The 72089-nt window shown below is 35.4% G+C and overlaps 2 protein-coding genes across 2 annotated transcripts; both read left to right on the top strand.

The window, feature by feature from the left end:
* Nucleotides 1-32460: 32460 nt before the first annotated feature.
* On the top strand, nucleotides 32461-35663 carry LOC143635088 (uncharacterized). The gene is made up of 5 exons (XM_077102984.1): nucleotides 32461-32578; nucleotides 33536-33635; nucleotides 33704-33837; nucleotides 34834-34916; nucleotides 35010-35663. Exons 1-5 carry the CDS (start codon nucleotides 32461-32463, stop codon nucleotides 35661-35663), a joined length of 1089 nt encoding a protein of 362 aa, XP_076959099.1.
* A 10725-nt stretch (nucleotides 35664-46388) lies between these two features.
* On the top strand, nucleotides 46389-47009 carry LOC143635087 (uncharacterized). The gene has a single exon (XM_077102983.1). It carries the CDS (start codon nucleotides 46389-46391, stop codon nucleotides 47007-47009), a length of 621 nt encoding a protein of 206 aa, XP_076959098.1.
* Nucleotides 47010-72089: the final 25080 nt, after the last annotated feature.

Here is a 72089-nt window from a genome sequence, read left to right as displayed (position 1 = left end):
AGCTTACCATAAATCTTGCACCACCTCTTCTTCCACACCTTCTGTCTCTTATCTTTGGGGTTCCGTGATTGGGTACCGGGTCGCTTAGCAGGAACAACCCATTTCTTCTCCCTCTTCTCTTCCAACACCACATCATCCATAATCAGGTCATCGTAAACCATCTCCGCGAGTTTTACAGCAGATTCAAAAGTAGCAGGTATACTTGCCCTGACTAAGGTGCGGATGTTCTATGGAAGTCCTCCTGTGTAACACTTGATTCGCTTGGCCTCAGTGTTCACCATGTCAAGCACCAACCTCGACATGCGGTTAAATTCAGTAGTGTACTCGCGATGTGTCTTCTTACCCACCTTCAATTCAGAAACTTTATCTCAGCCCTTTCAACCTCAGCATCAGCACAGAACCTTCTCATCACTAACTCCTCCAGGTCATCCCATTTCATGGCCTTAATTTCTTCTTGAGTCTTCCTCTACTCTACCGACTCTCACCAGTACATAGCTTCATCTCCAAACGACTGGGTGGCATAACCCACTGCTTGGTTAGGACGAAACTCGTTAATTCGGATAACCTTGTCCATATCGGTTATCCATTAAAGAGTAGCGATTGCATCCCCCAAACCAGTCAGCTTCGGCGGGTCGCAACCTTTGAACGACTTATAGTTACACCCACCTCGGCCTCTCTTTCTCTCATCAACTTTCACAGATCAAACTTCACTTGAACCACCTTCCCCATCATTAGCTTTCTTACCATCATCCCCTGCCCTCTCAGTAGTCCTTGCATGGCTTTCAGCAGACTTTTCAGGTTGCAAGTTCTTCACTGCAGCAGCTACAGCTTGAGCAATGGCGGCCTGAACAGCATGATCCAGTTGATACCCTTCGTTGTTGCTTGGATTCTGTCCAACTGCACTTCCTTCTTCCCTTGTGTTAGTAGCTGATTCAAAAGAAGGTTCTTAGACAATACGTGGCCTACTACGACGTCCGGTATGACCTCCTTGACCGACGACCTTTCTTGCTCCAGCCATTTGTATTCTTTAAGGAAACACAAACGTCATCACTTAAGGAACTATGTAGTACAAGGATAGTAAGGCTAACAGGTAATAACAATGGCCAACTGTGATTAGCTGATCACGTTACTCTCTGTGTCCTATACACCTCCCTTTTGAGTCCACTTGTGCTAGTTCTACTACTAACAGTTAGACAATCAAACAGTTCATATAATCATATACTCCTATCTCTAGCATTTAAGTTAACTTCCATACACATTCTTACATTACAGGTGAAATTAATCACATGCTTCACGTTTACTTAGCTTTCTTGAGTGACACATGGCTTTCTTGAACTGACATCTTCTTTCTTTTCTTACTTATGTCACATTCTCTGTTCGAATCTAAGCATGTAGGATGCTTAATTCTCTCGAACTTATGCTTTGATACCAACTTGTAAGGCCCCGGTCCCGTGCCCTACTTTGACGTTGGATTTACTCATCGACACAGTCCTAAATATCAGAGTGAATTAAAACTTTTGTGGAATATTAATAAAGGTCAACTATTCATTACAAGCATTCGATACTTGTCTTAAAAACATAACATAAATAGTTTATTTAAAACATCATGACCAAACTTCTTTGGGTGCCAGTCCCTTCAATCCTTCCATGTGTCCTTCTCTCAAGCCAACTGCTTCAATCTATTCACCTGCGTGAATACTAAAAGTCAGCTACGCTGAGTGAGTTTTAATTAATACAAAGTAACATACAATATATTTACATACTTACATACATACGCATCCGATGATACATATACATACATAGATTTTTACCTTTCTTAGCACTTTCATACTTTCATACATACACACATACATATATACATATATTTCGTCCTATAACCTTCACAGATATTATTAGGGTCTGTTCCCTTCATTCGCAGATACTATTAGGGTTTGTTCCCTACATTCGCATATATTATTAGGGTATGTTCCTTCATTCGCGGATATTATTAGGGTCTGTTCCCTAGATTCGCATATATTATTAGGGTATGTTCCCTTCATTCGCGGATATTATTAGGGTCTGTTCCCTACATTCGCTCTACCATAGTTTCATCCTAAAATTCATACTATTTCGTATATACCCTGCTTTATCATTCATTCATGCACGATTATATATTCTGACACTTACCCCCTTGGCGATACGTGCAATATCAGAAAATCGTTCACTTACCGATAAGCTTTCATCCATATACAAATTATAATATCTATCACATATATCATCCATGCATACACTTACCACTCAAGGTATGTGTATTAACTAATCACATTGAGTATACACACAGCCCGAAAACATAACAAGGAAGTGGGGCTAGAAACTCACCTTAACTCGGTTACGTTCATCGTTAATGGTTATTCCTTTCTTTAGCTGTGCGCGATTAACTGTATAACAATTACACGTATCAATTAAGTATCACTACCCATATCGTGTTTCTAGTTTATTTATTACCCTCAACGAACGGGGATCCGGGGGCAGTGGGGTTCTAGGGGCGGCAGTTCCTAGCGGGTCCAAGGGGCACGACAGTTAGCTCGGGTTAAGCTTTAATGATTCGTAATTTATTATTTTATTCGAAATTTTCATGAACTATCTTAACCCAATTTTTATTAGATTTCTTAATTTATTTATTTATTCGCTAACTTATTCACTATAACGAATGGCCTCTGATTAAGCCTCATTTGTTATCTTAACACAACAAATGGGTGAGTAACGAATGGCCTGATTCGTTACCTTAACATAGCGAATGGGTGAGTAACGAATTAACTGATTCGTTATCTTATCATAACCTGATTCGTTATCTTAACATGACCTGATTCGCTATCCTGATTTGTTATCTTAACGTGGCATGATTCGTTGTCTTCCCTAGCGAATGGATAGATAAGGGTTCATTCGTTATCAAGTCACACGAATGTTTCTCATTCGTTATTACCACATAACGAATGATCAGTTATTTTTCCAATCATAATAAATAATCAACAATGCTTATTCTGACTGACTCAGGGTCAAAGTCAAAATTGTCAAATACAGTCAACATCAGATCTGCGATTAAACCCCAAATCACGTTGAAACAACGTGATTTTGGTATCAATGAACTCATATTTGCAGCGCCTTCAAACCCTAAACATTCAAACATTCAATCTTTACGCTTAAATGGTGCATTTGGTAATAGTTTTAACCCGTTTCTTTAATCAATCGATTAACCCATCAAATGTTAACCAATTTTTATAAGATTTGTTGTGTTGGATTCATTTATACCATTTACATATAGATCTTGGAACACTAGATGAATCGAACAAGCTTTCGGTAACGAACGCACTTTAAACGAGCCGTATTACGAACGCGATCTAGTCTCGATGTAGGTTTGGCTTGTTATGATGTTCTAACACTATCGAGCTCGGGTTCCCAACTTCGGATCTTGGCTCGGGATATAGGATGGTGTTCGTGTGTGTTTGGAAGGTGTAGGCTATGGTGTATGGATGGATAAAAATGTAAATGTTTAGGGTTTAAGGGGTATTTATACTCCCTTAAGCCCATGGACCTAAGACCCATTCCATCCTGTATTCCATCTTTTAATGTACAAGCCCACCCTTTAATAGTTTTTTTAGTTAAACTGAAAAACGACACATAATAAAATAAACAAAATTTATTTTATTTATTCTTTTCAAAACAGGATGTTACAGGTGTTCACGAAGACGTGATGGATAATGATGCTGGTGAAGTATTTGGTGTTGAAGAACGTGGTGATCAAAGATGTACTAATACTTTGTTTCGTATGAAGATGGCAAGAAGATTTTGTAGCAAATGTGGTCGTTTTGGTTATCATGATTCTAGGAATTGTCCATTTAGATAATTTTTAGCTTTGATTTGTCTTTTCTGATGTTAAACTCCAGTTTTGTTCATTCAATAAAATTATCATTGTTTTGCTATTGAGAAAGAATTTTGTCATCTGTTGATTATTTTTATTTATGTCAATTATTAAATGTTTTTACTTAATTGCATATTTGCTCGAAAGTGATAACGAAAATTCATCATACATATCACCTAATGGAACAAGATATTGGTTGCCCAACGTTGCTGTTGGCCTTAAACCAGTTGTGGGTATGATATATCCCACACTGGAGGATGCTGAATCAATGTATAAGTTGTATGCGGATAAGGCTAGATTTGATACACAGTTATCTACAATGAAGAGACATACGGTTGTTATTACTAATAGGTATATCCTTTGTAACAGAGCAGGTATTTATCGTGGCAAAGATATTGATACACTAATTACAAAGTCTCCACGTATCATTAACTACAAGGTTACCGACTACCAAGCACGTGTAAGACTAAGAGCTGTAAAAGGTACCCCTAGGTTCGAATTATACCAGTTTGTGGAAAGTCATAATCATGGTCCTGCTGCTGATGAGAATAAGGACTTAACACAGAGTCATCATCAGTTGGATTTTAGCGACCATGAATTTATATACAAAGTTCAATTAGTGAATATTGGTGTGACAAGAGCCTACATAATACAATCTACATTAAAGGGAGGTCATCACATGGTTCGAGGTATAAAAGTAGAGTACACAAAAAGTTCCAAGACTGTGAGAGCTTTCATAGGAGTTAAATATGCATAGATGGTGTTAAATACCATGAACGCACGTATGATGAAATTGCATAATTATTATTTTGTTTACAGTGCTATGAAAGGCGAGTTGCGATCTTTATTTTGGGCTGATGACGTTGCAAAATGCAACTACATTGCCTTCGGCGATGTTTAAGCATTTGACTCCACATACAAAACAAATATGTAAGATTTATATGTGGCGTTTTACATTAATGTATTTACTTTTTTAATTTTTAATTTTCTTTTCAGGTACGACATGATTTTTGTCCCTTTTACAGGAGTAGATCATCACAAGAAGTGCGTAACGTTTGGTGCGGGTTTGCTACACAATGAAACTATCAATTCATACAGGTGGTTGTTATAGTCTTTTCTTGAAGCTCATGGTAATAAACAACCAACTCTAGTTATAAGCGATCAAGATCCAGCAATGAAGCAAGCATTATCTATCGTTTTAACTCAATCTGTTCAACGACTTTATATGTGGCACGTTATGGATAAACTTCCTTTGAAGGTTAGACACATCTGTATCTGTATTTACTAATTATAATTATGCATATAAATTTACTTTATGTTAAATTAATTAAACAACAGTAGTTTTTATAGCACATATCATTCTTTCTTATTACATATATGTAAACTTACTATAGATTATATGATAATCATTGTGTATCATTAACTTTATTTAAAAACGTTATTAATTATAACATGAATTGGAAAATAGACGTATATAAACAACACAAGAGTAATTAGTTTATAATTTTTTGATAATTCACATATATATATATATATATAAGTGTCATTATTGTTCCTCTTGTTATGCGACTCCATTGTTTACATAAGCGTAGTAATAATAAATGCTATCTGGAACTTTATATGTCTAATAAATTTGTTTATAGGTATCCAAGGAATGGTTAGAAAATGGAGAGTTGCGTAGAAGTATACACAAGTTAGTTTGGAATGTCTTTATTGACCCACCTACGTTTGAGTGAAAATGGGGATCGCTAATGAATAAATTTAAATTGAATGATCACGATTGGCTTAAACAAATATATGATATTCGTGAACAATGGGTTCCTAGTTATTTTAGGGATATACCCATGTGTTGTTGATGAAGACCACGTCTAGATGCGAGAGCTCCAATGCATGTTTTAAAGTTAATTCTAGCCCTTCCAACACACTTGTACAATTCATGTTGTGTTTTGATTTATCAGTGGGTACACAACAGGAAAAGCAAAGACTTTTGCAGAACAAAACTATCACAACAACTCCTTGGTATCGTTCTTAACACTCCTATCGAACAACATGCTGGTTATGTATACACTCGGGACATTTTTTTGAGGTTCAGAAAAAGATGATAAAAATTGCAACATCATGTATGATAGGTATTCCTGAAGTTGTAGATGATACCAAAGTTTATTTGATTCATCACAAGGAAAAACGATCTGGTTTCGTTCGAAGGTTTAAAGTATTGTTATGTGTATATAAATCATTAATTTATTTTTTTTACATTTACATACTTTTTTGATAATAAGTTTTTACTCTGGTTATAACAATGTAGGTTTCCATTAATTTAATTGATACGAATTTTAGCTGCTCGTGCATGTTGTATACGTGTATTGGATATCTATGTCGTCATGTGTTTTCTGTATTCAGAATGGAGAATATTGACAAAATTCCAGATCATTACATATCTAAGCATTGGGACACTTATGCGCTACCAAACAGTGTGTACAACATCGAAAATAGGATTGGGGTTGACAACAACGAAAAATCAAGGACTAGGATGTGGTTGTTTATGATGTGCAGAAGTGTTTGGATCGTATAAGGGATCAAGACGAAAGACTTAATGTATTTGCTACAAAGATTAAGGAATTGAAGAACGAAATTTTTGAAGAATTTCCACACAACCCAAACCATAGAAACAAGAAAGCCATGATTGAAGAATTGCTTCAACAATCTCAACCTGAAGAGGTTTGTGTTACAGCCCCTAAAGGTATTAAAAACAAAGGTAGTTGGAAACGCAGGCTAATCGGCGCACGGGAGAAGGCAGTGGAGAAGGCTAACAAGAAAAAACGTTTATGCGGTTATTGTGGAATATATGCCAATCATGACACAAGAAATTGTCCAAAAAAGAAAAAGAAAGAGGCCAAAAACCAAAACGAAACTGATGATGAATCGAGTTCTGAAGAACATGATATCGGTTCTGAGTGATGCTCCTTTTTTACATTAATATGTTTTGTTAAACAGTATTGTTTAACACCTCCTTTTATTTTGTGTACTTTTTTATTTTAATTGTGGTTTAAAACTTCTTTTATTTTGTGTACTTTTGAATTTATTGTTTATTATGCATATTTAAATTTGTTAAATTTTTAACCAGTATTATATTAATGTTGTACTATAATTTTGTATTTCATCCCATTTGTCCAACATCTTATTTAAGCATTTATGCAAAACTTTATTTTGCATGTAGGCAATTATCGCTTTTTACATATATGCATAATAGCTTATAACCTTTGAGTTGTGAGTTAATTATTATATTTATAATATAAAAGACTAAACGTTACACCAAAAGCACGTAAATTTTATACAAGATGTCAAGGCAATTTTAGATCAGATCATCAAATTTGTTTCATATTTAACTATGAAATTTTCTCTTTTGATTTGTTTCATATCAATACACGAAATTTGTGTCGACAATTTTGTAAATATATGTATACCGGACTGTTACCTATAGTAATAATATGTTTGTTTTAGTATGTACATATATGTAAACCATAAAAAAACAAAGAAAAACATTCATATTCAAGTTTCGTTCATACCACAAAATCAACCAAAAACAAACAAAGAAAAACATTCATATTCAAGTTTCGTTCATACCACAAAATCAACCAAAAAAAACCAAGAAAAACATTCAAATTCAAGTTTCGTTCATTCCAAAAAATCAACTAAAGAAAAACGACCTAATTTAATTGTGAGCAACCCTGAAGCAACTTTGTCGTCCTTAGTGCTTTGGCGACGTCCTTATCAACCAACGAAAAACGACCTAATTTAATTGTCTAGCTCAATCGCCCCCTTATCACGTCGTCCTTATGTAGGTTGATATCAGAAAGAAATATCCTTGCAGCATATTTTTCCTCAACCCTGCTATTTGTAACTTCAGTCCCGACTTTTCAACTTTGAATCCACAATCCCAATTCTTCTCCTTGGTGCTCTTATAATTTTCCATTTGCCTTATGACATATACACCACAATCCAAGTAGTTTTTCTTAGTTGCCAAACCAATTTTAAACTTCTGTGGTATGACCTGATTCAAAGCAAACCATTTCCCATTTTCAACAGATTTCAAGTAGTCCACAAACATGTGTTTCTGCAAACAATTATATTGGTTTGGTTTCAAATTTTACACATGTAAAAAAGTGTGTGTGATAATATTATATAACTAAATATTATAACTAAATAACACAAAATTAAACAATTGAACATACCACTTTCATAGGGGTGTCTTTTTATCAAAATAATTATCGTCCTTTAATCCAACCGGGCTTTTTGATTCATGCATGTTGTCTATCACTATGATTGCCAAATGCCTCAAATCAAAGCATATTAAATACCAGCGGTGGTTTTCAATTATTGGAAAGAAAACCATGTCATATGGCTTCAAATTCAAGAGACTAGCATCCTGATCAACAAAAGCTAACATGTTTGTTCTAAACAATGATATCCTGGTAGCAGTTGCAAATCGCTTTCCAACAAGCATATCTCTTGTCTGAAATATATATATATATATATATATATAAATATATATATATCTATATATATATATATATGTAAAAAAATAATCGCATCATGTATTCAAGTTACTAATGAACATAGCAACTTACTATAACATACGAATGGAAAAAAAGTCGTTGTAACGATTCTGAGCCTCGGTTCCTCTCTTCATAGTTTAGTACTGCAGTCCAGCAATCTATAACACTGCTCTCAATCTCAACTTGCGGTAACAACGACATCATTACAAACCTTGTCGTGCCAATTCAAGAATTTGTTTCAAAAATTTGATCGCTACAAAAACATAAATTATAAGATGTTGTCATATAGTTGACACATACATAAATAATTTATTAGTCACAACCATACCTGAACTCCCTTGCCACTTCCATCATTTCTTGTTCAACTTTGTTCTCACCAACCCTGCACATTGACATTTAAATAATTAGTGCAATTCCTAATATATGCACCATAAATCAATTTACACTTGTGTATTGTTAAAGCATTTTTAATGTAAAAATCACTAAAATCATAGACAACAAGCTTATTATTCATAAGATTCCTACGGGTTTGATCCTTTTCCCATCTGACAAGTAATTCCATATCTGTGCGTCTTCTGATGAAACTCCTTTATTCATGTCAATAGGTCGAATAAGAATTGGGGACCGTAATTTACTTGGAAGATGTCTCAACCTTATTGGTTTCCTCTTGTACAAACAAACTTAATTGGACTTAATCGACGTGGTGCGATATCCAATTTTGGCGTACTTAAAACACAACCTATTTTACCAGGCTCTACCAAAGGACAGTCTTGTGTAAGACCTAAACTAAAAGCAAGCATTTATGCATCTATACCAACCAAACCGGTATCAAATTTTTTTATACTATTCTTGAATTATGTGTAATAATTTTCAAAAAGTTGGGTCCATTGCATGTTACCATCTTGTACGTTGTCCTCTTTTCCTTCTTTATCATCACTTTCTACTTTATTTGGGCCTTTTGTACCATTTTCATTGATACCATCATCTTTAACACCAACCAACCTTATAAAAGTACCATTGTACTTGTCAATCAACTTATTTATCTCTTCATTTCCAGGATACTTCTCATCAGCCTCAATAACTGACTTTTCAAATAATTTTTTATCCTTCAAAATACAATCAACAAGCTCTTTCATTTTCCCAACATGCTCCTGTATTTTTAAAAATTCAGTCATCATATTTACACAAGATATTGATTAATATTAAAATGATTTATGTAATATACAATTTTTTGCACTTATTCATCAACGATATTCCATACCTGCACCAGTTAAGGCCTCAAAATCTGTTTCTTCATCTATATAACTCAAAATATGAAGCTTGCACCATCCGTTTACATGAATCTGAAACATTGAGTTGCAAAAAAGAACTAAAAAATCTAGCACAAACATTATGCTATCATCATCTGTAGATTCTAGTATACTGTCAACAATTATTTTAGTAGAAATATTTTCTTTATCAAATCTTCCTCGACTTGTCGTTTCCTTTTTTTAGTGAAAATATATTTAAACCGGCATTCGGTATGCCCAAAAGATTATGAATGGCAAACTATCAACACTTATCTTAACATCACCAATCCTTATTTCCATTGTTGTTGGCTCGAACTTATCTACCACATAATGTCCCAGTTTTGCAGGAATTCCGTCCACTTTAAATGATAGTAAATTCCCAAACCCTATTTCAATGATTTTTTAACTTTTGCTTTTCTTTAAGTCCAGCTATACATCTCTTTAGCTGGTGGGTTGATGAACGTGACTTTATCCCACGCCATTTTACATATCTTGCAGCATTCTGTTTTGCTTTACTTCCTACTAGGAACCACGTCACATATTGAATAATGTTAATATTTCCAAATTAATTTACAAATAATAACATAATTAAATTAATAATTATGTTTTACGTAAATACTTTTTTCAACACTCTTCTTAATTTTCTTCTTAATCAAATCTTTTGGGCCTATTGGATTTTAATAATCCAACTTTTCACCATTGGCCGGTTTTGAGCCGAACTTTGAAAATATACCACTACAGTCCCAACTTTCAAACTGTTGGCCGGTAACAAGATTTTTATTAAAGGGGTTAGATCTCGTTAGTTTTTGCTGACGTGGAACTACTTACAAGGATTTTTTTTTCATATTTTTTATTTAGTATTACGTGGATTAACCAAGAAATACTAAATAAAAAAATAAGAATTAAAAAAAATTCCATATAAGCAGTTCCACGTCATCAAAAACTAACGAGATCTAACCCCGTTAGTGAAAAACTTGTTGCCGGCCAATAGTTTAAAAGTTGAGACTGTTGTGGTATATTTTCAAAGTTCGGCTCAGCGCCGGCCAATGATGCAAAGTTTGGATTTTTAAAATCCAATAAACCAATCTTTTGCATCATTTTCATATTTAAATTTCTTTAACTTCATACCACTTTCATCTGTCATAGTAAAATCACAAAACAAAATAAGAAAAAAAAGAGAGACATTTTCTAAACCTAAATTAAGTTTTTGTTAATAAATCAATTACATTTAATTTTGTTTTAAATATACATATTGATATGGATACATAACATATTCGTATATATAATAACAGTTAGCACTAAACATAAATCAATGCTTATAATATTAGCAAAACCTAATATTATACCATTAATGTTTAGTTTTCTACACCCCGTTGAAACACGATCTTTTAAACTCCTTTCCCTTTTAACATTACTAACTTTCTTGTTCAATGTACCAGTACCACCTAATACATTGAAATAGAAACATAAATACCCGTTAAACTACATAGTTCCTACTATTTATGATATGAAATATTCACACAATGTAAACAAGTTTGTTACCTTCGATCTCCTTAGCTTTTGAAACACTCGTATTTACAGTTGTCACCTTCCGCCTTTTTGAATCAGTCACTACATCCAAATATACTATATTTTATTTTATGTTTTAAAAGACAAATAATGAATGTTTGTAATGAATGGTTGACCTTTATTAATCCTTCGCGAAAGTTTTAATTCACTATGATATTTAGAACTGTGTTTATGAGTAAATAAACGCAATGTAAATTATAGACGTCAATATTAATAGTATGGGTTCGATTTTATGTGTTATATAAAATGTTGATTCTATCATAGATTACATCGGTGTAAGTTAATGTAAAGTATAGATATCAATGCGAATATTAAGGGTTAGGTTTGAATGTTTAAAAAATGGCTGATTATTAGGGTATGCAACCCTATAACCTTCGCATATATTATTAGGGTCTGCAATCCTGTAACCTTCGCATATATGAATGTTTCATTAACTGTTCTTAACAGAATTTCCATTAGAAATCTTAAATTATTAATTTATTCTCTAACTTATTCACTATAACAAATTAAGCCTCATTCGTTATCTTATCATAGCGAATTGGTGAGTAACGAATGACCCGATTTGTTATCTTAACATAGCCTGATTCGTTATCTGATTTGTATCTTGACATGACCTTATTCGTTATCCTGATTCGTTATCTTAACATGGCGAATGAGCATATAACGAATGAGAAGGGTTCATTCGTTATGAATACACGCGAATGTATCCCATTCGTTATGACCACGTAACGAATGATCAGTCATTCGTTCAATTATAACAACATAAAATTGGTACCATTGAACTCGTATTCCAAACGGCAACAAACCCCAAATAAACCCAACATCCAAACATCGGGTTTAAAAGTTGTATTTGATATATATATATATACATATAGGGGTGAGTTATTGTACAATAATGACTTATCAAACATTAGGTAGGCGACACTGCTGGTTATCGATCTCAATTTCACGCGGTGGCAGTTTGGAAAATAACCCAAACAGTAGTTCGCGATCAAATTCATCGATTTAAAATCAATTCTGATCCAAATTCAAAACTTCTTAATCTATCTCATCCAATTTCTAAACTCTAACCACAACTTACAATATGAAATCTCAAAAGTCAAAACCCAAAATTGAAAAGAACGTCACTGAACATTAAAAATCTTCAAATAGATCAAAAATTGATGATTTAATCAATCGAATTGATGTGTAAGAGGCTTTAGAATCATCAATCGATTATGAAAATACAGATTAACACACTTAATTGAGCTCTGATTAGGGTTCATGTTTAAACGTTCTGCTCAAAGTTTAAACGTTCTGACCAAAATAAACACCAAAATGATGATTTAATCAATCAAACTGATGTGTAGAAGAATTTTGATTCATCAATAAATTATGGAATTGCAGAAATAACACACTCAATCGAGCTCTGATTAGGGTTCAAAATAATATGTTTAAACGTTCTGAAACAAAACTGAATACCTTTAAACGTTTTGACCAAAAAAGAACATATTTAAACATTCTAATACGTTCTAAGAAGTTCAGGTTGTTTAGTAAATTTAGAAGTTCTGATAAAGTTTAGAAGTTCTGGATGTTCAAAAAAGTTTAGAAGTTCTGATAAAAAGTTTAGAAGTTCTAGCTGTTCAGAACTTCTAAAACTAACAAAAAAAAATTAAACACATGTAAACATGAAATTGAACACTGAAATCACTTCATATAATCTCATAATCATCAAACAATCATCAATCGACTGTTAATTTGATCATTGATTCGACCATATGAACAAAATATGGAACGTCTGCAACTGGGTTATGCAAAAACTCAAAATTGATTAATTGAAACTTCAAATTGATGATTAATTGGACCAATTTCAAAGTTTAATTGATTAAATAGTTCAACAATTTCAATTTCAATTGGGCAATTTTATCAACTAACATGTGAGCAATGATCGATGGTTGTGTCGGAAGAAGATGGTGGTCGCGAAGGTGGATGGCGGACGGAATCGTTGAACGGCGATGTTGAAGGTGGATGGAATCAACGACGGAGGCCGGCTCGCGTATTTGTGATTTTAGGTTAGGATGGTTATTGAAGATGGACGTTTCAGAATGTCGCGTACCTATTGTACGATAAAGGATTTTCGTATTCCATCCTTTATATATATATATATATATATATATATATATATATATATATATATATATATATATATATATATAGAAAAGGGTTAAAATAAAAATAGATAGTTTCCTATGAATGGTAAGAAGAGTATAAAATTTGAAGTTAGGAAACTATGTAGTCTAAATCCTATATCCTAGGAAACTATTTGATATCTTGGAAACTAACAATCTCAACCACTAGATCATAAATCCAATGGCCTATATTTATTCTTACTCTTCTTAGAAAACTATCTATTCTTATTTTAGCCTACCCCTATATATATATATATATCCAGCTAACCCTTGATTAATTAACCCAGTAGTTGTTGACGAATTTCAACTATATTCATTACGTTTGATTCGTTACCTTTCGTATACAGATCTAAGGTTACTTAAACAAATCCGAACATAAATGGTCAACTTTTCATTGTAAACATACCTTAAACGAGTCGGCTTATGAACACATTCTAGTCTTGATGTTGTTTTGGTTCGTCACAACGTTCTAGCACCAACGGGTTCGGGTTTTCACCTTCGGATCTTCGCTCGGGATATAGCATGGTGTTTGTGTATGATTTTCAAGGTGTAGGCTATGGTGTAAAGATGGATGTAAATGGAAAGGTTTAGGGTTTAAGAGGTATTTATACTCCCTTAAGCCCATTGACCTAAGGCCCATTCCATTTCTTATTCCATCTTCTAAAGTCTAAGCCCACCCTCTTAGAGTTTATTACTAAACCGATACACGACACATTATTGAATAAACGAAATTTCATTTATTATATAACCAAAAGTAGGATGTTACAATGAGTGTAAATTATCCTAGACTCATCCATATTTTACAAAATACCACCAAATCCCATTATATTTACATTGACATATATAATTTTTTAATATCATCGACGCCAACATCCATGTTAAATCAAAAACAACGGATGTCAATTCACAGTTTGTAACAACTCAATTCAATCACTAGTATGTATTAACTAAAAAACTAAACTTCAAACTACCATATACATAAAGCAACAAGGTATTTTGATAATCCAGGTTCAAATAAATAAACATTTCCCAACCCTCAATTCAATCACAAAATCTGTATCAACAAAAAAAAAACTAAAATTTACACTACCATATACATAAACCAACGAAAGGACTACAATAAAAGGATATAAATCGACAGAAATATAACGCATAAAATACATAATACAACAATTTAAATATACTGAAATCTAACACGTTGAATAAATAATTAAGTAATTGAAATCGATTACCCTAAACTCAATCCCGCAGAGCGCAACCTTCAAGGAGTTAACTGGTGTAAATCGATTTTGGTGGAAATCGATTTCCAAATGGATGAATATATACTACTATTAATCGGTATAAGTAGGGATAACCTGATAAAAATTTGAATTTCAATTTACATAACAATCGGTGGTGATAAACTGGTCGTCTTTTCTGTCTTCTGTTCATATGTCTACACCTTTTTGGAATTAAGCCTAATATAATTCAGAAATATCATGGGATACCAATACATATTTACGTTTTACATATATTATTAAGACAATCATACTCTTTACAGATTAAAAATATAATTTTAAGTTTGATTAATAATTACAAATATGTCACAGATCTTATTAACCGTAGATATGTAAATTAATGACTATGATTAGTTCTTTTAGTTCTTAATTATTTTTGAGTTCCTAAAGGGTATCATCCATATATAAATATATATATATATATAGAGCAATGTTAAAATAAGAAGTAAAACTATCATAAGAAGTGTAAGAAGTGTTTTTACCCTTAAAAAAATAAAACACACCGAACAAAAAACACACTATCAATATCCACCATCAGATGATCACATCCAACGCCCGATATTACTTCTCACACTTCTTACAGATAACTCACTTCTTATTCTAACCCCACCATATATATATATATATATATATATATATATAGGGAAAGGATCAAGAGAGAACTCCTAATTGAGGAGAGAACTAAAGAACTCCTAACAAAAGGGTCATATTTGTAAAATTGCATTTCAATATACCTGTACACAAGTTGTTTGCTTCCCCTGCACAATAGAACCTAACTTCCCCTGCAGCCATGTGCGACGGTTTCAACAAACAGATCGTAATATACATCATACTCGATGATTCCTAACCCTATTTATTGAAGATTGATTCCCTACCCTTGCATTCTTACATCTCGATATCTATTGAAGATCGATTCAACATGATTTCAATAGTTTTAAAATAAAAACTAGAGGTATTTATGATTCGACTGTTATCTTCTTCCTCATTCGTGTTTTTTTACTAGTATAATATTAGAATTGACACTGGAACTTTGTAATTAGATGATTAATAGTTGCTTATCAAAGAAAACTCCTAATTTGTTTGATCGGAGTGCCTAATTAAGTTCCTTTGTTGATATTGTTTTAAATTAAGTCAATTCTAATAGTATACTAGTGTAATTGTTGGTGTCGATCACCAGGGTAACATTTTATTTATATACGGCATACATGTAGTATAATTTTAAGTGTTACATATATGTATTATCAATTTTCATTTGATATATATATATATATATATAATTAACATTATTTGTTCATTTTATATTACTATTAAACAAGAAGTGACAATAGTGGTAGCTTTATCATATGTTAGTGGCATGTTAGTTACTTGGTATTAGTTGGCAACTTATATATTTGTGTTCATACATCTTAACTGATTTGATTTGCATTTTTTTTACTTTTGTGAGTTCTTAGTTGTTGTTGTAGCTGCAGATGTATGTATTTTAATGGCTTCAAAGCTACGTTGTTTCTTTTGTTTGTCGTTGACTGTGTTTTACATATTGCACACCAGGTGTTCGACTAAATGTTCGGTTGGTTTTCTGCTGCTGTAACGTGCGTTTTGGAGTTGTAACTGCTTGTACCTTTTATACTTATTTTTCAAGTACATGTTGTAGATGCATTTGTTTTAATCGCTTGGAGGCAGTGTTTATTTGTTTGTGTATTGTTGTTAATCGTGGTTTATGAATTTCACACCATGTGTGCCACTAAATGTCTGGTTGTTTTTTGTTACTTTGGAGTTGTCTTTGACCGGTCGTTTGTTATTATGTGTTCTTTGATTACTGTTACGTTGGATCACTATTTTCTCTTTTAATAAGACTTTAGTTGTTTCTCACTCCTTACCCTTTGTGTTTAGCTATATAAATTCCGGTTTCAGTTGCAGCATTTTGCAGGTCCTGGTTCACAACAATCAATGTAGAAAACAGGACTTATTCGGTGAAGGCTTGAAGCCCGGCTAAAAATACTAGTTAAAAGTAATAACTCAAAGTGAAGACATTGTTCTATTTGATTATAATGCCAATCGAGCTCCTATGTTGATGTTGCTTCAAGTTTTAGCAATTCTACATGTGAACTCTTGCATAAAAAAAGAAAAGAAAAAAAGAAAAATGTAGGTTCCCAGCCGGATCTACACGGAATATCTCGTTCTACGTAGGTGCGGAATCCCTACGTATGAGGATACGAGCGTAGAAAACGATACACGTTAAACACAAGCAAACACACGTTACAATACTCAAAAGACACGTTGTATTGCAACTAGTAACACGTGAATCACCGATCACAATTACACGTATTGAACAACTACTTCAAACAAGCCGTAACCTAAACCTATATAACATTCGACAACTTCGCCTAACATGTTTAGGCGAAGTTGTCACTAACTTCGCTTGTTCCACAAGTTCGCCTATATCAAGCGAACTTGTGAGACAACTTCGCTTAATCATAAATACAAAACATACAAACTCGATTACAGACACTAGATACTGAACTACTGACATCATCTACCAACAGACTCCCCCTTGGCAGTAGCTTCATATCTCTATCTTCAAACACGTGTCTCGTAATCCCAAAAATCTTGTATCTTCCATCTTCAAGCATGTACGCCTTCTCGTACACAAACTGAAACTACTCTTTGATATTTCTTTGCTTCTTCTTTCCAAGCAGGAATGTAAAATATCTTTTTCTCGTTCAGCACCTGCAGATCAGCTTGAGAAAAATTCACTAAATGCATAGGATCATATACTCTCATCAGCTCTTGTTCATCTTCATCCTCCATTACTGCTTCAGCTGTTTCACAATCAACGTACCACCATTTCAGATCTTTGAGCACATCCTTGGGCATTTGTTTCATCGGCACTTCTTTTAGACACCGGATCGACTTATACTTCATTATCATCCAAGGCTTGCCATCTACTCTCATTCCTCTGTCTTTGTCTTCAACGAGCTTTCCTTTCTGTGGTTTCAACAGCTCGAACTTTTTCTCCTTTATGCTTTCCTTCCAGACTATCTTCCCAATGATCCTAGCCATGTTATCATCACTCCTGTTTATCAACCCCAACCTGGCTAAGTCCTTCACTTCACATTCAGGCAACGTATTCAACGATCTCAACAACCTCTTGAAATACTGAACCCCATCATACCGTTTAATCACAAAAAGCCTCAACTGCTCATCATATAACCAGCATATAATCCCCTTTTTCGATTCAGCATAACCCCTGATGTTGTAACTTTTCTTGAACATAGTAGGGACCGCCGGTTTCTTAGTTTTTACGAACCACTGAGCGTAGCCTTCTTTCCATCTTGGCTGCTCCTCCCATTCTGTCTCATCACATCCCGTATCTTGACCCAAATCTGACTTTTCAACTGCTGGAATTTCATGCTCAACATTCTCCTCCACAATCTCTCCCTCTTCGACTTCACTATCAATCACGATCTCAGCCCCTATCTTCTCAATCTCTTCCAATGGTAACACATCATCATCACCATCTAACACCTCCTCAGCATCCACAACCACCACATCATCACCCCCTGAACCGCCAGCTGCACTCGTTGACTCCCCCTGAGATGTGGAAGTCCCAAGAGCTTGTTCAGTTCTTGGCAACTCTCCACCTGCACCTTTCGATGCATTGGGATCATCGTTGCTCTTTTTTGTCCTCAGCTCGTCACCCTTACAGCTCGTCTCCCCCCTGAGATGCCAAGAACTGTTTCAAGGCATCAATTATTTTACCATGCTCGATCAGGAGGGACGAATGAATCTGATTCTCCGCAACTAGGCGCTGAATAGCATGAGTCTGGATAAGATTTACTCTTGATTGTTCTGCCACGACCCTTTCAATCGCTGCTATTCTTTCCAAGTCGGATAAGGTTGCATCGAAATCAAACCTCAGATGTGATATGTCTTGAGCGTACGGAGGAGGGATTCCCAATGTAACCGGCACCTCAGAAACAGGTGGAAACGTAACCGCAGGTGGTATCGTAACCGACAACCCTGCAGTAGCAACAACTGTCGACTCAACAAACCTTGCTACGACCTCCGATGGAGTTAGAGATGGAGGTGGCAAGGACACAATCTCCGGAGCCGAGAGCTGGAATGTAGTGGGTGGGATGCCGAAGGAAGACGAGGTAGTCACCACAGGAACATCCGCGGCGCTTGGCCCTGTAACTGGCAATGGTGTAGGGACTATAGTCATACCAGACAGTGCGGGTGGAGTGAAACGAACCACCCTTGAGCTCTCACCAGCTCCCGAACCTGCACCTGCCCTTTCCCTTCTCGATCTACGGACCAACTGATGTAAATCTTCCTTAAAGTCCGAATCACTGTCATCGGTGTCTCTCTTCCTCTTCCCATGAATTCTTTCTTGAGTAATCAGAATCTTTCTAGCTTCAGCCACATCATCATCTGAGGAATCAAAATCAGCCTCCGTCGTAGCTGCCACCGACACATCCACACTAGAAACCCGGGCTACCGAGACCTGTACCTCCTCCTCTGGATCAACACGTTCCATATCAAAGAAGCCTTGACCGCAAAAAGCAGCTTCAAGGTCTACATTTTCCTCCGGTGCCACAACAGGAGCAGCAGGTAAAGCTTGTTGTACCTCAGGTGGGGGTTGAGGTGCTCCAGCCTGTTGTGGTGCCGGATCCCGAAACTCGTCCCCACGAGCTGGGACATACTCTGGGTTGATCAAGTACCCAAATAATGGAGTATGTCGAGGACGGAGCTCAGGTTTGCTTCTTGCACTTGATGATCTACACTGAGCGAAGATTCGCTTGCTTACACTCTCCAAATATCTAATCGGGCGGCGCTGAGGTAACGTGGGAGCAACATGATTCAAGATCATTTGAAGGAATCTTGGATACATCAGAAATCTCTCACGCGCCACCGCTCATCTTTGACGGTCTATCTCGTAGAACACCATCTGACTAAAGCTATAACGCTTATTGTAAGTCAGTGATGTCATTGCCGACTGCATGGTCGCACCCATTCCATCTGTACCAGCCTTTCTCCCCGACATACACACGATCATCACGTGCATGAGAAAGCGCCATTGGTCTAACAAGAACCCCTTTCGTCTTTGAGTATCCCCCAATGGACCAGAATAGTCCATTCTCAGAAAAGCACCATCTCTGAATGGAGCCACGAAGTCTGTTGGATCGTCTCTCGTTTCATCTCCAAACTTCAAAGCCACCCGGATCTGCTCAGACGAGAACTGCACTATCTGATTGTTAACCGTTGCATGCATAACCGGGGGCTCAACTCGACAATCATATTCCACTGTCTGCCAGAAATCTTCTATGTTTGGTAAAGAGATAGGCAGTGTTGTAGTAATAGCGTGGAAGATACGCGAGCGGATAAGAAACGTGATGATCTCGCGGAAATCATCAACACCGCTCGAATCCGGGTCCAAAGTTATGTACATGTTATGCCCCGGGAAAAACTGCCGATTGTTATCTTCTCCTTCGTCACCACCTGCACCACCTGCTCCAGCTACAGCTGCCATTTCTGCAACACAAACAGTCTAAGTTAGAGAAACGTCGATGTCAAATCACAAGTTCGCCTATTACCATGAGCGAAGTTATGATTTATTCTGTATAGGTGAAGTTAGGGGTTGGGGCAAAGTTGGGAACAACTTCGCCTTAACTTTAACTTCGCCTGATAACAGTTAATAAAAAAAATTAAAAGGGCCAGGCGAAGTTAATGATAACTTCGCCTAACCTGTAACTTCGCCTGAATATGAAGCGGCAACAGTTTAGACGTTCATAACGAAGTGATTTTGGTCATTTTTGAGATTGCGGACTCAACCAAACATGTTTTGACGGAGATCAACATTATCAAGTTGAATATGACTACGTTAAAACAATTTTGAAAAGCGGGTGTTGGATGTTTGAAAGAACAGGGTCACGAATCGGGTCGAAACGACCTTTGATTAACGCCATTGACATAGATTATAAGATACAACAACCCTACACACCTTTAACACGAGTTGAAATCGAGAAAAATAACATAGATTGATTCAAAGAGTAACTTCGCTTAGGGTTAACTGAGAATAAGTTCGCCGGGTTTTGAAAAATAATACTGAGCTTTGACCAAAAATTTCTTTATATAGGGTCAAGGTTATACAGGCGAAGTTAGGGTTAACTTCGCCTGTCCCATAACTTCGCCTGTTTAAACAACTTCGCCTCTTTCCTCAACTTCGCTCAATATGAAACTTTACATAACAGACCCTTATAAATTGAACATTATGCCATTAACTTTTAAAACTTCCTTCAAAGAGTTAACTGATCCGATCAAGAACCAAGTAACCAGGTATAAAATCATACAACTACATAAGTAGAATAAATTTTAAAAATAAAGTACACGGGATCAAATTTCAGTCTAGTCGGGGACCAACATGTTTTAGAAAAGATCCGAACAGGAATCATACTAATTAAGTGACTGTCACATAGATCCATGTTCAGCTGTATTATGACATAAAGAAACAGGTTGTAAGCAGGTAAATAACTTAAAATGGTTTTCATCGCTTCTGTAATACGGGTTAGGTTCAATTAAGCTCAAAATTTAAATGGGCAACACCTCAGAGATTATGATGTCTCCTATCTATTGTCAAAGCGTATTTGGCTTTCCCCAAGTCACCCCGAGTTGACCTCGACCCGTAGTGTCTGATTAAATAGTAAGTACACGTCGATCTGTAGAGTCTTCTTCCCATTCTCTTTCTTGCATCTTGATTAAGAAATATTAACATTATTAGCTCTAGAATGTCTCAATAACACATATATATTTTTTTAATAAATATTTACACAGTTTCAGAGTAGTAAACAACTGCAAGTCCCGAATCTGGATCACTGCAGTTTCTTGACACGCTATCTTCACGGGAATCAGAACACTCACGGGCTCGTGTATGACCGGGTAATCACTTTTCTGCCTATCATTCGGAAAGATATATGCGGAGACATACACAACTCTTAATGAGTTTCCACTTAAGATCGAGGAGATTTAGTTAGTATCACTTCTACTTTTACGCACCATAAAAAGCTACCATGACATACAATGAGTGTTCTAAAGTCTTTTAGGCCTAATAACTTCAATAGTTAAGCACACAGAATCAGTTTGTCGATCACTTTCCAAGGTTGGATCAATTTTCTTTTAAACATAGTAAAGAAACTTCTTATGAAGTAGTAGACTTGAAAAATTATTTCATCTCCCTTTTAAAAAATTTTAACTTCTATCGCCCCGATCAAGTCGAAGTCTTCAAATAAACGGCTATCCTAAAGATCCAATGGATCAGCTGGACTGACCACATACGAGTATGTGTCCTTCTAACTAATTATGAACGACTAATTTTCAGCGAAAGAATAAAAACACATCATAAACCGGCCCGGTCACTTTCAGTTATCTGGTTAATGGCTATCCTCATACTCTACAGGTAGAAATGAGGACCAAACATATCCGAAGATATGTCCTTCAAACTGAAGCAACCGACATAATTCTAAGCGATAGTGACGTTTTTTTTTAACAAAATAAAAATGAAAAACACGGTTACTCGGGATTGATCATCCCATTTAGCTCAACAAGGTTTTGAAAACGAGTTTTGTCAAACGCTTTAGTAAACAAATCAGCGAAATTATCTAACGAATCAACCTTTTCGAGCACAATCAATTTCTTCTCAGCACAATCCCGTATAAAATGATGACGGATGTCAATGTGTTTAGTTTTGCTATGCTTTACGGGATTGTTAGTTACTGAGATAGCAGCAGTGTTATCTATGCAAATAGGAGTATGAGTGAAATTCAGACCGTAATCGCGCAATTGCTGTTGTATCCAAAGAACCTGGGAGCAGCAGTTCGATGCTGCCATGTATTCTGCTTCACAAGTAGAAATGGCGACTGAGGTCTGCTTCTTGCACTGCCATGACACTAATCTGCCTCCAAGAAACTGACATCCACCTGTTGTTGACTTCCGATTCTGATTGCATCCTCCATAATCAGAATCCGTGTAGGCGACTAACTCCAAGTCTCCTCCTTTCGTGTACCACAACCCTAGCTTAGGCTTGCCTTTGAGATATCGCAATATCCTCTTCACACCCTTCATGTGAGATTCCTTTGGGTTTGCCTGAAAGGGAGCACAAAGACAAACTGCAAACATAATATCAGGTCTAGATGCAGTTAAGTACATTAAAGAACCTATGATTGCCCGATATTGGGTGGGGTCCACATCTGTATCACTGTCTAAATCAGCACCCAGTTTGTGGTTGACGCAAACTGGAGTATCAAATGGAGTGCTGTCCTCCATCTTGAAGCGTTTGAGAACGTCTTCGACATATTTAGTCTAATGAATGAACATCCCATCTTTCTTCTGATCAACCTGCAGTCCTAAAAAGAAAGTTAGTTCACCAATAGCACTCATTTCAAACCTCTTTTTCATGATGGCTTCAAATTCCTAACACATGGCGACTTTTGATGCAGCAAAGATGATGTCGTCCACGTAGACTTGAACCAGAAGAAAGTCGCTTCCTTTTCTCTTAACGAGCAGTGTGCTATCGATCTTTCCCCTTTCAAATTCATTCTCAAGCAAGTAATCGGATAGAGTTGCGTACCAGGCACGAGGGGCCTGATGTAGCCCATATAGCGCTTTACTTAGCTTGTACACGTGATCAGGAAAGTCTGGGTCAGGAAAACCCGGAGTTTGCTCAACGTACACAACCTCATCGACTTTACCGTTAAAAAACACACTTTTCACGTCTAACTGGAACACCTTCATCTCCTTGTGTGCAGCAAATGCCAAAAACAATCGAATCGCTTCCAATCTCGCCACAGGAGCAAACACTTCATTGTAGTCGATCCATTCTTGCTGATTAAAACCTTTTACAACCAGCCTTGCCTTGTTCCTGATAATTATCCCTTTTCATCTCTCTTGCATTTGAAAACCCATTTTGTGCCAATCGCATGCACATTTTTCGGTTTTGCAACCAAAATCCATACCTCCATCTTCTTGAACTGGGCTAACTCTTCTTGCATGGCTTCGACCCACGAGCTGTCCTTGAGAGCTATTTGATAGTTCTTTGGTTCAATCTGGCTGATGAAGCAGGTGTACAAGCATTCGTTAATGATGCCTGTATCTTTAATGCTTGTGTAAACACAAGTGTGCTCATTCAAGCTTCGTCTTGTTTGTACACCGTCGGACAGATCACCTATCACGTTCTCCAAAGGGTGATTTTTGTGAACACTCGTAGTCGGAACCGAACTGACTTGCAGATTGTCTTCCAGGTTCGAAGATAGCTCATCAATGGGTGATTGTTGTTGAGAATTAAAAGGATTGAAGAATTCCTCTTCTGTAGAGGTAGCAGGGGTATCGACAGCATTTGACGAGGAAGGTTGACTTTCATGGTACTGCGGTCGTTGCACAAAATTTTCTTCCTCATCATAAAGCATCTTCGTAGCTATTCTCTCATCAACTTCTGCACAATCCAAGTAAGGCAAATTAAAAGATTTAAAAAGCCTATCATAGTCGAAAGCCCCAGCGGGTCCCGTGCTTGGTTTTGGTGATTTGTAACTTGTGATGTCAGTGTTACACACCACCTCAACCTTGCTGGTCGATAGATTAAAGACTCGTCTGTTGGGTGTCCCAACAACATATCCGACTAAAATACCTTCGTCGGCTATCTCACCAAATTTTGAGTTCGTCTTTAATATCGAACACGGGGACCCGAATGGTTCGAGACCACTCAAGTTAGGCTTTCTTCCATGCACAAGTTCATAACATGTTTTATTCAATCTTTTAACAGTTAAAACTCTATTAAGGATATAACAGGCTGTTGCAACAGCTTCAGCCCAGAACACCACAGGAAGTTTAGAATCAGCCAGCATGGTTCTGGCTCCTTCAATTAGCGTTCTGTTCTTCCTCTCAGCCACCCCATTTTGTTGCGGAGTATACGGAGCGCTGTACTGGTGGTCTATCCCTTTCTGTAACCAGAATATCTCCATCTGATAGTTTTTGAACTCTGTCCCATTGTCAGTCGTGATGTATTTAACCTTTTTCCCCATAATATTCTCAACCTTGGTAATCAAATTCATTACCAACTGAACCGTTTCATCCTTTGTCTTCAGGAAATATACCCAAGAATATCGAGAGAAATCATCAGTTATCACCAAGCAGTATGATGTTCCACCTAGGCTTTTTACATTCACGGGACCGAAGAGATCCATGTGAAGTAGGTCTAGGGTACTGACTATTGAATTAACCTTCTTGGTGTGATGAGATTTCTTGTGTTGCTTTCCCTTTTTGCACGATAAGCATTGGTCTTCAAAGTTGAAATTTTTCAAGGGAACACCCAGCACCAGCCCATTCTTGACAATGTAGTTCATTTTTCGAAGATGAATATACCCCATTCTTCGATGCCATAACTCGGACTCCGATTCAGTTGCTTTTGACAGAAGACATGATTCTTCTGTTGCCATCTCAGTCGACCTCATGTCCATAACATATGTATTCTTTTCCCTTGGAGCCTTCATTACTATCCATTCCTCTAGTATCTTGAAACCAGGATACAGTACGATCGCTTCATTTTTGGTAAAGTGCACAGTGTAATCTTTGTCACAGATCTGAGACACACTCAGCAGATTATGCTTCAGCTCTTCAACGAAATTCACCTTTTCTAACTTCATTTTACCATTAGTCACCGTCCCAATTCCAGTAATTCTACCACCAGTCTCTCCAGCAAAACTTACTCTACCTCCCTGAACAGGTTTCCATTCGTGTAACAAATTCTTGTTACCCGTCATGTGCCGGGAACAGCCACTATCCACAACCCATAGATTGTTTGTAGCCCTGTTCAACTGTTCCTGCACGGTTAAAGCAAAGGATTAAAATCAGGGGACCCAAGACCTATTCGATTAAATCTGTTAAAAGGCATCCCGTACTTTGGCTGTCCAAAGTTAGTATTAGAATGATTTCTGTAAGTCCTAAAAGGATACCTTCTAGTAGATTGACTATGAGGCCATCTAAACCTTCGTGAATTAAATGAATTATTACTAATGATTTGGTTGTTAACAAGGAAAAACTGAGATCGACTTCTTTGAAAACCTGGATTAGTCCAATATCTGAACTTTGATGAGTTTTCATTTTTACCATTATAGTAATTACTGTTAGTTCTATTCTCAGTTTTCTAAGGCCTCATACCTCTGAATCTCTGATTCAGAGGGCAATCAGCAATCAGGTGTCCTGTTTGATTGCATCTGAAACAGCTCCTGTGTTCAACTTTCGTCTCAACAGTTGTTTTAGATGTTGAGGTTGCATTACTGCCCGTTTGTCTAACATATGGTGGGACATACGGGTTTAGTGGAGAATTCTTTTCAGTTGGTTTATGTTCCTCTCCACGTTTTAGTAACACAGCCTCTTCTTTTGTCTCACTAGACTCGGATGTCTTGTCCGAATTTGATGAGACAGAACTAGGAACAGAAATCTTAACATTCGAAACAGGCTTACTCGTTTCGCTTTTACTAACTTCTGGATCTTTAATTGTAACTTTAACAGGAACTGTCTGACCAATTTCAACATCAACAGATTTCTGATTACTAGGATCATATGTATAGTTATGATTATAAGGTGGTAGAACTTCAGAATATCCAATTCCTCCCCTTTTAACTGGGGAACGTTGATCACTTACGAGGTGCTTAAGTATTGCGGAGGAATTTCTAAATTGCTCAAGCTTTCTGTTTAGTTCCACCACTTTCACCTGGTAATCAGCTATCTGTTTATCCCTTTCAGCAATTAGTTTGGTTTTCTCTTCTAACACTTCATAGCTAAGATCAATTACTTGTATTTTTTTAGCTAGACTAGCTTTAAGACTTCTGATATCTTTCTCACTAGCTTTTATTTTTACCGTGTAATTTTTTTCTCTAGTTTTAGTGTAATAATGATCTTCTTTTAATGTTCTAAATTGAGCATCCAAACTAACAAACTGATCAGTTATTGTTTTCAACTGTTCAGACAGATTTTCACATTTCGTACAAGGGAGTTTAGAACTTACCTCAGAGAGCTGATCTGTCACCTCTGCCATATAAGCTTGATCTTCTCTTGTCTCTCTGTTTTTTCCTTCAGTTTCGATGTTAACCAAGTTGGCCTATTCGAACACTTCCTCAACTTGCAGATTCCAATTGTATTCCCCGTTCTGTCTGGATATCATTGCCCTATTCTCGTTACTTCCCCCATTCGGTTGTGTTGGCCAGTTCTGACTACGTTCTACACGTTCATTTGTGCATTCTTTAGCAAAGTGTCCATTCTGTTGACAGTTATAACACCGAACCTTTGACTTATCAAAACCAGGTCTTTCACCAACGAATTTTCTACCAGTCTTCTTCATAAACCTTTTAACTCTTCTTACTATCATTGCCATCTGCCACTGCAGATCGATCTCCTCCAGATCATCAGCATCGATCTGATCATAGTCTTCGTCTAAACTTGCAGGATCAACGATTTTACCTTTAATGTAATTTTCGTAAGATGCAATGAAAGATGCATAGAGAGCAAACTACTGTTCAGCAGATTTAACACTCATGGGCATCTGAGAGTAGTTGTTGTTCGGAACACTTGAAGAAAAACTACCCTTTGTTGTTTGATGTTTAGAAGTGTTTGTTCCACCAGCTACGAAACACACATCACCATCCATGTTGAGAGTTACATGACCTTCATGAGTTGAGTTAGTGCTCGAGTCTCCCTTTGAGTAGTAAGCAGATGATTCTGACTTCGAACTTGAACTTGAATTAACTTTCGCACCATACATCCCGGATCCTGAACCTGATCAGTTGGTGTCTCTTTTCGAACCATGTTAAGTTCAAAAGTTCGTAGTTTGTTGACTGCTGTTTCCAAGTCAATGTTGGTAAACTCTTTATCTTCTCTCATCAAGACAGTGTACATCTCCCATTTCGGAGGGAGAGCATCAAGGAGTTTTTCCACGATCTCTTCTTCTTTATAGTCAATTGAAAAGTTCCTGAGTTCGATCATCAAGTGGTAATACCTTGTGATGATATCATCAAGTGACTCATTCTTCAAATGCTTGAACACCGAGAATTGGGTTTTGAGTAGCTTAATCTTGGATGCACGTATCCCCACATTACCTTCATATCGGTTTTCAAGCGCTTCCCATAGCTCTCTGGCGGTTTTATATTTCCTGAAGGTGTGAAGAATTTCTTGTGGAAGAGCCATTGTTATCGCAGCATGAGCTTTGCTTTCAGCCTCATACATCTTCTTTTCTTCCTCTTCCATCTTATTGTATTTCTTAATTTGTTCACGACCCTCATACAAAGCCGTTGGTGGAATGTATCCATCTTGAATGCACACCCACATCTTAGCATCTTGATATTTAACATACTGCTCAAACCGATCTTTCCAATCCACGAAATCGGTTCCCTTAAGTATTTTCGGTGCCTTAGTAGCTGAACCTGCTTCCACCTCCATTTTCACCAGTTCCGTAATATTTATAGAAGTCATCTTTGGAAGAAATACAAACGAGCACTCAAAGAAACCAAAAATAAAAATTTTATTCTGAACAGTACTGTAGGCGAAGTTAAACTTAACTTCGCTTAAGTCTTAACTTCGCTTGATTTTTCAACTTCGCTTTCTTCTTAACTTCGCCTGATTAGGCGAAGTTGATAACTTCGCTTAAGTGAAGCGAACTTGTGAGGTAGGCGAAGTTGTTAATAACTTCGCTTAACCTTATATCTTCGCCTAAACCCTACAAACAGTGACGGCAACTTCGCCTGATGAACACAACGTTTTTGCAGGTTTGATTTTGACGTTTTGCGAGGTATGCGAAGGTGTAATGAGTTGTTTTTGATGGTGGAAGGTGAGTAGGACACAAAAACTCGGTATATTAACGTAAACTCATCCCGCGAATAGTCGAACGGAACGATTTCTACACCCGTGTGATAACCCCGAACCACACAATCACAAGCAAACGCTCTGATACCAATTGCAGGTTCCCAGCCGGATCTACACGGAATATCTCGTTCTACGTAGGTGCGGAATCCCTACGTAAGACGATTCGAGCGTAGAAAACGATACACGTTAAACACAAGCAAACACACGTTACAATACTCAAAAGACACTTTGTATTGCAACTAGTAACACGTGAATCACCGATCACAATTACACGTATTGAACAACTACTTCAAACAAGCCGTAACCTAAACCTATATAACATTCGACAACTTCGCCTAACATGTTTAGGCGAAGTTGTCACTAACTTCGCTTGTTCCACAAGTTCGCCTATATCAAGCGAACTTGTGAGACAACTTCGCTTAATCATAAATACAAAACATACAAACTCGATTACAGACACTAGATACTGAACTACAAAAAAGAAAAATTGTTGAACAAGGCAGCTTCTTATTTTATTAACACGTATATGCATTATAATCTGTTGCAATTTGTTGGAGGTATACAACAACCAACAAGCAAGTCATGCGCTACACATATGTAATACTCAGATTTGTATGCCTATTGTTGTCTAATTAATACACAAATGTAATAGCACTTTTATGTTTATTTAATAATCGTTTCATCATGTCATATGCACTTTTTTTTACCCAAACGAGTTTATTGTTCTGACCTTTTAATGGTGTTTTTGTTTCAAATTGGTGGTGTTGATCAACAATGTAATATCTTATTATGTATGCTACATACATGCTACATAATATTCCACATTCTTAATATGTCTGAATTTAACATGTATTTGTTTAGAAACAATTACTACTCTGGAAAAAGACCATATAACTTGATTGAACGAAATATCTGAACTAGTTGAGCATACGTTACACAGATGTAATATAACTATGATTGCCTCATTAGTAGCTATGTGTATGTCAACTTTGATGTGCTAACAACGACGAAAAAATCGGCGAGATTGTCAGTATTTAATGAGGTAACCATGTTTGAAGTATGATTATTAATCAAATGACAACTTACATTAAGCCATATATGTTTATATTACACATATGTAGTGTACGCTTTAAATAGTCTATGTATATTTTAACACTATATACCAACACCTAGTTATAATTTAAAGAATTCAATTATCATTTATATATTATACGGTAGTAAGACGTGTATGTGATACAATCGTAATACATATGTGGAATACATTTGTTCTACACATATGTAATACAATTAATATAATCGTATTAAATTGTTTAAAAACTATGCGTACTAGAATCACCACATATATGCAATCACATTACTATATACATGTAATGTAATAATAACTTATTTAAATCATACAGTTAAATGTATCATATTAAATATATGTAGTATACAAAACCAATGTTATGTTAATATTATCATCACAATAATTAACACTACCATATGAAAGTACCATAATATTCATATTGTCTTAACATGTTTTATTCAAATCCTAAGCTTCTAGCATCTAATGGTTTATTTGACATCGTATTAATACGAACAAACACTTGGCATAGAGGCGAAATAGTTCATATTTCAAAGCGTGTATTTTCTTTCACATCTTTGCTTTATGCTCTCCGTCACCTAATCATAAATTAAAAGCAAATAGTTAACATTAATATGCGATACAGTTGTAATACATATATGTAATACATTAGTACTGCATGTATGTAATACACACCAATACTACATATATGCAATACATTAGTACTATATGATTGGCCCAAAATTAGCTGAATAACTTACCCAGTTTTACCTCCCCTTATATTGTACATGTAATTTTTGGCCCTCATTGACCAGGGGATTTGGTCTCGGGTTGAGTTCAGGAATCAGCCATGGTAACACACACAAAAACAAGGCAGATTTACCTAAAATTAATAAAATCTGAAGGGCTGACATAATCTTCAAAGGGAGTTTGAATAGGCTTTGAGCCTTTAACCATACATTAAGCATCTTACTATTAGAATAACATGTAGTTTCTAGCAATATCAACAATAATTAAATCAATTTCTGCATAAGTTGATAGTTGTAATTTCTTATATGCAAATAAGCACATAAGCCTACACTATCACAATATTATTTTGAGAATTTAACATTGATGATGGTCTAACTCGACAAAACTAACAAATATGAAGCAAAATTAACATTATAGTGTGTTATGATTCAAGTACCAACAATAACGACTTCACTAAGACATTTCATCAAACAGTTGGAGGGCATACCGAGTCAAAATATTAATTTAGCCTATAATGAAAAGTTAAGCACCAGAATTGAGCAATCATATATGCAATATAACTAAAAATATTCAGTAAATACATCATCTATGCACTACACATGTATTGTTCAACTAATCATGTAAGATACCTAAACTGATATCAATCTGTGATACTAAATATGCACGTCGTTTGTGACTTTTATTGATAATTAATGTTAAAAGCAATGTTTCTCGACACTATTTTGTTATTCGTTAAAAAAAGGTTATCGAGACTATATGCTTGCAATACACAAAATCAACATTTATAGTGTATGAATTGAATGATTATGTGTGTTTACCAGTTAGTGTTCTTCAGTTTTCAGCTTGATTTTGTGATTTGATGGATGGATTAGATGATTGAACGACCGATTTACAAGAACCCTAGGCTATCACAAACAGAGGGATGCTTGAATCTGGCAAAGAAAAAAATCAAGTAGATGGTAACAATGGATTAGATCTATCAATTTCCAATTTTACCCTCTCACATAAAAAAACCCACGACCTTTTTTGATTTTTCCCTTTCTTTTATTTTCCTGTATATTAGTGGTATTTACTTGAGTTCTCTAGTTCTCTCATTAATAGGAGTTCTCTCTAGATCCCACCCCTATATATATATATATATATATATATATATATATATATATATATATATAGGGTTAGTGTCAATTAGGAACCCATCATTTAATTTGGAACTCTAGGAACCCATTTTGACCAATCAAAATTTATTATTCATTTCTTTTACTTTTTTTTAAATGAGGGTAATATAGTATTTTGAACAATAACAAATATTCACGTAGTATTATGATCTGTTGAAGACTCCTCCTATTTTCACTCTCCATTATCATAGGGAAGTTACTAAACACAAAATCATAATATTATTTATCAGATTCAATCGTATCATCAAGATCCATCATCAACAAAATCAATTTCCATACTATCAGGTACGTATGAATTCCTTAATCGCCATTCGCCAATTGTAAGAGTTGTTGTAATTATATTATATCTTAATTACTACGTTTGTTTCAATCTGGGAACGTTATTAGAAAAAATAAATTGAATACAAATTTCAATTCTTTAACATTGCATCACTAAAACTGTTCTTCAAAATTAATAAAAGGATTTTAAACGTAATCTTTAAAATTAATAAAATGATTTAAATTCATATTTTGCATCGATTTTTATCCCTTACTATGATCAAGGAATGAACCTGGTCAAACAGTTCCATTTTTTGTTGGTGTAAATCGATTTTGGTGGAAATCTATTTTGGTGGTGTAAACCTTCAAGGAGTTAACTGTTACAAATCATTTTGTAATAAATCAATTATAGTTCTTAATTATTTTGAGTTCAAAGAATGCATTAACTTGGTCAAACAGTTCCGTTTTTTTTCATATCAAGGTTGTTATATATTAACAAGATAATATTGTTTGTCTTTTCTAGTTATGGATAAAACGAATTCAGATTCGAATATGGATATTATTCCTATTCAATACCAACTTGAAGAAGCTATTCAGGTTGTTCACGAAGACGTGATGGATAATGATGCTGGTGAAGTACTTGGTGTTGAAGAACGTGATGATCAAAGAGGTAGTAATACTTTTTTTCGTATGAAGATGGCAAGAAGATTTTGTAGCAAATGTGGTCATTTTGGTTATCATGATTATAGAAATTGTCCATTTAAATAAATTTTAGCTTTGTTTTTCTGTTTTTGTGTTAAACTCTAATTTTGTTCATTCAATAAAATTATCTTTGTTTTGCTATTGAGAAAGAATGTTGTCATTTGTTGATTTATTTTCATATATGTCAATTATTAAATGTTTTTACTTAATTGTAGATTTGCTCGAAAGTGATAACGAAAATTCATCATACAATCAATCATACACATCACCTAATGGAACAAGATATTGGTAGCCCAAAGTTGCCGTTGGCCTTAAACCAGTTGTGGGTAGGATATATCCTACATTGGAGGATGCTGAATCAATGTATAAGTTTTATGCAGATAAGGCTAGATTTGATACACGGTTATCTAAAATCAAGAGACGTAAGAGTGGTGTTATTACTAATAGGTATATCCTTTGTAACAGAGCAGTTATTTATCGTGGCAAAGATGTTGATACACTAATTACATAGTCTCCACGGAGCGTTAACTACAAGGTTACCGACTGCCAAGCACGTGTTAGACTAAGAGCTGTAAAAGGTACGCTTAAGTTCGAATTATACGAGTTTGTGGAAAGTCATAATCATGGTCTTGTTCCTGATGAGAATAAGGAATTAACACAGAGTCTTCGTCAGTTGGATTTTAGTGACCATGAATATATACACAAACTTCGATTGGTGAATATTGGTGCGACAAGAGCCTACAACATACAATCTGCGTTAAAGGGCGGTCATCAAATGGTTCGAGGTACAAAAGTAGAGTACACAAATAGTTCTAGGACTGTGAGAGCTTTCATAGGAGATAAAGATGCACAGATGGTGTTAAATACCATGAACGGACGTGTGAAGAATTTGCATAATTTCTCTTTTTTCACACTGCTGTTAAAGGCGAGTTGCGGTCTTTATTTTGGGTTGATGGAGTTGCAAAAAGCAACTACATCGCATTCGGCGATGTTTTAGCATTTGAATCCACATACAAAACAAATATGTAAGTTTTTTATATGTGGCGTTTTACATTAATGTATTTACTTTTTATATTTGTAATTCGCTTTTCAGGTACGACATGATTTTTGTCCCTTTTACTCGAGTAGATCATCACAAGAAGTGCGTAACGTTTGGTGCGGGTTTGCTACACAATGAAACTATCGATTCATACAAGTGGTTGTTAGAGTCTTTTCTTGAAGCTCATGGTAATAAACAACCAACACTAATTTTAAGCGATCAAGATCCAGCAATGAAGCAAGCAATATCTATCATTTTAACTAAATCTGTTCATCGACTTTGTATGTGGCACATTATGGATAAACTTTGTTTGAAGGTTAGACACATCCATATCTTTATATACTAATTATATTAAGCATATAAATTTACTTTATGTTAAATTAATTAAACGACAGTGGTTTTTATATCACTTATCATTCTTTCTTATTACATATATGTAAACTTACTATAGATCATATTGTAATAATTGTTTATCATTATCTTTATTTCAATATGTTATTTAATTATAACATGAATTGGAAATAGATGTATATAAACATCACAAGAGTATTTAGTTTATGATTTGTTGATAATTCATATATATAAGTGTCATTATTGTTCCTCTTGTACATAATCATATGAGTCTCCATTGTTTACATAAACCAACTCAAAATCATATGCTACTTGGAACTATGTATGTCTAATAATTTTGTTTATAGGTATCCAATAAACAGTTAAAAAATGGAGAGTTGCAAAGAAGTATACACAAGTTAGTTTGGAATGTCTTTATTGACCCACCTACGTTTGAGCGAAAATGGGTGGCGCTAATGACAGAATTTAAATTGAATGATCATGATTGGCTTAAAAAAATGTATGATATTCGTGAACAATGGGTCCCTGGTTATTTTAGGGATATACCCATGTGTTGTTTGATGAAGACCACGTCTAGATGCGAGAGCTCTAATGCTAGTTTTAAAGTTAATTCTAGCCCTTCCAACACACTTGTACAATTCATGTTGTGTTTTGATTTATCAATGGGTACACAACGGGAAAAGCAAAGAGTTTTGCATAACAAAACTATCACAACAACTCCTCGGTATCGTCAAAACACTTCTATCAAACAACATGCTGGTTATGTATACACTCGGGACATTTTTTCGAGGTTCAAAAAGAGATGATAAAAAGTGCAACATCGTGTATGATAGGTATTCCTGAAGTTGTAGATGATACCAAAGTTTATTTGATTCATCACAAGGACAAAAGATCTGGTTTCGTTGGAAGGTTTAAGGTATTGTTATGTGTATATTAATCATTAATTTTTTCTTTTTACATTTACATACATTTTTTATAATAAGTTTTTACTCTGGATATAACAATGCAGGTTTCCATTAACTTGATTGATACGACTGTTTGCTGCTCGTGCATGTTGTATACGCGTATTGGATATCTATGTCGTCATGTGTTTGCTGTATTCGGAATGGAGAATATTGACAAAATTCCAGATCATTACATATCTAAGCATTGGGACACTTATGCGCTACCAAACAGTGTGTACAGCATCGAAAATAGGATTGGGGTTGACAACAAAGAAAAATCAAGGACTAGGATTGAGGTTGTTACTGATGTGCAGAAGTGTTTGGACCGTATAAGGGATCAAGACGAACGACTTAAAGTATTTGCTACAAAGATTAAGGAATTGAAGAACGAAATTTTTGAAGAATTTCCACACAACCCAAACCATAGAAACAAGAAAGCCATGATTGAAGAATTGCTTCAACAATCTCAACCTGAAGAGGTTTGTGTTACAGCCCCTAAAGGTACTAGGAACAAAGGTAGTGGGAAACGCAGGCTAATCGGCGCACGGGAGAAGGCGGTGGAGAAGGCTAAAAAGAAAAAACGTTTATGCGGTTATTGTGGAAAATATGCCAATCATGACACAAGAAATTGTCCAAAAAAGAAAAAGAAAGAGGGAGAAAACCTAAACGAAACTGATGATGAATCGAGTGATGAAGAACATGATATTGCTTCTGAGTGATGCTCTTTTTTTTCATTATTATTTTTGTTCAAAATTCTTGTTTAGCACTTCTTTAATCTTGTGTACTTTTGATTTTGATGGTGGTTTAAAACTTCTTTTATTTTGTGTACCTTTGAATTTTTTGTTTATTATGCATATTTAAATTTTTGAAAACTCTTACCTGTATTCTATTAAGATTATACAAGAATTTTGCATTTCATCCCATTTGTCCAACATCATATTAAACATTTATGTAAAACATTACATGTATGCAATTATCGCTTTTTTATCAAAATACAACGGTTGGCTGGGTATGCAATTATATGTTTTGCATGCAGCATGGGTATACAAACCAGCAAAGAATGTAGTCAAACACACACGAGCTGCATCATGCAAATTACCAAACTATACCCCTACAAAAACTGCGTTACCAGCTTGTACCCACAGATCATCAAGTTGCAGCCTCAATACATGACCAGATAGCAGTATCCTTCTCGAATTATGCAGCAACATACCAGCAGATCAGCAGCTAACTGTTCGGTCAAAAACATTCAGTTTTTCAGTTTGTACCGGTACAGATTTTACTATATTACCCCTGCTGCATCAACATTTAATTACCAAAACTGTCCCTTCCCGTAATAACCCATCCCGAGGACACTCGACAACCGAGAAACCTAAATCTTAATTGTAATACGGACCAGTTATTGGATGCACAAAAATTAAAAATAACCGACCCGAACTACCCAAAATTAGGTTAATTGTGGATGCTTTGATATATTATTATGTATCATGAAAATATACTGATTTATGCATGATATAAATTAGGTTAATTGTGAAACTTGGATCTTGTCAGATAATTGTGGATGCTTTGATATATTATTATGTATCATGAAAATATACTGATTTATGCATGATATAAATTGGTTTTTGTTTTTTTGCGCAGACGCCAAATTCAGGAGCTGGTGACCGGCCACTGGCAGAGATTCAGTAGTGATTTGTTTCATTTCACTCTACCTGTTTATTTGAATCTAGTTGATTTGACATGAGTTGTGTGTATCTTAAAAGATGTGTATCTGGAGATGGGGATTGAGAAACATTACACGTATGCAATTATCGATTTTTTACATATATGCATTATAGCTTACAACATTTAAGTTATGAGTTATTACCATATTTATAATATACAAGATTATATCAGAAACTGGACTATTATTTAGTACAATATGTCCAGGCAATTTTATATCAGAACACGAAATTTGTGTCGACAATTTGTACATATATTTAAATTGGACTATTACCTATAGTAATAGATGTTTGTTTTAGTATGTACATATATGTAAACCCAAAAAAAACCAAAGAAATAACATTCATATTCAAGTTTCGTTCATACCATAAAATCAACCAAACAAATTAAAGAAAAACATTCAAATTCAAGTTTCGTTCATACCACAAAATCAACCAAAAAAAAACGACCTAATTTAATTGTGAGTAGCCCTAAAGCAACTTTGCCATCCTTAGTGCTTTGACTTTGTTATCTAGCTCAATCGCCCCCCTTGTCACGACGTCCTTATGTAGGTTGATATTAGAAAGCAATATCCTTGCAACATATTTTTTCCTCAACCCTGCTATTTGTATCTTCAGTCCCGACTTTTCAGCTTTGAATCCACAATCCCAATTCTTCTCCATGCTGCTCTTATACTTTTCCATGTGCCTCATGACATATACACCACAATCCAAGTAATTTTTCTTAGTTGCCCAGCCAATTTCTAACTTCTGTGGTATGACCTGATTCAAAGCAAACCATTTCCCATTCTCAACAGATTTCAAGTAGTCCACAGATATGTGTTTCTACAAACAATTATATTGGTTTGGTTTCAAATTTTACACACATGTAAAAAAGTGTGTGATAATATTATATAGTTAAATAACACAAAATTTAACCACTAGAACATACCACTTTCATAGGGGTGTCTTTTTTATAAAAATCCTTGTCGTCCTTTAATCCAACCGGGCTTATTGATTCATGCATGTTGTCTATTACTATGATTGCCAAATGCCTCAAATCAAAGCACATTAAATACCAGTGGTGGTTTTCAATTATTGGAAAGAAAACCATGTCATATGGCTTCAAATTCAAGAGACTAGCATCCTGATCAACAACAGCTAACATGTTTGTTCTAAACAATGATGTCCTCCTAACAGATGCAAATCGCTTCCCAACAAGCATATCTCTTGTCTGAATAAAAATATTAATATATATATATGTATGTATGTATAAAAACCAATAATCACATCATGTATTAGAGTTACTAATGAACATAGCAACTTACTATAACACACGTATGACAAAAGAGCCTGTGTAACGATTCTGAGCCTCGGTTCCTCTCTTCATAGTTTAATACTGCAGCCCAGCAATCTATAACACTGCTCTCAATCTCAACTTCCGGTAACAATGACATCATTAAAAACCTTGTCGTGCCAATTCCAGAATTTGTTTCAAAAATTTTATTGCTACAAAACATAAATTATAAGATGTTGTCATATAGTTGACACACACATAAATAATTTATTAGTCACAACCATACCCGAATTCCCTTGCCACTTCCATCATTTCTTGTTCAACTCTGTTCTCACCAGCCCTACACATTGACATTTAAATAATTAGTACCATTCTTAATATATGCACCAGAAATCAATTTACACTTGTGTATTGTTAAAGCATTTTTAATGTAAAAATCACTAAAATTATAGAAAACAAGCTTATTATTCATAATATTCTTACGGTTCGATCCTCTTCCCATCTGACAAGTAATTCCATATCCGTGCCTCTTCTGATGAAACTCCTTTATTCATGTTGATAGGTCGAATAAGAATTAGGGACCGTAATTTACTTGGAAGATGTCTCAACCTTATTGGGTTCCTCTTGTACAAAGGAACTTTAATTGGACTTAATCGACGTGGTGCGGTATCCAATTTTGGCGTACTTGAAACACAACCTATATTATCAGGCTCTATCAAAGGACAGTCTTGTGTAAGACCTAAACTAAAAGTAGGCTTTTCTGCATCTGTACCAACCAAACCGTTATCATATTTTTTTACACTATCGACGATTTCTGTGTAATAAGTGTCATAAAATTGTGTCCATTGCATGTTATCATCTTGTACGTTGTCCTCTTTTCGTTCTTTATCATCACTTTCTTCTTGATTTGGGCCTTTTGGACCATTTTTACTTATTCCATCCTCTTTAACACTAACCAACCTTATAAAAGTACCATTGTACTTGTCAATCAACTCATTTATCTCTGCATTTTCAGGATACTTCTCATTAGCCTCAACAGCTGACTTTTCAAATAATTTTGTATCCTTCAAAATACAATCAATAAGCTCTTTCATTTTCCCAACATGCTCCTGTATTTTTAACAACTCAGTCATCATATTTACACAAGATATCGATTAATATTAAACTGATTCATGTAATAATACATTTGTGTAAATTCGAAAATGCATTAAATTGCAATCTGGGAAATTTTACATGGTGAAATCCAAAAAAAAGACAACTTTATTTTTAAACTATAATTATAACCTACAATAACATAAACCTATTACTAGAAACCAAACCCATAATATTAACATTGACATCTATAATTAACATAAATTACACCTATCTAAACCATACAAACCAGAAACATAGTAAGCTTGATTTTTTAATTAACGTTGACCTAAACCTAATACTAGAAACAAAAACAAAACAAATTGGCAATTAAATACTTCACTTTTACAATGAATAATTTGGTCATCGTTTTCACATATATGTGAATTGATTGTTACTACATGAAAACAAAATACAACTGCTACAATACACAATATTAATATTGTCGTCCTTTAATTTTTACTAAATAATTATACCAACCTACCATTTTTGTTATTTCAAATAAGAATTTATGAGTCTTTCGTACCTTTAAGTGATCCGTCTGATTCACATCAACAACTAACTGCCTGCCATCATCAGATACTTCACGAACTTCACCTAGCCCAAACCCTCCACTCCTCAGCTCATCAACTTCTCTATTGCTAAGTTTTTCGAACGTCCAATACTCAATTGGTTGAACTTGACGACACTCATCATTTAACTTGGATGTCATAGTGTTGACATATAGAAGCTACAGATAAACACAACAAAAATAATATCAACAATTCACATGTGCTACCCTATATAACAAACAATATCTTTTTTTTATAGGTATAATGAACTAATAGTTTAAAATTCGAAGCATATCGTTAAAATGGTTAAAGGACCACATAAAAATGTTTTTGTACTTGCTCCATCCCATTTTTTCTTGCACTTCTTCATCAATGGCATTCCATACATGCACCAGTTAAGGGCTGCAAAATTCGTTTCTTCGTCTATATAACTCAAAATATGAAGCTTGCACCATCCGTTTACATGAATCTGGAACATTGAGTTGCAAAAAAGAACTAAAAAATCTATCACAAACATTATACTATCATCATCTGTAGAGTCTAGTATATTGTCAACAATCATTTTAGTAGAAATATTTTCTTTATCAAATCTTCCTTCCCATTTTTTACGTATGCTCGACTTGTCGTTTCCTTTTTTTAGTGACAATATATCTAAACCGGCATTCGGTATGCCCAAAAGATTATGAATGGCATAACTATCAACACTTATCTTAACATCACCAATCTTTATTTCCATTGTTGTTGGCTCGAACTTATCTGCCACATAATGTCCCAGTTTTGCAGGAATCCCGTCCACTTTAAATGATAGTAAACTCCCAAACCCCATTTCAATGATTTTTAACTTTTGTTTTTGTTTAAGTCCAACGATACATCTATTTAGCTGGTGAGGTGATGAACGTGTCTTTATCCCACGCCATTTTACATATCTAGCACCCTGTTTGGCTTTACTTCCTGCTAGGAACCACGTATCATATAGAATTATGTTATTATTTCTCAATTAATTTACAAACAATAACATAACTAAATTCATAATTATATTTTACGTAAAGACCTTTTCCAACACCCTTCTTAATTTTCTACTTAATGAAGTCTTTTGCATCATTTTTATGTTTAAATTTCTTTACCTTCATAACACTTTCACCTGTCATAGCAAAATCACAAAACAAAATAAGAAAAAAAAGAGAGCCTTTCTCTAAACGTAAAGAAAGTTTTGGTTAATAAATCAATTACACTTAATTTTGTTTTAAATATATGTATTGATATGCATTCATATCATATTCGCATATTCGCATTGTTGTTGGCTCGAACTTATCTAAAACATAATGTCCCAGTTTTGCAGGAATCCCGTCCACTTTAAATGATAGTAAACTCCCAAACCCCATTTCAATGATTTTTAACTTTTGTTTTTGTTTAAGTCCAGCTATACATCTATTTAGCTGGTGAGGTGATGAACGTGTCTTTATCCCATGCCATTTTACATATCTTGCAGCATTCTGTTTGGCTTTACTTCCTGCTAGGAACCACGTACCATATAGAATTATGTTATTATTTCTCAATTAATTTACAAACAATAACATAACTAAATTCATAATTATATTTTACGTAAAGACCTTTTCCAACACTCTTCTTAATTTTCTTCTTAATGAAGTCTTTTGCATCATTTTTATGTTTAAATTTCTTTACCTTCATAACACTTTCACCTGTCATAGCAAAATCACAAAACAAAATAAGAAAAAAAAGAGAGACTTTCTCTAAACGTAAAGAAAGTTTTGATTAATAAATCAATTACACTTAATTTTGTTTTAAATATACGTATTGATATGCATTCATATCATATTCGCATATATAATAACAGTTAGCACTAAACATAAATCAATGCTTATAATAATAATAAAACCCAATATCATACCATTAAATTTTAGTTTCCGACACCCAGTAGAAACACGATCTTTTAAACTCTTTTCCGTCTTAACATGTAAACCTTTCTTGTTCTCTGTACCAGTACCACCTAATACATTGAAATAGAAATATAAAAATAAATTACATTTATTTTTGTTTTAAATATATGTATTGATATACATTCATATCATATTTGCATATATAATAACAGTTAGCACAAAAAATACATCAATGCTTATAATATTAATAAAAGGAGAGGTGGGGTATGGAGAAATATTCACACTACGTAAACAAGTTTGTTACCTTCAATCTCCTCAGCTTTTGCAACACTTGTATTTACAGCGGTCACCTTCCGCCTTTTTGAATCACTCACTACAACCAATTATTATCCACTCATTTATATTTACATCCCTAGTTTTGGATGTATGTAAAATTCACACAGAGTAACAGCTCACTGACCTTTATTATGATCAACATTTACACCATTCAAATGTGTAGTAGTCATTTTACTCCTTTTTGACTCACTCACTACAACCAATTATAAAAAACTTCACAATTCTTAAAATTTAACATACTAATGAAAACGCAACATACCTCGGCTTTGTTTTTGCATAATATATATCCTTGAACGATTATCGATGACAATGTCTATACACATTAACGCAACAAGTTGAAATTGAATCCATACTTTACAAAATCTAAAAAAGTGTTACTAATAACAGATCATTACCATCATTGTTGTTCTCCTCTCCAATTAATATGGATGATCTTTTCAAAGATCGTTTATTACTTTCGCGACCTAATTGCAAAACCAATAGTGAGTTAAACCATGTGATCTATATATTTTCCTTAAATTATATCAAACCAACAGTCATTGCCACTTACTTTTTCCCATATCTCGGTTGCTTTTCCTACATACATGATAAAACAATATTAGTTGATTCTTTGAAAGTTATGATAGAATCAGCCATTTTTTAAAACATTTAAAACAAACCCTTAGCATCGACATCTATACATTACATAAACTTACACCGATGTAATCTATGATAAAATCAGCATTTTATCTAACACATAAAAATCGTACCCATACTATTTATATTAACTAAAACAAACTAAAATTTACACTAGCATATACATAATTCAACATGGTATTTTAATAGTCCAGGTTCAATTAACATTCACACTTCCCAATCAATCAATTCAATCACAAAATCTGTATTAACAAAAAAACTAATCTTTACACTATCATATAAATAAACCAACGGAAATACTACAATGTAAGATGTAAATCGACCGAAATCTAACACAAAAAAATACATAATAAAGCAATTGAAATATACTGAAATCTAATACATAGAATTAATAATTAATCAGTTGAAATCGATTACCCTAAATTGAAACCCGCAGAGCGCAACCTCCAAGGAGTTAACCGGTATAAATCGGATTTTGGTGGAAATCGGTTTCCATATGGCTGAATATATACTACTATTAATCAGCATAAGTAGGGATAACCTGATACAAATTTGAATTTCAAATTGCATAACTATCGGTGGTGATAAACTGGTCGTCGTCTATGTCTTCTGTTCATGTATGCACCTTTTTTGGGATTAACCCTAATATAATTCAGAAATACCAGGAGAGGGAAAAACATATTTACGTTTTACATATAATTTTAAGACTATTATACCCTTTACAGATTATAAATATAACTTTAAGTTTGATTAATAATTACAAATATACCACAGATCTTATTAACCATAGATATGTAAATTAATGGCTGTGATTGGTTCTTTTAGTTCTTAATTATTTTTGAATTCCTAGAGGAAGCCATCCCTATATATATATATATATGTATGTATGTATATCTAACGGAATATCAAAATTCAATTCTCACCATTTATATGAAATTTACAAAAATATGTTATAGAGTTTTAATTTCACCATTTGTTAAAAAACCAAACTTGAATAAATTAATGATTTGATTCAGTTTGATCATTTATATTGAATAGATTTAAATAACACTTAAATATTTAAACATAATTCTCTTTCCTAATTTGACTAATTTTTTTCAAGCCTTTTTAATTTTTTGGATACCATCCATAATTATAAACTCATTTCATAATTATTCAATATTCAAGTCCTAAATAAAAAAAATATTAGTTTCTTCTAAATATTTCAAGTTATTATGAATTTAATGTCAATTTCAACTAAATCCCTTAAGTGCATAATAAAAAATATTTATTTAAACCATTTTGAAATTCGAATTCTTGACCACTTGTATGAAGTTTACCAAAATAGGTTATACAGTTGGACTTTGACCATATTTCCATAAACCGAATTTTAAGAGGTTAACCATTTGACTGAATTTGACTATTTTTATTAATATGATTTTACTCTAATTTTGGTAAATTTGGACATTATTATAATTTTAATAATAATAATTTATTCTCATTTCTATTTATATGAATTTTTACAAAAAAAAAGTTAAATAATTTATACTATATAATCAATACATTTGTTCTCATTGTTCTCATCAATTTATATATTGATGTAAGCTTATATGTATCTAAACGATTTTCAAATTTGAATTCTCAACATTTATATGAAGTTTACAAAAATATGTTTTTATTAAGGTAAACAAAAGTTAATAATTAGTTAATGTATTTTCGTTTTTTATAAAATCCTATAAATCCGTATTTTAAACTTTTTATTAAGGTCAGCAAAACATGTTTAAAGTTATTGAACAAGAAGTATGATCTATAAGTTTATGATGTTAAAAGTGGATATGTAGCTATAAGTGAAGCAAATAACATTTTTCTTTTTAAATTTTGATGATTGCTACAGATTAAAGAATGGACAAAGGCACATGGTATCAATGATCCCAAAGCCAGACACTTTAATTCTTATTCAATAATTGGTAATTATAAATGTTTGTTTTTTAGTTTCAGTTTAAACACTTTTTGACGTTTGTAACTTAATTTTTTTTAATATTCATAACACGTTTAAACCTGATTAAATGCGGAATTTTACCAATTAGCAACAAACTTTTAAAGCTTTCTATACTCTTCGACCTCAACAAACCTTTTCATTTTCTTATATTTGACCATTTTTTAATTATTCCTAAATGTCAAAATTAATATTTAATATAAACACACTATTTTATTATTTCAAAAATAATAAAACTTTTCATATTTTTTGGACGTTGACTAATTAACCAATTTGATTTTAAAATTTTTATTATTATGTTAAAATTATCTATTACAATACAACTGTACTAAATATTTTTTTGGAAATTTACTAATTATTTTATTCATAAAAGTGAACCATAGCTTTGGATTTAATAGATCTAACTACAAATTTATTGAATGTCTCTTATATAAAGTTAAAATAAAAATTATTTTATAATAAATTGTATATAATTATATGTTTTTGTTCATATACAAAGCATGTGTGTATGTTTTAACTTCATTCAAAATTTTATTAACAAATACTATAATTATGATTTGTCAAATTCCAACAATATAAACTAATTGTAGTAGTATCCCAATATCAACAAACATTATTTGACCAATTCTCAATGACATATAAAAGATTTTGATGATTTCCAATCATAGGAAAGTTTTCATTTTTTTTATTTGACCAATTTATAATTATGTTTAAATATCAAGATACATGCCTAAAATAAACCACATATATTTTCGATAACCATTTTATAATCATAGCTCATTGTATCTTGAAACCAACAAAATTCAAATGCAAGTCAGTCATGAGCAATATTTAACGAAAAACTAGCTTAAAAGAAAGTGGTTGAAATATGTATAATTTACCGTAACAAATATGACCTTTTGTTGGGTCTATACTAGTTGGTTTGTACTTTGGTTTGCGTTTGGATTGTAGTATGTAGTGGGCTTGTATGTAAACCGAGATCCTAGTGATCTCGGTGGGCTTTGGGCTTGTATTGGGGTAGGTTGCAGACCCTATATATAGATGTCGTGTATCTAGGGTAAGGGTTGGTCGTTCACAAGTATTGATTGAACGTGTATTTGTGTAACAAAGTGCTTAAGCACCCGACATAATATACGTCTGTTTTGAAGCATCTCGGGTGTGTTCTTTACGTGTTTGATCGTTTGTCTTGAATCATCTCGTGTTACTTTCCGCATAACAATAAAGTACTTGATATCATATTGAAAGATCCATCTCTAAGGACTTACAATTGATATTAGAGCCTATTGACCTATTCTAGGCTCGGTTGTGATATCATAGATTCAAGGTTTGGTGCTTAGATCATCATGGGTTTTGTTTTTCCGAAGAACAGTTAGTTAGAGAAGAAAAGGGTATTTTTTTGGTCAAAGATTGATTAATTTGGAAAAAATTCAAATACCAAAAATCCCGGGATTTAGTTGGATTGCCATATTTGATTGATCATAGACATTCTCGGGGTTCATTGACTGTTTTCGGCATTATTTAACGGATCTCGGCAAAAGACTCTGGGTTCCTAGACAGATTGTCATAGTTTTCGGCTCAATTTGTGGGTTTTCGATTAAATCTTAGAGTTCTCGGTAAAATTTGGTAGTTCTCGGTCAGAATTGGGAGTTCTCGGTCAACATTTGTGTTCTCTGTTGATCATCCTAGTTCTCGGCTGGACTGGGCCTTTTCAGTTTTGGTCCATAGTCTAATCAGTTTTCGGTCAACTTGGGCCTCATTATTTGGACTTTGTTTACTGAACTAGTGTAACTCTTATAATTGAAATTGACCAAATCACTAACGGATCATCTAATGCCACACTACATCAAGAGTTGGAATCTATAATGGGAACCTCATGAGGGGTTTAACGAATGGAAGTTCCGGTTTGAGAAATACGTAAAAATGAAAGATGCCAAGGTTTGGAGAAGTATTGTTAGAGGTCCTCAAGTTATCACATACCAACGTGAAAACTCTGAGGAAGTTGCTGTGAAACCTGCTGAACTGTACGATGATGCTGATTTTGAAAAAATGAAAGAGGATGAAAAGACACTTTCCACTTTAACTATAGCACTCTCACATGAGATTGCCTTGGGATTTAGAGAACTACAGTATGCTAAGACACTATGGGAAGCCTTGATTGAAGTGTATGAGGGTAATGAGGACATGAGGAGAAGTCGTCAAGATCTCTTGAGACAGAAGTTCAACATGTTCAATCACGTTCTGGGAGAGTCGTTGGAAACTCAGCTGCATAGGTTCATAACCTTTGTGACTGAGATAAGATCTATAAATATCAATCTAACAGCCGTTGAAACAAAAAATAATATGGTAAACTCCCTGCCTCAAAGTTGGGATATGAATGTTGCAGTAATTAAAAAGACGAAAGATCTCAACAGACTAACACTGTCAGAAATTATGGCAATCATCAAGGCTTGTGACATGGATGACAAGCAACGTGCCATAAACCATGCATATAAAGCAGCTGGCTCCAATTCTGCTTCCAACAATGCACTTGTTTCACAATAAAGTTTCTCAATGTTCAAAGCTACTCAAGAGCAACATAATCAGCAGTATCAACCTTAGAACAACTTATCAATGTTTAAATCCGCTCAGGGTCAATTCTCTCAAGCTCTAGCGCAACCAGCCCTGATGTTCTTTCCTAAACTTGCTCAATCACCTACTGCTACCTTGAAACCTCAAACATCTGTTGCTTGTTCTAGTCAGGGTTCCAGTCACATTCCTCCTATTTCAAGGGAAACTCAGGAAAACATTGCTTTAATGGCGGGGTTCAGGAATTACTACAACGCCTTTCTTGCTGGAGATCTGGTTCAACTAGTTGTAGCTATTGAGCTTGATCAAATTCATCCTGATGATGTTGAAGAAATGGATATCTCTTGGAAAATCGCCATGGCAGTGTTTCGTGCAAAGAAGTTTACTAAGAGAACAGCCAGAAACAACTAGAACGTGCCAACTAATCAGAAGGTGGGGTTTAACAAGGATATTCTGAGGTGCTACAACTGTCATGAGCCGGGTCACTTTGCTCGTGAATGCACCAACCCAGCGAAGGAAGGAAACATGGAAAGGGCGCTGGTTCCAGTGGGAAATGCTAGGGGAGAAAACGGGACATGTACTGCTGAAGGTGAACGGGGTATGGTAGCTCAACATTTCTCCTGGAATGATCAGATGGCAGCCCTCAGCATAAATAATCAGACTGCCAACTTTGCTCGTGTTGAAAGTGTTGAAGAAGAGAATGCAGCTGAAGAACAAGTTAAGGAGCTTCGATTTGCTTTCATGGCCTTCACTCCCTCCAACTCATCCGAGGTAAGTTCTCAACTATGTTCTCAATCTTGCATTAGTAATGTAGATCCCTACAAATCTCATAATAGTAACTTGCTTAGAGACATGGAAACAATAAAATTTGAAGTTTTGGTCTTAAGAAAAATGAAAAGGCTTTCAGAGATAAAATTGAGGCACAGAAAAAGGATTTTTCTAAACTTCAAAAAGATTTTAATATAAAATGTTGTCATCATCTGGATGCTAAACAGAAAATTGTCAAGTTAACTACTGAACTGGAAGCCTCTAAATTAGAAGTTATTAATTTAACTGATAAATTTAAAAGAGCTGAACTAGATTTTAAAAAATTCAAAGGCTCCAGTACTGTTGTTAACTCCATGATTGAGATTCAATTATGGTGGAAAGAAATTGCTAGTGAGGGGATCAGATACAGTTCTGTACCCCCTCAATACAACAAGAATTACACCAGTCTTCCTCGTACCAAAGAGTAGGAAGAAAGGGTAAAAAACATGAAATATGGTAAGAATAATGAGAATGGCAAAGATACTCCTGATTCATTAAAAGTTACTGAGTCAACCTCAGGGGTGAATGATACTAATCCGTTTACTTCACGTGCAGATGAAGTAATTGTCGAGGATTGGATTGATGAGGATGATGACTTGCCAATTTTGAATAATAAAGACATTGACTCTGATGTTTCTTTAAAATTACCTATTTTGAATTTTGTTATTCCGACTGTTTGTGTGGGCTCTGGTTTAAAGAGCAAAGAAAATTTTGTGGTTGATTCCGTTAAAACTTTGAATTCTGGTGATGTGGTTTTAAATAAGTTTAAAAACACGAAAAACTCTAATAAATACTCATCTCCAAAATTTGTTAAAGAGGGATACTCTAATGATCAAAAAAGTGATAAACCAAACAATGTGTCGAGTAGTAAAAATCAGGCAAAGCGAACTGGTCTACACAACAGGTCCAGTCAAGGAGTTGACCACAATGAATTTCATATAAAACGTCAAATGTGTTTTAATTGTGGCACTCCTGGTCATATCGCTAGAAACTGTCCACATCGTCCATATGTCCCATATTATGGATTCTATCAGATTAATATGCCTTGTAATACCTATCGACAAGAATTCGGGTATCACCAGGCTAATCCCTATGACGGTGATTGGAACAGAAACAAATCTAGTTGGTTTAGTCCTCATCAGACCAAGCCTAACATATTTCGTAAAGGTGGTAGAAATTGTGCTTCGGTTTCAAAAACCAACTTGTTTTCTAGATTGAAACAAGTTAGGAAGACAAATTCATATGTGTCTCCCACTCGCAAACCAGAGACTAAGCCATCCATTCGTATAAATAACATTAAATCTTATAATGGTAGATATGAATGGTTGCCTAAGTCTCGGGTGAAAAAGGCATCAAATTCCATATTAGATGATCGGAAAGACATGTCATGGAAACCCGTGACAACTTTAGATGTTCAGGTTCACCCAGTATTACTATGGACTGGGTACCAAAAACTAATTGATCTCGCACATCGTGCGGGAACAGCTACGGAGGAATATTATAAGACATTGGTATGTTGATAGTGGCTGTTCCAGGCACATGTCAGGAGACATTTCCCAACTACACGACATTCAAATTTTTAACGGTGGGTATGTTTCCTTTGCGGGAGGAGAGAAAGGGAATATTACACAGAAGGGTACTGAAACTAACGATGTTTTAAGTTTGAAAATGTTAATTTTGTTCCTACGTTGAAACACAGTTTGCTGAGCATTTCTCATACCTGTTCTTTTGGACAAAAATCACTCAAGGATAATGTATCCAAATCTGTAAAGTGAGGTATAGTGCTATGTACACAATGATTTGATATCGAGGGAAAAAGCCCTTGAATACGATAATCTTACTTCGGTCAAAACTTAACAAGGTAATCTTTGGTCGAATCACTTCGGTCAAAGATTAACGAGGTAACCTTTGGTCGGATAGTACGTGATTATAGTAATCTCCGGCACAAAAAACCCCCGGGCGGTGAAAACTATCACCGTCAAGTTTATTAATCGAATAAAGGGTGTTACAATTGGTGGAGATTATGATCAGTGATACAATATTTTCTAAGTGTGTGTGTATGTAAGGCCCCGTTACCGGTAGCCCTACTTTATCGTTGGATTTACTCATAAACACAGTTCTACAAATTAGAGTTTATTAAAACTTTCGCGGAATATAAAAATGTAACTGTTTATTACAAAACATTTAATCTTTTCTTTAAAACCATAACATAAATCATCACATTAAAACATCATTTCTTCCATCTTCAAATGCCAGCCGTTCGATCCATGCCATGTGCCAACCTCATGCTAGCTCTTTAATCATATTCACCTGCGTGCATACTAAAAGTCAGCTACGCTGAATGAGTTCTAGTTAATCAGGCGATATATAATACATACACATATATTACATACATACATATCTTAACCTTGTATAATTATCCATAAGAGGACGTCACATAATATCTATTAAAAGAACTATTACTATTTCCCTACTATTTATATTTTCCATAGAAGGACACTCTGTATGTATATTTTCCATAGAAGTAACATCCTATATACTTCCATAGGAGGAAAACTATGCTTTCCATTAAAGGAACACTATGCTTTCCATCAACGGAACACTGTGCTTTCCATTAAAGGAACACTAAGCTTTCCATCAAAGGAACACTGGGCTTTCCATTAAAGGAACACTATGCTTTCCATCAAAGGAACACGGGGCTTTCCATTAAAGGAACTCTATGCTTTCCATCAAAGGAACACTCTATATATTATCCGTAGAGGGAACTCTATATATATGTTATCATTTAATATCCATATAAGGAGACAATCATCGCTATTCTTGGCAATACATGCAATATCCGAAGATCGTTCACGTATCGACAAGTAACCATTCCTGCATTTCATAAAATATTCATATCTTTATTTATAACCTAACGGTATATGCAGTATCCGAAGATCGTTCACGTACCGACAAGCAATCATTCATACCGTACACATATATCACATAGGGCATACACTTATCACTTAGGATAAGTGTATTAACTGGTCACATCGAGTATGCACACATCCCCGAAAACATAACAAGGAAATGGGGCTAGAAACTCACCTGATCTCAGCTACTTCTTCTGTTAACGATTACTCCTTCTCGAGCTGTGCGCGTCTAACTGTTTAATAATTGAATTTTAAATACTACTCTAGCCACTCTCATTGCTACTTAATCAGTCTTACGCGTCTAAGCCGGTTTTACTTCATTGAATCATTACCGGTTAGTTAATCGTTACTCGTTAACCTTTTAAAGGTATCTTTCATAATTTATCAAAGTCCAAGGGCTAATATGTAATTATATAATTCTTTTCTAAGTCCAGGGACCATTCTGTCTCTATATTAAACTCCTAGTTCGTTACTTTGCCCTTAACGAATTGGGTAAAGAATCACCCTCTGATTCGCCAAGCTCCCATAACGAACTAGCTAACGAATCGCCATCTGATTCGCTAAGCTCCCATAACGAACTAGCTAACGAATCACCCTCTGATTCGCTAATCTCCCATAACGAACTAGCTAACGAATCACCCGCTGATTAGCTAAGCTCCCATAACGAACTAGCTAAAGAATCACCCTCTAGTTCTCTAAGTTTCCTTAGCGAACTAGCTAAAGAATCACTCTCTGATTCTCTAAGTTTCCTTAGCGAACTAGCTAAAGAATCACCCTCTAGTTCTCTAAGTTTCCTTAGCGAACTAGCTAAAGAATCACCCATAATGAATCACCAATAGTTCTTATCCAGACTTTGAGTCAAGGGTCAAAGTCAAAATCGTCAAGAACACAGATTAGTCAACATATCTTAGATCTGCAATTAACCTTCATTTCTTAACCAAATCTCACGATTTTGGTATCAATGGAATCGTCTGACCAGCGCCTACAAACCCTAACCATCAAATCAGCCAAACTTTCGTGTTTTAAGGGTGCGATTTAGGCATAAGGGTTACGGGTTCGTTTATCAATCGATTAACCCATCAAATCTTAACCATTTTCAGTAAGTTTAGCTTTGTTGGATTCGTTTTTACCATACAAACACTGATCTATCATTTCTAGACTAATCCAAACCTAAACGAACAAGTTCTCGATATAAACGTACCGTAAACGAGTCGAACTAAGAACACGAGCTGGTCTTTGATGTTGCTTTGGTTCGTCACGACGATCTAGCACCAACAAGCTCGGGTTCTCGCCTTTGGATCTTGGTTCGAATTGTATGACGGTGTTGTGTGTGTTTTCTAAGGTGTAGGCTATGGTGTAGAGATTGATAATAATGGAAATGATTAGGGTTTAAGGGGTATTTATACTCCCTTAAGCCCATGGACCTAAGGCCCATCTTTCCCATTTGGTCCATAATTAAGTCCATCTAAAAGCCTACTTATCCTATCATATTTATTATTATTATTATTATTATTATTATTATTATTATTATTATTATCCGAACGAAAAATTGGGATGTTACAAGTCTTCCTTCCTTAAAGAGGTTTCGTCCCCGAAACCTAGCTTATTCCATGTAGGAGGAACACTTTTTGCATTCACACACTTTCTTGGATCGTCTTTGCTTTATGGGTCACCCTTCTTACTCCTAACTTGCAGTTACCGAGCTGTGTTCATGTGCTTTAGCTATTTAAGGTGGCTTGTCCATGAGACCCCCGGTATTACAAGTCTTGTTTCGTCCTTCCAAGGGACCATGTTTCGTTCTACTTAACACTATCATCTAAAAATAACTTTTTTCGCAACACAATAATCATTCATAATCAAAATCAACTCATAATAGTTTCTTAGCATAACTAATTCAAACAACGCCAGTCAAAGCTTTAAATAATACATAAAAACACGCGTTAAGTCATTGATAATTAAAACACATACTAAAACTTATGGCTAGTAACTAGCCTTCTTGAACGGTCTTTCTAAGCATAACAAGGAAACTGTTAAACCTCAAGCACTCTTCTCTGCTTCATGTCCTTCCTTCAGCTTCTTGCAATCCCTTGCTAGGTGCCCACGTCCCCCACAGTTGTGACACCTATGGTAATCATTACATTCCCAAGAGGAATGTCCTGTTCTTCCACACCTGTAGCAAACACCTAACCCCATTCGGCACTCTCCTGGGTGCTTCTTCCTGCATTTTTCACAAACAGTGAACTCCTCTTGCCTTGCATTCTTCTTACGTGGGTTCTCTTCATCAGCTTCATTTGGTTTAAGGGCTGGGTTCCTTTTCTTTATTTCAACCTCCTCACCTTCCACTTCCACATCATTTGCCGCCATATCATCATAAACCGCATATGCTAAGTCAACTGTAGAGTCAAAGGTAGCAGGTTTGCTAGTCCTCACTAACGTGCGGACCTTATGGTGTAGCTCTTTTACGTAGCACTTGATCCGTTTCGCCTCAGTGTTCACCATGTCGGGCACCAGCCTAGACATGCGGTTGAATTCAGTCGTGTACTCACGGTATGTCATCTTGCCCGCCTTCAGATTCAGAAATTTCATCTCGGCCCTCTCAACCTCTGCATCAGCACAGAACTTTTTCATCACTAACTCCTTCAGGTCATCCCACCTCATCTCCTTAATCTCTCTTCGAGTCCTCCTTTGTTTCATAGTTTCCCACCAGTACATGGCCTCATCTTTAAATGACTGGGTGGCATAACCCACTGCTTGGTCGGGACGGCACTCGCTAATTCGGATAATCTTGTCAATGGTGGTTATCCATTGGAGAGTAGCGATTGCGTCTCCTAGACCAGTCAGCTTCGGCGGATCACATCATTTGAAGGACTTGTAGTTACACCCAGCTCGACCTTTCTTTCCATCATCAACTTTCACAGATCCAGCTTCAAGGGTTACGGGTTCGTTTATCAATCGATTAACCCATCAAATCTTAACCATTTTCAGTAAGTTTAGCTTTGTTGGATTCGTTTTTACCATACAAACACAGATCTATCATTTCTAGACTAACTCAAACCTAAACGAACAAGTTCTCGATATAAACGTACCGTAAACGAGTCGAACTACGAACACGAGCTAGTCTTTGATGTTGCTTTGTTCGTCACGACGATCTAGCACCAACAAGCTCGGGTTATCGCCTTTGGATCTTGGTTCGAATTGTAAGACGGTGTTGTGTGTGTTTTCTAAGGTGTAGGCTATGGTGTAGAGATTGATAATAATGGAAAGGATTAGGGTTTAAGGGTTATTTATATTCCCTTAAGCCCATGGACCTAAGGCCCATCTTTCCCTTTTGGTCCATAATTAAGTCCTTCTAAAAGCCTACTTATCCTATCATATTTATTATTATTATTATCCGAACGAAAAATTGGGATGTTACAGTGTATTGCTGGCCTAGCTTCTTTTGGATGATTATGAACATATACTATATATAGGTAGTGTGCCCTAACTGATCATAACTCAATTTAAATAGGAAAAGAATAACAAATATCCTAATTTTAGCCTAGAATCAAGCTTTTCCATAATTAGAGCTGTTTCCTTCATTATCCACGCGTTTTCTTAAATTAATGGCGAGATTATAGCTTAGACCTGGTCATTAGCCGTTATACCTGCCATAAATATCAAGACAACAAAGGAAAATTGTTAATAAATAATAAGTACTGAGGATCATTGATCCTGACAGGATCTGCAACATATTCTAAAGATAATTGATCCATATTATATGCCAGGATAACATATCCACAGTGTCAAATTTCCGTGCACTAACAATTGCCCCCCAAAATGGCGGTTGTGATAAGATCACAGCTGTCATTTTGCCTTTGAAATCAAACTTCCAGTAAAACAGATAAGATTTGACAAGCTGGATATAATAATGAAGTTTCCTTGGGAACTTCCCTTCCTGTTGTATATCTAACACCATTAAGTTACCACAAGTGTTGATCCTTCTGTGATCATTGAACTTAGGATAGCTGATGTAAATAACTTATAATATTACCTGGGATTAAACCCAACAAACTGGGTATAGGCCCAAATAAACTGGGGACAAGCCCTTGCAACTGGGAACAAGCCCGTGTAACTGGGGACAAGCCCGTGCAACTGGGGACAAGCCCAAGCTGGGGACAAGCCCAAATACAGATGTTAACTGGGGACTCGCCCAAACCGGGATTTAGCCCAAACGTGAGATAACGTGAAAACGTTATAAACCGGTGGTATGGTACGTCTACCATAAATCGTAGGATCCTCTATATAGCCGAAAAAACGGAATTGTCAGCCACTAAACGTGTATTGGTCCCGCTGCCCTGGACTATACGTTGGATAGCGTGCGCTCCAGGCGAGAGTGTAGAAACTCTAATTTATAAGAAAGGTGAAAACCTTTAAACCTTAGGGGATATGACCATCAGCGGTCATATCCAATCGTGGGCTAGGCCAAGGAAATAGTAAAGTACCTTAAGTGTGAGGGAGAGGTGGCCAACTTCTTAGACATTGAACCTCTTATTGAAATCTGCATTGTTATTTAAAACTTGGAAAAAGACAAACGTTAAAAATATATTATCCGTAAATTAATAAGAATCTAAACTGAATAAGTGATCGGATAGATATTACCAATTTCAGGATCCTTGATCCTTCAGAGAATACTTGATCTTGATTAGAAAAAGTATTTCTTGAGATGAATAGCATTCCATGCTCTGGGTAACATGTTGCCTTCCAAAGTCAGCAGGTGATATGCCCCCTTTCCGGCTTCTGACTCGATCAAGTAGGGGCCTTCCCATTTAGGTGCTAGCTTTCCATCTGCTGGATTAGTTGTGTTTTGGAAGGCTTTCCTTAAAACTAGATCTCCTTATTGAAATCTTCGAATCCTGATATTCTTGTTGTATGCCCCAGCTACCCTTTGTTGATATGCTTCCATTCTGATCTTAGCCAGGTCTCTAAGCTCATCAACAGTATCCAGATCTTGGAGAAGGATTTCATTGTTGGCTTGAGGATCACGGATGCTTGTTCTGGCAGTAGGAACCACCATCTCCGTGGGGATTACAGCTTCTGAGCCAAACACCAATGAGAAGGGTGTTTGACCTGTTGCATTCTTTGGTGTTGTTCTATCAGCCCAAAGAACATATGGTAGCTCTTCGGCCCATTTGCCTTTCTTGGATCCTAGTTTCTTCTTCAAGTTGTTGATAATAATCTTGTTACTTGATTCCGCTTGACCATTAGCTTGAGGATGAATTGGTGTGGTGGTAAACATCTTAATGCCCCAACTGTCACAAAAGTTAGTGGTTCTTCTCCCGATAAACTGGGAACCATTGTCACAAATAATTTATGAAGGGATACCAAATCTAGTAATAATATTTCTTTTAATAATGGATATCACCTCTTTTTCGCGGACTTGAACGAAAGCTTCTGCTTCTATCCACTTTGAAAAGTAATCAGTCATTGCAAGCATGAATACTTTTCCTCCTGACGCTTTAGGTAGCTTACCCACGATATCCATGCCTCACTTCATGAAAGGCCATGATGAGGATATAGGATACATAGGCTCTGCTGGCTGATGCAGAATATTGCCATGTCTTTGACATGAATCACACTTCTTTGAGTACTCCATTGCATCTCTCTTCATGGTAGGCCAGAAGTATCCTCTTCTCAGAATCCTAGAGAATAGGGCTCTACCTCCGGTATTATTACCGCAATCTCCTACGTGAAAGTCTTTGAGCACCTCTTGAATTTCAGGATCTTCGATACATCTTAAGTGTGGACCTGCAAGAGATTTCCTATGCAGAATATTATTTAACAAAATGTATTATGATACCTTAAGTTTGAAGGACTTAGGTTTCTCTGTGGCGGGAATCTCTCCATCTTGAATGAACTTCTTGATCGGGAGGATCCAAGATCCTTGATTATTTGAGGATAATGCATCCCAAGGCACAATCTCTTTTTCAGTTGTTATCTCCCCAACATCTTGTTCTCATATTGCTGGTGAGAGTATATGGATGATTGGGATCTTCGTATCTTCTGGAATCTTCAATGATGAAGCTAAATTTGCTAAGGCATCTGCCCAACATTCTTTTCTCTTGGTACCTGTATAATACTAAAAAAATCGTGTTGGGACTTATATTTTAGACCGACACATCTAATTAATCTGTGGGTGAAAAATATATTATTTGGTCTCAACCAAGGGTGGATGGCTTGAAGACCAAGTCATGCTAGACTAGTATAAATAGATGTTTTTATATATTTGTCTAGTATGAGTGATTGTATTGTGTATATTTGAGATCTAGGGTTTTATCCCTTTGACAGAGTCTCCGCCTCCAGGATGAGCTCTCCTGGTGGCGACTGATATTTCTTAATCGATTGTATGTATGAATGTATGTATGTATGTATGAGTGGTTCATCTTTATGAGAACCATTCGGCTAATATTATCATACTACCATTTCTATCTTTTGTGTTTTGATTACAATTGTTCATCCTACTTTATTGTTCATTGTTAATCAAATCAGGCTCTCTCCAATACTTCTCATCCGTCCAAACATTTTTCAAGAGTGAATACAAGTGAGATTCTATCCTAACTCTAGACCCGAGCTCCATACCGTAGTTTAATACCGACTATTCACGCTTTCGCACCGGGGCTCGGACTTGTCAATTGGTATCAGAGCCGGGGTTACCGAATCGTTCAGACTAACTGATGAACAAATTCATTTCGCTCTTGAATCCACCATGAACGTTAAACGATGAAGTTCGTTGAAATTATTTTTGGGGGTTTTTAAATTATTTGATGATTTGGAGAAAAGTGTATGCATTGATGTTTGGGTTGATGACTCATTTGGAGATCCAACATCAATTTCATGTATATTTGGTCAGAACGGTCGAGATCTGATGTAACAGTGTTATTTGGCTCGTTTTGGGGCAACACTGTTCATTTGATGATTTACAGATCTGAAAAGGTTGATTATGATATGAAGATAGGTTTCTTTGATTTCGAGATAGCATGGATATTGCTACAAGGATTAATTTCAGATTATGATACTTGTTCCAAGATCTGAAAATTAGGGTTTATGTGTGCTCGTTGTTGTTTATGTTATTTGTGCTGCTCGAACTATACATGATTTGGTAGAGAAACATTGCCACCTGTACAAACTGGTATGGAGAATGTACAAGTCAGAAATGAACATGTACTAGAGGCAATATCATTATGGTTTGTTGCAGCAAATGCAAAGTGAATATTCAAGCAGGTTCTGCAAGGGCAAATCAGTAATCGATTATGCAGAAATGAAGTTTTGGTGTCTCGAGCATACTATGATCATATAAGACTGAACTCGAGTATGGAAATTGACTAAGGGTTGTTTCGAGCACAGGAGGTGTTTTGCCCAAGCACATCTTTGTTTGGCTCAAGCACAGGTTATTTCAAGCACATCTTATATCAAGCACATCAAATTCGAGCACACTTTATGAAACCCAGAGCATATCCTTTGTCTTCTCAAGAAAACTATCTTCTTTAAGTCTCGAGCACACTTTGTTATTTATTCGAGCAGACTCTTTTTCGAGCATACTTTGTTTTGTCTTGAACAATTATGCTTGTGAAGAGAAAACTCAAGTTTGTGTCGAGCACACCCTTGCTTCCGAGAATACTTTTGCTTCCGAACATGTTTGGTGGAAAAGAAAAAGCATTAAGTAATCCGAGCACAGTTTTGTTTCAGAGCACTAAGTAGTCCGAGCACACCTTTGCTTCCGGGCACACTTTGTGCTAGTGGAAAAATTGAAAAATCACAAGTGTTTTGCTTTTCGGGTACACTTTGTGCTAGGAAAGTGCTTCTGAGTACACTTTGTGCTAGTTGAAAATTGAAAAATCACAAGTGTTTTGCTTTCCGGGTACACTTTGTGCTAGGAAAGTGCTTCCGAGTACACTTTGTGCTAGGAAAGTGCTCCCAGCACGCTCTGTGCTAGGAAAATGCTCCCAAGCACACTTTGTGCTAGGAAAGTGATCCCAAGCACACTGTGTGCTAGGAAACAGAGTTTGTGAAATATTTCAAAGTTTTGAAGAAACTTTTGAGACTTTTGGTACCGTTGACCGTTTGACCAAGCTGTTCTCTACGGAAGATATATACCAGGGGTATTTTGGTAATATTTTCTCCAATCATCAACAAGCTTATGGAATTCAAACCTCATCCAATTTCACGACTTCATAAAAAGCTTTACAAGAACAAGTGTTGACCAAGCTTATGGATTTAATCACTTTTAGTGTCAACCAACATATGAATATGTTTATTTTCAGATATTTACAATCTTGATAAGGATGATCAAGATTGTTTCACCCACACTTGATTTGACGACACATTTATTAAAGACAATTTCACGAAATTGGGGAGTAAAAATCTTTGAATTTCATTGCAAATGGCATGCTTCAAATCTTAAAGTAAAAGACTCGAGTTAAGGAAAAGTTGATCAAGATTAGTAACCCAAGGTTTTTCAAAGATGTTTCATCGTTTGTTAGTTTTCAGATTTCCTAGTACGAATGAAAAGATAGAGTCATCTCAAGCAACAATATTGAAAGGATGATAAGTAGAGTTCAACCTCCTATGAAATAGTCACTTGAACAGTCAAGAATGGGTTATGGTTGAACTTGAATGCTATCTTAATTCAGGGAATGGTTTGAAGATAATTTACAGGGGAAGAAACATATTTGATGAATGGAAGATTATTTGATAATCACAATGAGTTTATTTCTTTTTGTGATAACCTTGTTACTTGAAGTTGATCTTTAAAGTTCAAAGCCTCGTTCATATGCCCATACAACTACATCCAAAAGTGGTATAAGAGTGATAATTTGAAATGAACAATGGGAGAAGTTTAACGTGAGGGGGGAGAATTTCAATGAAAGACAACGAGTTATGAGGTGATCATGGAAGAAATTCAATGGCATCGGTCTAAGAGAGAGATTGTTGGGACTTATATTTTAGACCGACGCATCGAATTAATCTGTGGGTGAAAAATATATTATTTGGTCTCAACCAACGGTGGATGGCTTAAAGACCAAGTCATGCTAGACTAGTATAAATAGATGTTTTTATTCATTTGTCTAGTATGAGTGACTGTATTGTGTATATGTGAGATCTAGGGTTTTATCCCTTTGACAGAGTCTCCGCCTCCAGGATGAGCTCTCCTGGTGGCGGCTGATATTTCTTAATCGATTGTATGTATGAATGTATGTATGTATGAGTGGTTCATATTTATGAGAATCATTCGGCTAATATTATCATACTACCATTTCTATCTTTTGTGTTTGGATTACAGTTGTTCATCCTACTTTATTGTTGATTGTTAATCAAATCAGGCTCTATCGAATACACCTCATCTCTACTTTTTGTCTTGTCTGGTCCCTCGATTTCAGCTGGATCTTATTCAAATCCTGTCATAACTCACACAGATTAATGTGTCGACAAGGAAGTTAATGACGGGTTGCTATATTTAGAAAGTTATCCGTTTGTTAAAGGCGGAGTCAATAACAAACATACGGTTGGTTAATAAGTATTCAATGATAACCAACACAAACAAGATTCACTAAAAAGATTTCCATTTATATAACATTCATCATACAAATAGGATAATCGATTTAGGGTTTCTTGAAGGAGGGTTATATCCATACGAATCCTAGGATAGCCGTCACTTTCAAGAAATATTGTTTCTTATCCGAAAAGTGTAAAGGCTCAAAATCCGTCTTAGGCGGCGTGCCCTAAAACATTCTATTTATAGGCCTGCCACCCTAGGACAACTGTCATTCCTTCAAGAAACCCCAAACGTACATACATATTCAAATTACATAATCAGAAAATATTCCAAGTGTAAAACAAGTCTTCCGGGTAGGCTCTGGATAAGTAAACTTCTCCGAGTAGACTGTGTGCTTTGCCTGCCTTAGACTTGATAACATAGAAGTGTGCTCGGGATCAGTTTCCGGGTAGACTTTACTTGAAGAGTATTTTACCAAGTAAAATACTCACCGGGTAGACTTCAGTCTTCTTGACTTTGCCAGACTTTGCCTGACAAACCCTTACGAGCAACCTTGTTCTTCGATGGTCCAATCAACTCCTTGCTATACAATAACTTATTAGCAAAGTGTACTCGGGAGTACTGTTCCTTGCTTGAGTTGAACCTTGCCCGATGTTACTTAGAAATATTCCATTTATACATCAAGCTTGCTCGGACCATAATTATTAAAGAATACCTTGCCCGGTCTTCCAATCACTTTGCTTCATGGACTTGGTTAGCCAAAAGCTTACTTGGGAGTGAACCTTACTTGGCTATGAAGAACAGACTTGCTTGATAAAGTGAACCTTGCTCGGATTTACATAAACTAGTGAACCTTGCCCGGCAATACACTAATTTTCAAACCCTGCTCGGTTATTCACTAAAGAAGACTACTTGAAGTAAAGCTTGCCCGATAGACAAAATATCGTACCCAGCTAAGTAAAAGCTTGCTCGGAAGTCTAAGTTGTGCCCGGATCCATATTTAGCAAATTCTGAGGAGGTTGAGAAGATTCCAATCTTCCATGTACTTCATTTTGGTCAAATCTTTTACTCAATAATCTCTCCCTTAGGTCAATTGTTTGACTCAACAATCTCCCCCTAGATTGGAACACCTCAGCTGACCCAAAACATTTCTAAGGTTACTTACACTTAGTCAAAATACACATCAAATCAAAAGTCAAATTACATATTCAAATAACATAAACAAATTACATATTCAAAAACTGTCCGTATACATTACATAAGAAAGCCTATTCTAGAAATTTTGTCTTTTCCATTCATTGTAGGCAGCTTGTCTTCTCATTGCTATTACAGATGCAGCTCTTTCCCTAAAGATATTGAGAATTTGGTAGTGAATGTGCCCTTCTGGAATCACCAAATCTCTTATATCCATCAAGTCTTCATTATGCAAGTAGGTCAAATCTGCATCTTTCTTGATAATGGCCAGAACCTTTCCATCAGAATTTTTCAGTACATAGTGACCAGCATTTTCTTTGTATTCTAGTTCAGCAATGATACCATTTCTTTGCACTGTGTAGTTGGGTCGTGTCATTCTTCTTTCAAGACTTATGTATGTAATTATATTTGATAGGGGATTCCTATCTTTGACATTCATCACAAAGTCTCTTTCAGCAATGTCCATTCTCTTCAATTTTTCTGTCCTCTTTGACTTGTGAAGCTGGATCATTCTCCAACTTCTCTTTTCTTTTAAGAATGGGAACTCCTTCTCAGCTTCATCTAGTAAAAACTTTGACAGATTATTCATCTGCCTTCCAGCCTTCCTACATCTGTTTCGGTAATCATACAAGTTGAGTCTGGCCTTTCTTTCTAGTTGTTCCTTAGTGTATTCATAGAAATCACTTATCACAACTATGTCTCTTAACAATCGGCTTTCCATAATCACTTTCAAAGACTCAGTAACAGAATCAAAGTACAGTTCTCTAGGAAGATCCACATCAGATTGTGGTCTTGTTCTTTGTTGTGCAGAACTGCTTGATTCACCTCTTCCTCCTTGACCTCTTCCACCTTGTGGAAATCTTCTTGAAATTGGAGACCTGAAAGGAATAGACTTCTTTGGTTTCCCAGGCCTTAAGTTGAAAAACTTTATGTAGATGGCCTCTACCATTTCAGTTGGAAGATTGGCAAGTTCAACAATATTTTCTCCATGTTCTTTAAGTTCTTGTAACATTTTCTCCATTCCAAGAGTGTTTGCCAACCCAGTAGGTACAAATCTTCCATCTGAATAGTATCTTGGGTTCTCACCTTCTCTTAAAGCTCTTTCCCATTCATTCTTTTGAAGATAGAAAATGGTTTTCAGATCCTCCTTTTCCAAGACATTAAAGTGTGCTTCACTCATTCCTCTTTGATTGATCATTATGTTCCTCAGAATGTTGATCATCTCTTCATTCTCCCAAGGAACAAATGGTTCATCTTCAGGTTCAGGCTTTACTTCTTGAGGAGTAGGGGTTTCAACTGATCTGACTTGTTCTTTTGTTTTCTCCCTCAAGGTTTGAATTCTTCTTTTCTTAGCATGAGGTTCATCAGTTTCTTCAGCCTGTTTGGTAGACCTTTCAGTTTGAGCTCTTTTCAGCTTTTCTTTTCTCTTCAATTTATTATACTAGTCTCTTACATCAGCAACTATCTCAACCTTAATCTCAGGCTTAGGTTTCCAAAGAAAACCTTGTGGTTCATATCCATACTTTAACAGAAACTTCTCATCACCAGTGAGTTCTGTTGGTTTCTTTTTAGATATCACATGTGTTTTTGTATTCTCACTGTTTGATGATCTTTGAGAACTATCAGATTTGACAGACTGATTATCCCTTTTTAGGATTGTTCTCAATGGATGAGAGTCCTTCTTAACAGTTTTCACATGCTTCACTAGAGATTTAACCTTGTTAACAGGGTTGTTCACATGTTTCTTGACTTTTAGTGAAGGCCTTTGGCTCTCTTTTTCCAGAACTTCCTTTGCACAATCCTTTCCCATGCCCAAATATTTTTCATACTTCATTTTATAGGCCACAAAGTCTTGTCCATATTTTGTTTCATCTGGGACATGAAAAGGCTTGAATTTAAGTCTTTCATTACAGGAGTCTGTATGATGACCATATTCATCACACTTCTTGCACCAAACCTTTCCTTTGAATACTTCATGTTCTTTTGGTTTCTTGAACCTTTCACTTGGTCTTGGTGAAGCAACTCCAATTGTCTTCTTAGATTTTAAACTGTCAAAATCAATTGAGAAGGGAACAAATTCAGCTATCCTTATGTCACTTCTTTCTACTTTCCCTTTAACAAAAACAATTTCTCTTATACTTAAGGTTTCTTCCTCTATGCTTTCCTTTGTCTTGATTTCCTCTTTTCATATTCCTCCATTGTTTCTACTTCTCCAATGTTAAAGTCTTCAACACTTAAGAAAATAGGGTAAACAGGAATAAAATTTTCACATGCAACTGTTTCAACTTCTTTCAATTTTTTATTATGTTTAATTCTTTCCAATAGAGCTTTGCTTGGAGGTCTCACTGCATTATAACTTGGTTTTGATCCTTCACAGATATCAAACGACACATGTCCTCTCTTGGTTATTTCATTTTGTTTCTTCATTCTTGATGTGACAGGTGGATACTTTGGAAGTTTATCAATGGATTCTGGTTTCTTGAATCTTCTTCCTCTTTCAGCGGCTTTAATTTCCTCCTCGGTAATTTGATCACTTAAATCACTCAAGTCATCTTGATTCAAGTCAATTGAATCAAGGTCATCTTCAGAGACTTGAACTCCAATTGACTTTTCTTCTTTCAGTTCTTTCTTCACAACAAACTCTCATTCTTTACTCACCTCAACATTCTTATACAAATCCACAAGTTCTCCTTTATCTTGAAAGACATCTTTGAATTGTTGTAGATATGCATTTATTTTCTCTTTATCAACTTTTGGCATAAAGTTGTTGAATGGTGGTGGTACTGCTTTGTATCTGTCTTCTTTCTTGACTTGATTCAGAATTCCACAGATGTTTTCAGTGGATACTAAGTTCTTCAAGAATTCACTTTCAATTTGCAGTTTTGTGTTCAATACCTTTTCTTCTATAATCATTTTCTTCAACCCATCAATCTCAGTTGTAAATCTTTTCTGAGCTCTGTAACTGTTCATGCAGTCATCTTCCAAGCTTTTCATCCTTTCTTCACTTATCAGTTCACTAGCTTCATATGCATTGATGATACTTTGTTTCTTAAAACACTCACTTTCCAGCTTGCCTACCTTTGCTTTCAAATCATTGATAAGTTCATTTAAATCAATAGTAGGAGCAGAGTGTACCTGAGAAGTTGATTCAGTTTCTTTCTCTATTATGGTCATGAATGCTACATTTGCCCTCTTGATATCATCTGCAATGTCTTCTTCATGATTGCTCCAATCAAAGTTACCTTCATGTTGTGTAGTCACTGTCATATTTCCTTGATTTTTTGGTTGATTTTGGTTGACTGGAACAGTGTTGTTTGGAGCGTTTTGAACTGATTGAAGGTTTTGATTGTTGTTCATTTGAAAACCTTGATTTTGTTGCATACTTTGATTAAGATTATTCATTTGAGGATGAAAGTTGTTGAAGTTGGGATTGTAGTTGTTGTTGGGATTGAAGTTGTTGTTGAAGTTTTGGTTGTTCTTTCTTTGCTGATTTTGCTGGTATTGCTGCTGACCTCTCGGTTGTTGATTCTGGATTTGATTCATCTGATAGTTCCTTGGCAGGTTGCATTCTCTTGCAAAATGTCCTGGCTGTTGGTAATTGTAGCAGATTGCCTTTGACTTGTCAAATCCAATCCTTTCATTAGGACCAGAAACCAGAGATCTACCAGTTCTATTATATACAACCTCTTACTTCTCAATGCTAACATGGCAGCTTGCCACTTCAAATCCATGTCTTCCAAATCATCAGCATCTATCTGCTCAAGATCGTCTTGCACTACACTTGTGTGAATTAAATTCTTTGCAACAAATGCATTATATAACTCAGTGAACATTGAAAGCAAAGCCTGTGTATCACTTCTTTGACCATGTCCACTACTATGTGAGGAACATTTCCACTTGCCATAGAGGCAGAATCAGTGTCATCAATCAGCTGCACATTGAATCTTTGCTGATTTCCTTGATTACTTGTGCTAACACCAACAAATGATTTTGGAGTATCAGACTTGAGTTCAACAGGTTCTTCAATGATTGGAAATTGTTGTTGATTCTTTGTTGTCAAGTTACCCATAGGTGCAATCAATGCATTTGAAACATTGAAGCACGGTCTTTCCTCCTTAATCATTTCATTTTCTATCATCTCTATTTTTGCAGCTTGAAGAAAACACACTACATCATCTACTTTTAGCTCATTGAAGTTGTTCTTTGTAAGAATGAACTTGCAGGCAGTATACCATTCCTTTGGCATAGAGTTCAGCAGCTTGGTGTTGAGAACAAAATCAGTCATGACATAGTCTGTGGTTCTGAGCTCATTCCAATTCCCAGAAACCTCTCTAGAATTGATTTCAACCTTTCTCATTCTTTATACTTGAATCTTTCTAACTGCTGCTTCAGTCTCTGCTTCTTGATGTTCTTGAGTTCAACATTTCCCTCAAACATTTCAAGTATTGCATCATACATTGCCTTGGTAATGGGATGATGTGCCACCTTGGTGAGTATTTCCCAAGACAGAACTAGCTTCAACATAGCTAAAGCCTTGTCATCAACCTTTCGCATTATTTCTCTTACAGCAGCAGTTGATAAACTTCCAAAGTACCCACCAGTCACACCAAAATCTGACTACCAAGAATCAGCAACAGATTCCTATCATTGAAGCCAGAATCAATTGATAAACTTCCAAAGTACCAAACCAAAAATGAAGAAACAGAATGAAAGAATGAAAAGAGAACATGTGTCTTTTGACTTATGTGAAAGAAATAAGGTGAATTACAATGCTGTAAGGCCTCCTAGCAAGGATGTATTGGATAAGATAAAGCAAAACAGCAAGAAAAAGATAAAAGAAGATGTGAATGTTAAAAACTTTATTCCAGTTTACCCTATTTTCTCAAGCATTGAAGATTTTAACATTGGTGAAGTAGAAACAATGGAAGAATATGAAAAGAGGAAATTGAGACAAAGAGAAAACATTAAGGAAGAATCCTTGAGTACAAGAGAGATTGTTTTTGTGAAAGGGAAAGTAGAAAGAAGTGAAATAAGAGTAGTTGAGTTTGTTCCCTTCTCAATTGACTTTGACAGTTTAAAGTCTAAAAGGACAATTGGAGTTGATCCACCAAGACCAAGTGAAAGGTTCAAGAAGCCAAAAGAATATGAAATATTCAAAGGAATGGTTTGGTACAAGAAATGTGATGAATATGGTCATCATACAGACTCATGTAATGAAAGATTGAAATTCCAACCTTTTCACGTACCAGATGGAACAAAGTATGGCCACGACATTGTTCTATACAAACAGAAGTATGATATATATATCTGGGAAAAGGAAAGGTGTGTGGAAATGAAACTTTGAACAGAGAAGAAAAGAAATTTTCAAAGGAGACAAGGAGTTAAAAGAAAACTGATGCTAAAACAAAGAAACAAATGACTAAATCAGTAAGAAGAAGTGTGTCTTCTAAGAAAAATGAGAAATTGGTGAAGAAGAATTATCAGCCTGTGGAAATCAGACAAGACAGTCAATCAGCCAAATCTGATGGCTCTCAAAGATCATCAAACAGTGAGATAACAAGAAGAAAAGATGCACATTCTAGAAAGAAACCAACAGAACTCACTGTTGATGAGAAGTTTCTACTAAAGCATGGATATGAACCACATGGTTTCTTTTGGAAACCTAAGACTGAGAGTAAGGTTGAGCAAGTTGCTGATGTGAGAGACTACTCTGAGAAGAAGGACTATGTGATAAAGGAGTATGCTACTGACTCAGCTGAATACCAGTGTCCAACCTCACTTGTTAAAACTCCAAGAGAGTGTGGTTATGAAACTGATAATTCAGACAACTTAGAATTGACTCATGAAGATCCTAAACCAACAACACTCACTTCCCAAGCTGTGTTTGAAACTAAATCTGATGAGCTGCAGGTTGATAAGGCTTGCACTTCATCACTCAATTAATCAAACTTTCTTTGTATGTGCAGGAACATTCCACTCCTCTAAATGACATATGGTATATGGATAGTGGTTGTTCTAGGCACGTGACTTGAGACAAGAGATCTCTTGTCAATTATGAAGAAAAGTATGAAGGTCCATTGCTTTTGGGAGTGATGAGAATGGTGGAAAGATTGTTGGAAAAGGAATCTTAACAAATGGGAAAGTCTCATTTGATAATGTATTTCATGTTGAAGGTCTTCAGTACAATTGCTGAGTATATCACAAATGTGTGATAAGGGTTACAGAGTCAGTTTGATAATTCACACTGTTTCATTTAAAAACCTGAGTTTGTAATTCCACCTGAAATGATTATGATGATGACACCAAGAAATGGTAACTTGTATGAATTGAATATGAAAGAAGCTATTTCAAGAGGAGGTGCATGTTTTGTTTCCAAAGCCACTGAAAATGATTCAAAATTGTGGCATAGGAAACTGTGTCATGTGAACTTGAAGAACATGAATAGACTTGTCAAAGGTGAGCATGTCATAGACTTACCTACAAGAGAATTCAAGTTGGAAGATCATTGTGATTCATGTCAAAAGGGAAAACAACACAAATCTACTCATAAGTCAAAACTCATCAATTCAATTGATCAAGTACTTGAATTATTTCACATGGATCTCTTTGGTCCTGTGAGTGTATCAAGTATTGGGAAGAAAAGATATTGTCTAGTAATCATTGATGACTATTCAAGATACACTTGGTTTTATTTCCTAAGTACCAAGGATGAGACTGCAGAGTTGATTAAAGGTTGTGTAACAATGATTGCGAACAAGTTAAATAAGACAGTCAAGATGATGAGAAGTGACAATTGCACTGAGTTCAAGAATAGAGTTATGCAAGAATTCTATGAAGCAAAAGGAATACAACAACAATTTTCAGCTCCTAGAACACCTGAGCAAAATGGTGTAGCAGAAAAAAGAAACAGAACTTTAATTGAAGTTGCAAGAACCATGTTAGCAGATGCTAATCTGCCTGTCACCTTTTGGGCTGAATCTATAAATACAGCCTGCTATGTTCAGAATAGGGTACTTGTGAACAAAAGGCATAACAAAACTCCTTATGAAATATTCCACAACAGAAAGCCTTACATCAAGTTTTTCAAGCCCTTTGGATGCAAATGTTTTCTTTTGAATACAAGGGACTATTTGAACAAGTTTCAAACAAAATCCCTGGATTGCTTCTCTATTGGATATTCTACACACTCAAAAGCCTACAGAGTTTATGTGAAAGATCACTTGAGTGTTATAGAATCATCTGACATCATCTTTAATGAGAATCAATTCAATACAGTTGATGGTGCAGCATGGCTGTTTGATCATGAGAAGTTAATAAGGTCTTTCAAGATTTATCCTGAAGACTTTGATGACTCATTCTACAAGACCAGTGTAATTGAAGAAAAAAGAAGAAAACATTAGACTTGGAAGAATTATGGAAGAAGTTTGCTAGAAAAGAGAAAGAATATTCTTTTGTGAAGAATTCCTCATGGAACACTAATGAACTTGATCATGCTGAGCACAATCAAGATAATCCAGATGTACAGAATGATACAATTCAGCATGAGGATGATACAAGCAACCATGCAAGTGAAAATGAAACTGCATCCACTGCAAGATTTCAAGATCTATTTCTAAGACTGAATTTAGAAAACAATGGTGCATCTACTTCAGGACAAAATAATGATGAAGCACCAGAATTTCATGATGCAGAAGCTGATTTGATCATTGAAGATCCAGAACTCAATGAAACAAATCTTGACACAAACATGTCTACAGATATGATTGTACAAACTCCTTATGTGGAAAAGAATCATCCTTCTGAAAACATCATTGGTGATTTGCATGAAAGAGTTACAAGAAGTCATTCGGAAATTGCAAACATCTGTCTTTTCTCTTGTTTTCTGTCCCAAATAGAACCAAAGAACATAGCACAAGCATTAAAAGACAATAGTTGGGTGGAAGCAATGCAAGAGGAATTGGCACAATTTAGAGACCTGCATGTGTGGGATCTTGTTGATAAGCCATTTAACAGATATGCAATTGGAACCAAATGGGTTTTTAGAAACAAAAGGGATGAAAGGGGTTTGGTGATTAAGAATAAAGCTAGACTTGTAGCACTGGGATGTCTTCAAGAAGAAGGAATAGACTTTGAGGAAGTCTTTGCACCTGTTGCAAGACTTGAAGCTATCAGGATTTTTCTTGCATATGCTGTCTCAAAGAACATTAGATTGTTCCAGCTTGATGTTAAATCTGCATTTCTAAATGGAAAGATTGATGAAGAAGTGTATGTAGCTTAACCTCTAGGTTTTGAGGATCCAATGTATCCAAACAGGGTGTATAAGTTAAACAAAGCCCTTTATGGATTGCATCAGGCTCCTAGAGCATGGTATGATGAGCTGTCAAATCATCTTCTTGAAAATGGTTTCAAAAGAGGAACCATTAACAAGACACTCTTCTACAAAAGAAAGGGATCAGACTTGCTTCTGTTACAAGTGTATGTGGATGACATCATCTTTGGTTCTACAAATGAACAATTGTGTATGGAGTTTGAAGGGGTAATGAAGTCCAAATACAACATGAGTTCTATAGGAGAAATGAACTTCTTTCTAGGACTGCAAGTTCAACAGAAGGCTGAGGGGATTTTCTTTCATCAAAAAAAATATGTGTAGGACATCTTGAACAAGTTCAACTGTCAAGAGTACAAGACTGCTTCAACTCCAATGGACAACAAAGAAAAGATGATTGCAGATGAAAAGGGGGAGCCTATAGATGAACATGAATATAGAGCCAAAATTGGATCTCTGATGTATCTAACTGCAACAAGACCAGATATCATGTTTGCTGTATGTGTGTATGCAAGATTCCAATCAAGTCCAAAAGTCTCCCACATGAATGCTATTAAAAGAATATTCAGATATTTGAAGGGAAGACCAGACCTAGGGATTTGGTATCCAAAGAACCAATCTTTTGATCTGATTTCATATACAGACAGTGATTATGATGGCTGTAACATGAGCAGAAAGTCAACCTCAGGAGGATGTCAATTTTTGGGTGAAAGGCTAGTGTCATGGCAATGCAAAAAGCAGACTACAATCTCAATCTCTACTGTAGAAGCTGAATATGTTGCTGCATCTGCCTGCTGTGCACAAGTTCTGTGGATTCAAAATCAGATGCTGGACTATGGTTTGAATTTCTTGAATACCCCTATTCTTATTGACAATACTGCTGCATATTTTACTGTTAAGAATCCAGTTCAACATTCCAAAACTAAGCAAATTGAAATCAGACATCATTTCATCAGAGACTGCAGTGAAAAAGGTTTGATTAAAATGCAAAGAGTTGATACAAGTGACAATTTGGCTGACCTTTTCACCAAACCACTCGAAAGAACCAGGTTCAACTTTCTTCTGAAAGCCCTGGGAATGATCAACTCTGATGAAATCTGATTAAGGATGTGTGCCTGGTTGTGTGTCTCTCTGTGATAACTGATTATTTTGTTAGAGATTACACATATTGAATGTTTAGAGAATATGCTTGATTATGTTACTTAAGTATGATATTTGAATATGCTACCGAATATGTTAACAATTATGTGTTTTAACTGTGCATGTATGCAAAATTTGACATGTTTGATCTGATTGATAGGTTTGTATGATTATCAGTTGATGTGCATTTGTGATGTTAGAATAAGTGTCTGTGTTATGATTTACTTGTGAGAGTAAGCTTGTTTGACATCACTGCTTTAATGCTTGATTATGTGTTTTATCTGAACATCTGATGTTGTTAGGATAGGCTTACACATGAATGTTGTTAAATGTTTGCTTGTCCTGATAATATTGAGTGTCATTCAGATTTAATTATATACTGCAACTGTTTATGTCAAAATGTGTTTTATGTCAAAATTAAGTGATTTAATGAAATTTCTAATGAATTTTGCATAAATACTTTATTTTGATCAAAACATGAGCATGTTGTTAATGGTGCAGAGATATGATAAGATTATTCAGTTCAAGCTTTAAAAGAAGCTTAAAAGAAGGATTTTTTTTAAGAAAAGTCTCAAGTAGTTATTTTTGCTAAAAACTATGTCATTTGCCCAGTTGGAAGGACATGCACCCGTGTATGTTTGGTCCATAAATCTCTACAGATTCAAAGGATAGCCATTTACCTGAAAACTGAATGCATTTGGGGCAATAATAACTTGTTTCTTATTCCTTCACTTAAAACTATGTCAATATCTCTAACTTTGAAAGGACATATATTCACATGTATGTTTGGTCATGTTGACCACTTTTGGTCAAACAGGATAGCCATTAACCTGACAATGAAGAGATATTAGGGTGATTGAATATTAAACTGTGTTTAATGGGAAATAATAGTAAATTGACTACTTAGCTGATCATATGGAATTAATAGGCTAAAAAGACCTTAGTATAGTCATTAACATGTATGGTTGCTTTCCCATGATGATGTAAAATCATAGGTGATATAAACATAATGAATATGCTAATCTTTATGTGGAGATACATAGTTGTCTTTGCATGTCTCAAGATAAATCTCTCCAAATGATAGGCAGAATAGTGATTACCCAGTCATACACGAGCCTGTTGTTATTTGGTCAACCAAAAATGAAACA

Source organism: Bidens hawaiensis, unplaced genomic scaffold (genome assembly GCF_021521415.1).
Source record: "Bidens hawaiensis isolate Kalapana, Puna unplaced genomic scaffold, B.hawaiensis_p1.1 tig00007410_1, whole genome shotgun sequence".
Classification (NCBI taxonomy): Eukaryota; Viridiplantae; Streptophyta; class Magnoliopsida; order Asterales; family Asteraceae; genus Bidens; species Bidens hawaiensis.
This window is presented reverse-complemented; position numbering and strand designations above follow the sequence as displayed.

Coding starts and splice junctions, on each gene's coding strand:
- LOC143635088 (XM_077102984.1), top strand. CDS start 32,461: ATGGATATTATTCCTATTCAATACCAACTTGAAGAAGCTATTCAGGTT. Junction 33,838..34,833: donor GTCTTTTCTTGAAGCTCATG/GTAATAAACAAC, acceptor CGTGTATGATAG/GTATTCCTGAAGTTGTAGAT. Junction 34,917..35,009: donor GTTTCGTTGGAAGGTTTAAG/GTATTGTTATGT, acceptor ATAACAATGCAG/GTTTCCATTAACTTGATTGA.
- LOC143635087 (XM_077102983.1), top strand. CDS start 46,389: ATGAAAGATGCCAAGGTTTGGAGAAGTATTGTTAGAGGTCCTCAAGTT.